The sequence below is a fragment of the Oncorhynchus mykiss genome, chromosome 19 (assembly GCF_057628025.1).
Source record: "Oncorhynchus mykiss isolate SJ-2025 chromosome 19, ASM5762802v1, whole genome shotgun sequence".
Lineage (NCBI taxonomy): Eukaryota > Metazoa > Chordata > Actinopteri > Salmoniformes > Salmonidae > Oncorhynchus > Oncorhynchus mykiss.
In genome coordinates this window covers 28,527,807-28,599,895 of record NC_143040.1, presented here as the reverse complement: position 1 = coordinate 28,599,895, position 72,089 = coordinate 28,527,807, and the positions used below count along the sequence as shown (strand labels likewise).

The window sequence follows — 72,089 nt, the reverse complement described above, 5'->3', positions numbered from 1 at the left end:
TCATTTAGTAAGTTCACCATTCTGCGATTCTCGCTGTGCCTTTGAACGGTGTATGGTTGGTTGTACAGTAGGTGCCAGGCACACCGGTTTGAGTGTGCCAAGAACTGCAACACTGCTGGGTTATTCACGCTCAACAGTTTACCCATGTGCATCAAGAATGGCCCCCTCACTCAAAGGACATCCAGCCAACTTGACACAACCGTGGAAAGGATTGGAGACGAATGGAGGCTGTTCTGAGGGCAAAGAGGGGTGTATATGTGATTGTGGACTGTGGTGTCTCACCCGCTGGGGCAGAGTCTCTTTACGGTCACTCTGAGGGAGGAGAAGTCTGGTCGGTCACTGGGCCTCTCACTCCAGCACGCCCCCAGCAGAGCATCCACACCCTCTGGACACTCTGTCCGTGTGGGGCCTGAGTGGGCTACTTCCGTCCCCCACACCCACCCCGGCCTTGACCCCTTCCACTATGTCTGGGGGGGAGAGAGAAAGAGAGAGTCTGTTGAATAAGACAGTGAGGAGAGAACACACCCCAGAGCAGCGAGGTATGGGGGTCTCTCTCTACATACCTTTTACCTTGAGGGTGTTGTTGGGATGTGGAAAGGGCCGCTGCGGTACACCACCTCCTGAACGACGATGCCAAAACTGTAGACATCCCCCTTCTGGGTGCCAGAGGAGGGCATGCTGTCCCTCAGCAGTTCCGGGGCCCTCCACAGCAAGGCTGGGAAGAGAGAGGGGCTTAATGTATGAAAAGCTCATATTGTTAGTTATACTGTTTACAAGTCTGTATCTGTAATCTCTTTCTCTCGGTCTCTCTTTCTCTCTCTTCTCCTTTCTTCTTTCTCGCCCCTCTCGCCGTACCCTCCCTTTTTATGGTAATGTTTACACAATTCCAAGGTTTTCCAGAAATCCTGATTGGAAGATTCTGGACTTGCTGCCTTTTCCCTCCTGATTCAGGGAAACTGGTCAAAATCTGGAAAATCTGAGGTAAGTGGGTAAGTTACTGGAATTTTGCAACCCTACACCCTACACATGTCCAGTGTTCATTGGACCAGCCCTCCTCGTCCTGGTCGGGGGGGTCTTCTGAGGAGACTAAGGCCATGGTCGGTCTCCTTTAGGACAGTTAAATGACGACAGGTGACCAGGGGGCTGCGGTGCAGGTAGTCCATCCCCTAGAGCAGATGCACACACACACACACATTTCAGTTTGACAGAACCAAATCCCCCACAGACGGGAATTGCACTGATATGAACTTCCACCCCAGTTTTGTCTGCCTTGTATCCAGCTCATAGAGACAGCCGTAGACATTATGTAACTCATACGGCATGAACAATCTAGAGTTGTGAGAAAATGTACCTTGACGATGTCCAGCATCAGGGAGAACCTGAAGCTCCAGTCAAGCTTTTTTTATTTTTTATTTTTATTTCACCTTTATTTAACCAGGTAGGCTAGTTGAGAACAAGTTCTCATTTGCAACTGCGACCTGGCCAAGATAAAGCATAGCAGTATGAGCAGACAACACAGAGTTACACATGGAGTAAACAATTAACAAGTCAATAACACAGTAGAAAACAAAGGGGGGAGTCTATATACAATGTGTGCAAAAGGCATGAGGAGGTAGGCGAATAATTACAATTTTGCAGATTAGCACTGGAGTGATAAATGATCAGATGGTCATGTACAGGTAGAGATATTGGTGTGCAAAAGAGCAGAAAAGTAAATAAATAAAAACAGTATGGGGATGAGGTAGGTGAAAATGGGTGGGCTATTTACCAATAGACTATGTACAGCTGCAGCGATCGGTTAGCTGCTCAGATAGCTGATGTTTGAAGTTGGTGAGGGAGATAAAAGTCTCCAACTTCAGCGATTTTTGCAATTCGTTCCAGTCACAGGCAGCAGAGTACTGGAACGAAAGGCGGCCAAATGAGGTGTTAGCTTTAGGGATGATCAGTGAGATACACCTGCTGGAGCGCGTGCTACGGATGGGTGTTGCCATCGTGACCAGTGAGCTGAGATAAGGCGGAGCTTTACCTAGCATGGACTTGTAGATGACCTGGAGCCAGTGGGTCTGGCGACGAATATGTAGCGAGGGCCAGCCGACTAGAGCATACAAGTCGCAGTGGTGGGTGGTATAAGGTGCTTTAGTGACAAAACGGATGGCACTGTGATAGACTGCATCCAGTTTGCTGAGTAGAGTGTTGGAAGCCATTTTGTAGATGACATCGCCGAAGTCGAGGATCGGTAGGATAGTCAGTTTTACTAGGGTAAGCTTGGCGGCGTGAGTGAAGGAGGCTTTGTTGCGGAATAGAAAGCCGACTCTTGATTTGATTTTCGATTGGAGATGTTTGATATGAGTCTGGAAGGAGAGTTTGCAGTCTAGCCAGACACCTAGGTACTTATAGATGTCCACATATTCTAGGTCTGAACCATCCACGGTGGTGATGCTAGGCGGGCATGCGGGTGCAGGCAGCGATCGGTTGAAAAGCATGCATTTGGTTTTACTACCGTTTAAGAGCAGTTGGAGGCCACGGAAGGAGTGTTGTATGGCATTGAAGCTTGTTTGGAGGTTAGATAGCACAGTGTCCAATGACGGGCCGAAAGTATATAGAATGGTGTCGTCTGCGTAGAGGTGGATCAGGGAATTGCCCGCAGCAAGAGCAACATCATTGATGTATACAGAGAAAAGAGTCGGCCCGAGAATTGAACCCTGTGGCACCCCCATAGAGACTGCCAGAGGACCGGACAGCATGCCCTCCGATTTGACACACTGAACTCTGTCTGCAAAGTAATTGGTGAACCAGGCAAGGCAGTCATCCGAAAAACCGAGGCTACTGAGTCTGCCGATAAGAATATGGTGATTGACAGAGTCGAAAGCCTTGGCAAGGTCGATGAAGACGGCTGCACAGTACTGTCTTTTATCGATGGCGGTTATGATATCGTTTAGTACCTTGAGTGTGGCTGAGGTGCACCCGTGACCGGCTCGGAAACCAGATTGCACAGCGGAGAAGGTACAGTGGGATTCGAGATGGTCAGTGACCTGTTTGTTGACTTGGCTTTCGAAGACCTTAGATAGGCAGGGCAGGATGGATATAGGTCTGTAACAGTTTGGGTCCAGGGTGTCTCCCCCTTTGAAGAGGGGGATGACTGCGGCAGCTTTCCAATCCTTGGGGATCTCAGACGATATGAAAGAGAGGTTGAACAGGCTGGTAATAGGGGTTGCGACAATGGTGGCGGATAGTTTCAGAAATAGAGGGTCCAGATTGTCAAGCCCAGCTGATTTGTACGGGTCCAGGTTTTGCAGCTCTTTCAGAACATCTGCTATCTGGATTTGGGTAAAGGAGAACCTGGAGAGGCTTGGGCGAGGAGCAGCGGGGGGGGCGGGGCTGTTGGCCGAGGTTGAAGTAGCCAGGCGGAAGGCATGGCCAGCCGTAGAGAAATGCTTGTTGAAGTTTTCGATAATCATGGATTGCTGGGAGGAGGTGCTCTTGTTCTCCATGGACTTCACAGTGTCCCAGAACTTTTTAGAGTTGGAGCTACAGGATGCAAACTTCTGCCTGAAGAAGCTGGCCTTTGCTTTCCTGACTGACTGCGTGTATTGGTTCCGGACTTCCCTGAACAGTTGCATATCACGGGGACTATTCGATGCTAGTGCAGTCCGCCACAGGATGTTTTTGTGCTGGTCGAGGGCAGTCAGGTCTGGGGTGAACCAAGGGCTGTATCTGTTCTTAGTTCTGCATTTTTTGAACGGAGCATGCTTATCTAAAATGGTGAGGAAGTTACTTTTAAAGAATGACCAGGCATCCTCAACTGACGGGATGAGGTCAATGTCCTTCCAGGATACCCGGGCCAGGTCGATTAGAAAGGCCTGCTCACAGAAGTGTTTTAGGGAGCGTTTGACAGTGATGAGGGGTGGTCGTTTGACTGCGGCTCCGTAGCGGATACAGGCAATGAGGCAGTGATCGCTGAGATCCTGGTTGAAGACAGCGGAGGTGTATTTGGAGGGCCAGTTGGTCAGGATGACGTCTATGAGGGTGCCCTTGTTTACAGAGTTAGGGTTGTACCTGGTGGGTTCCTTGATGATTAACGGAGCCATTCTTCAAAATGTCTTGGAGTTTGGGAGGTGCAATTGGACTTGTTTTATCTCGTGATGTTCCCGAAGAAGCAGTGAAGATAGGGTTATGTGCGTTTACAGCAGTGGTGTGTGTGCGTGTGTGTGTGTGTGTGCGTTACCTGCAGGCTCCCTTTGGGACAATGCTCAGTCAGCAGAAAGAGCTGTGGAGGTTCCAGACAGGCACCAATGAAGCTGCAGATGTTTTGGGTGGCTCAAATCTCCACACTGTACACGTGCGCGCGCATGTGTGTGTGCGAGAGAGTCCATACAAAACACATATGACAAAACTCTAAACGTACAGAGTTCATAACACGCACATTAAGCACTGCAATCTCTACCAACACTCGATAACAGACGCAGACACATCTCTACAACGAGGAGGGCCTCACCTGTTCCAGTTCAGTGAGCAGCATTCACATTCAGCAGTCGCACAGAACAGATGTTCTCCTGAAAGAAGCCGGAGGGAATGACAGAGGCAAAATTAAAATTAAATTAAATCTAAAATGCCCCATGATGATGATGAGGACGAAGCCTGGCTTCTAATCAGCAAGATCATTCAATTAGATGTCTTTTCACAGGACCAGGTGTCAGAGTTTGGACACCTGCGTCAAAAGTCTCAAAGTATACACTCCCAGTCAAGAGGTTTATACTATTTCCTACATTGAGGGAGGACAAAATCATAAAATACTCATATAAATACATAAAATACTTATATTTGAGATTATTCCAATAGCAACCATTTGCCTTGATGACAACTTTGCACACTCTTGACATAGTCCTAGAGTTTACAGCCAGGAAAAACTCTCGGCCCAAGTTATATTCTCCCTCTCACCTCTCTCTCCCCTTCCAGTCAAGAAAAACTCAAGGCCTTAAATGCAACATTGTATAAGTAAAGTGTGGCCAATAAGGACAAGCAATTGAATCACACTTACATGAAAAACTCAAGGCCTTAAATGCAACTTTGTAAAAGTGTTGACAATAAGGACAACCAATCATAAGTTCAAACTCAAAGGCACAAATACAACATCATAAAAGTTACCAATAAGGACAAGCAATTCTCACTTTAAAGACGGCCGTTCTGTGGGAGGATGGTTTGACCTGCATATTTCCCAGGATGGACTCCAGAGGCGTGGATGGACACACTACTTTATCATGAGTCTCTCTCTCTCTCTCTCTCTCTCTCTCTCTCTCTCTCTCTCTCTCTTCAATTCAAGGGGCTTTATTGGCATGGGAAACATGTGTTAACATTGCCAAAGCAAGTGTGGTAGATAATATACAAAAAGGAAATAAACAATGACAATTAACAGTAAACATTACACATACAGAAGTCTCTCTCTCTGTCTCTCTCTCTCTCTCCCCCTCTCTCTCTCTCTTTCTCTGTCACACATGCACATGTTTGTGCCTGGGTCACAACACTGGCACCTGTTCCATGTGGTTTTTATACACAATGTCAAATGTATTTCATCTACTTCCTTTACAGGTAGGGGAACACAATTGTCAATTCTTGTTTTCATGGTTCTAGATCATTTTAGTGTCTGCAACAATACTGCAGACCTGTTGTATGGGACTTAGACGCAATTTCAAATCGACACACTTGCTCTACATAATAAACCATGTCAGAACTTGTTGCATGTGTTGTGAAGACAATGCCTACAGCTGCAGATAGGGCCTTCACAGTAGTACAGTGTACCATTCTCTTTCTCTCTCTGTGTGTGTACCCGTAGAGAAGACCAACGATAAGTGTCCCGATGGCCAGGAAAACAGCAATGGTTCCCACAGGTTCCCCTATAGCGAACCTCCTCTCTGCCACACAAATAGGCAAATACACTGTAGCATTAGGTTCGATAACAGGTCAACAATGCCAAAAAGTACAGTTTTCAAACAAACCTTTTATAAAACATTGATTTTTATTGCTTTTCATGACTCATTTGGGAAAGTAGATTTGCTCATCTCAATATAAACTCCTGAGTAACTGAAGGAGAAGTGAATCAATAATGAACTGCATATCTAATGTAGCAGATTACAGGTTCTAATCTTTACAATCCTTTTAAGGGGATTCATTTATCAAATACACGCAGGAAAGTGTTATTTTCATAAACAGGTGGCCAAACAAAACTTTCTCATTTGCATTCTTGCATCTCTTCCACATGAATGCCGTCTTAACACGAATTAATATATATATATATATATATATATATATATATATATATATATATATATATATATATATATATATATATATATATATATATATATATATATATATATATATATATATAAAGCCCAAACATCATTAAGTTCCACACATTCTTCTAGGGACCATATGTACGAGTCCGTGTGCCAAAGCAAGCTAGAAGCAACAGCAAAGAAAACATATTTGGACAATATATCAAATCCATGCAGAGAGAATCCCAGATAGAGGACCGTTGATAACAAAGCATAAAAACCTTGGCTACTTCTCAAATGGCACCATATTCCCTTCACAGTGCACTACTTTTGACCAGGACTGTGTACGGAATAGGGTAGGGTGTACGGAATAGGGTGCCATTTGTAACGCAACCCGTTACATAACCCTGGCTAGACCGTTATGAGGTAGACTGAGGTCTACCTAGGTAGCTGAGGGGACTTTAATAAAACGGCATTAAAAGAAGTAATACTTCAGTGGAAAATAAAATAACGATTTCCTTTCGTCCTGCAGGCATACGTGAATAATTCAATGAGTAACTGTTTTTGGGAGTCAATTCTTGTTCTCTCTGGTTCTCTCTCTCTCTCTCTCTCTGCCACTGTCATTCTCCCTCTCTCTGACGCACTCCTTTCTCTTTCTCCCTCCCTCCTTGGGTTAATCTTGAGGGAGTCAGTGCCGGTACAAAGGTTGATGGAGTTGGGTGACCTATGGTGTAGCCGGAGCAATCAGGTCCAAACACAGCATATCAGAGAGCAGAGAAGTGGGACCGACAGCAACAGAACAGACACAGCTTTAGAGGATATATGGGGCTCTGGCCCCCCCTGTTGGCAACATACTGCAAGTGCTGTCAAGTGACAATACTTACATGACATATAAGGACATACATGCCTGGAGAGGACAGACCACAATGCCTGCTGCCTGCTGTTTTTCATCAAGTAAACAAATGATCTAAACAAATGAATGTATTTTGTTGAATGAATAAAGACCGGAAATAAATTATGACTAAATAAATTATCAATGTATATCATGAGACCAATGATTTTTATATACACTAGAGCCAGATCTACTGTAATACTGAATGTCTCACAGTGCATGCTAATGATCATTGTTATTTTCCCGGTATGCATGCCCTCACTACTGTAAAGCTCAAAACCTTATAGCTGATCTGTTGCATTTCCCTTAGATCTTCTTTAAAATGACTCCTTGTATTGTCAGTCACTCGTTTCCTGGGAAGACATGAGTCTTGACAGGTGATGCATGGTCGGATGAAAGCACGTTGACAGAAACCAAAATAACATGGAAAGAAAGTCCTTCATGTTGTTTTGGAACCAGCAGCAAGGGGCCAACAGAGAAGAATGTTGCAACAAAATAAGTGTATAATAAATAGCTATATCTTCAGAGCCATTTCTAGGCGATAACAAAAAGACTGAACTCTCCAGAGCTTTTAGTAGTGGCGCTGATTGCCAAGCTGGTCCTAGATGGGTACTTGAAATAAGAGTAAGGGGGAGTGTGTGTGTGTGTGTGTGTGTGTGTGTGTGTGTGTGTGTGTGTGTGTGTGTGTGTGTGTGTGTGTGTGTGTGTGTGTGTGTTGCCCTGCATGTCCACCTCTCTCTTTCTCTCTCTCTCCCAGGAGTCTGCCCGTCATGTCGCCCATTTGCGTACTGCAAGTGGGAGTCGGTCATCCCTAACCTGTACAATGGGGCCTCCGCCACTCTGCAATTCTGTTGTTCTTTTTTATTACCGCACCTGGGTTCAAGTAGTATTTGTTTGAGCATTTGATTAAGCCTGCCAGCAGTGCCAGTTGGGCATGGTTTAAGATTCGGGGACTATTTACGTGTGCGTGTGTGTGTGCATGCGTGTGTGGGTGGGTGGGTGAGTGTTCATGATCAGAAATACACTGAAATCAGACAACTGAAATGTGGGCCAAGGAGACAGATTTGGGTTGAAAGGCAAAACGACAATAAATACAGTGGCAGGGCATTAAATCAGCACTGTAATTGTTCAGAAGTGTTGACATGGGCGTTTTACTTTTGGACAGGCTGTGATAAAAGTGATAGCTTAAACCTGTCTAGGACTGGGGTTCCGCTAGCGGAACACTTCGCCAAAAGCCAATGAAATTGCAGGGCGCCAAATAACAGAAATCTCATAAATCAAATTTCTCAAACATACAAGTATTAGGCACCATTTTAAAGATAGAATTCTCGTTAATCCAGCCACAGTCTGATTTCAAAAATGCTTTACAGCGAAAGCTCCACAAACGATTATGTTAGGTCACCACCAAGCCAAAGAAAAACCCAGCCATTTTTCCAGCCAAAGAGAGGAGTCACAAAAAGCACAAATAGAGATAAAATGAATCACTAACCTTTGATGATCTTCATCAGATGACACTCATAGGACTTCATGTTACACAATACATGTATGTTTTGTTCGATAAAGTGCATATTTATATCAATAATTCTCATTTTACATTGGCGCATTACGTTCAGTAGTTCTAAAACATGTGGTGATTGTGCAGAGAGCCACATGAATTCACAGAAATACTCATTATAAATGTTGATGAAAATTCAAGTGTTAAGCATGGAACTTTAGATACACTTCTCCTTAATGCAACCGCTGTGTCAGATTTAAAAAAAACTTTACGGAAAAGGCATAATCTGAGTACGGCGCTCAGAGCCCAAACCAGCCAAAAGAAATATCAGCCATGTTGCGCAATCAACATTAGTCATAAATAGCATTATAAATATTCACTTACCTTTGATGATCTTCATCGGAATGCACTCCCAGGAATCGCAGTTCCACAATAAATGTTTGTTTTGTTCGATAATGTCCATTTATGTCCATTTATGTCCAAATAGCTTATTTTGTTAGGGTGTTTGGTAAACAAATCCAAAAGCGCGTTCAGATCCAGTCGGACGAAAAGTTCAAAAAGTTATATTACAAGTCGAAAAAACTTGTCAAACTAAGTATAGAATCAATCTTTAGGATGTTTTTATCATAAATGTTCAACAATGTTCCAACCGGAGAATTCCATTGTCTGTAGAAAAGCAATGGAACGGAGCTACCTCTCATGTGAAATGTGCGTGACCAGCGTGTGACTCTCTGCCAGACCACTGACTCAAAGAGCTCTCATCTGGTCCCACTTCACAGTAGAAGCCTGAAACAACAGTCTAAAGATGGTTGACATCTAGTGGAAGACATAGGAAGTACAACTTGACCCATATCCCATTGTGTATTCGATAGGGCTGAGTTCAAAAACTACAAACCTCAGATTTCCCACTTCCTGTTTGGATTTTTTCTCAGGTTTTTGCCTGCCATATGAGTTCTGTTATACTCACAGACATCATTCAAACAGTTTTAGAAACTTCACAGTGTTTTCCATCCAATACTAATAATACTATGCATATATTAGCATCTGGGACTGAGTAGGAGGCACTTTACTCTGGGTACGCCATTCATCCAAAAGTGAAAATGCTGCCCCCTATCCCAAAGAAGTTTTAAGACATTTTGCCACAACTTTGGAAGTATGTTGGACTTGTTTTACTGTGGATATAGATACTTTTGTACCTGTTTCCTCCAGCAACTTCACAAGGTTCGGGATTGATTTGTACTTTTCGCACCAAAGTACATTCATCTCTGGCAGACAGAACGCGTCTCCTTCCTGAGCAGTATGATGGGTGCGTGGTCCCATGGTGTTTATACTTGCGTCCTATTGTGTGGTACCTTCAAAAAAAGTGAGCAAGTGACAGAGAGAAAGAGTGTCAGTGTATTAGCGTCTGACTTTGAGCTCTCTGTCGTTGTCTCTGTCCTTGATGTGTTTCATCATATAGGCAGACTCCCTGTCTCCATTGGCGTCCATGGTAACGTCCAGAAAACAAACGTGTGGGCTATCCACACCTGAAGTGTCATTATGCTTTAAATACAGTCATATACAGGTAAATGCCAAAATAAAGGAAACACATTTTAAGGCATAGGGCCAAAATAATGGGCTACTGGTTATTTTTATACAAGACGCAAAGCATGATGGAATGTAAATTGATTAATTAACTCAGGAACCACACCTGTGTTGAAGCAATTGCTTTCAATATACTTTGTATTCCTCATCTACTCAAGTTATTTTTCTGTTTTTGCAGTTACCTTTGTGAGGCAAAGAAAGCTGCCTTCTTGGCCAGGTCTCCATAGAAAAATAGGTATTTTGACCTCAATGGGACTGCTGTGCAAAACATAAAGAATAAAATGAAATAATAAACATAAAGAATAAAATTAAATAATTGTAGTTTATAACTGTAAATAATATCTGTATATAATCTCAATTAATTTTTAACTGCAACCATTAACCATTAAAGTTATAACTACCTATCTGATAACATACAGGTTAAATGAATAGTACAAAATGGCTGACCTGTGAAGGTTCTAGATTGCACCTTTTTTTCCTAAGAGTGTACAGTATATATAGTTAAACATAGTAGCTAAGTACCAGACCCGGTTTCAAAATAGTATTTGGAAATCAGTCAAATCTTTTAGCTGCGCTTAATTGAGCTTGCCTGGTGCAATGGAATGAATGAAATAGTCCCAAAAGTACAAAGGCCACCCCATCTGGCACTCCAGACAGGTTCAAGCGACAGGTGTGTGTGTGTTTTATCGCACACCTTTTCGTTGGGTGAGTAGGCATAGCCAAAGTCCTCTCTGGATCTGCGGATGACGTCATTGGAGAAGTTCCAGTACCTCTGGTCGTTGGGTTTGTACAGAGAGAGTAGAAACAGAGCCTGGTAAGGCCTGCTTACCCACGGAGTCATCCACATCTCCTACAACACAGCAACACCATTCATTGATTCGTCCTAAGGTTATAAAATTCCAGTAGCATTCCCAAAATTCCCATGTAGTATTGTGTTGTATTGTAGGGTGCCAATTGGGACACACTACACGATTATTGCTTGGATTACTTTTGAATTAAAAAAGGTTTGAGAAAACAATACATTGACACTTTTCTGTGTTCTCAATGACATTCAATTCAGAATTGAAAAAAGGTGCAAGTTTAAGTTTGTTCCACCTGAGTAAGTCTCACTGTAAGTCAGAGACCACTATGATGACACACCAAATATGTTTAACGGACCCTTTTTGTCTTCTTCTAATGCTTCTTAAATTAAAGCAATACAAAAGTAACAGAAAGTGATACAATTTCGTTACAGAATTTCAGGTAATCCAAAAGTTTAGTGATTGATTACAATTTTGGACAGGTAACTAACTACTAACTGTAATGAATTACATTTAGAAAGCAACCTACCCAACCCTGAGATTGTTAATGGTTAATAAATTAAGTTGTTCAGGTTTACTTCCTCCTTGGGGCTACAGTCCCAACTGGGATGTTACATTGAATTTAATAGATTTCTCCAAGTGCAGTTTCAAACAATTCCCTTTTTAAGAATGGTTGTTTTCTCATTTGTCTTATTTCACAGGGGATTTGGGAAGTAAAATAGCCAAAAGGTTTATGAAAAACACATATATGAAAGAAAAATATATCTATTTTTTTTTATTGACAAAAGTCCCCTTATCTATGAACTGTGAGAAAACAGGATCATGGGAAATGGCTTGAAGCTCCAACCAGGCTGAAAGCCAAAGGAGGCCTATCGCTACTGCAAATAGATTCAACACCACTAGTCTGCATGAGAAATAAAGACAAACGGTGTCTGCTCAGCCTGAAGAAGGACGTTTCAGAAAAGAGTAGCTTCCTCTTAGAAAAACAGCTATGTTTATATTGAGGACTGGACCCAAGTCAGTGTCGTAGCAATTATTCAGAAGTCAATGTTAAAACAACATGATAGCACGTAATTTATGGTGGCGATGTTCCAGAAAGAAACTGGATTCATAAACATCAAAATATTGAATTGTCACATTGGGTAGATAAGATTAAATTATAAGGGCCAGAGTCCCTGACCCGGATTAAACCTACTCCTGGACCAAAAAGCACTGAGCACAAAATATGGGTCAGTTAAACCACTATGGGGTTATACTTTAATCTTATCTAAAAAAAATAATGATCACACAATAAGGCCCTCTGGGAAGTTTCCCCTTCTATCCCACATGCACAAACGCACACTTCAGTTTTTTCCTATCTAACAGTTTCATCAGCAGGTTTGGTTAGACTCGAACCTTCCATCCCCTTTCGGTCTCACCTTTGTCATTATTGAGTCAGAGGTCAATCTCACCCCCTTAACCCTAACCCCTGACACTAGTTGGTCATTAGTCCGATATCGGTCAGCCATTTACTCTCCGTCACTGATGATATTGCATGTGTGCCTACAACTGCGTGAGTGAGGGCGAAAGCGAGAGAGAAAGCTTGAGAGCGAGTAATGTGTCAGTAGGCCTACCATAGAGAGGAGTTGATGTGGTTCTAGGCGACCTTCCATTACTATCAGGTCATGGACTGTTGCTTTGCTGCAGTGATTTATTGTCAACAAGATCATGACAGGCATGAGTGCTGGTGGCTGCTGAGCTAAATGGTGGAGATGGATTTAGTTCTTTTTTTTGCCAATGTCATAACATACAGTTGAAGTCAGAAGTTTACATACACCTTAGTCAAATACATTTAAACTCGGTATTTCACAATTCCTGACATTTAATCCCCGTAAAAAATGCCCTGTTTTAGGTCAGTTAGGATCAACACTATATTTGAAAAATGTGAAACGTCAGAATAATAGTAGAGAGAATGATTTATTTCAGCTTTAATTTCTTTCATCACATTCCCAGTGGGTCAGAAGTTTATATACACTCAATTAGTATTTGGTAGCATTGCCTTTAAATTGTTTGACTTGGGTCAAACGTTTCGGGTAGCCTTCCACAAGCTTCCCACAATAAGTTGGGTGAATTTTGGCCCCTTCCTCCTGACAGAGCTGGTGTAACTGAGTCAAGTTTGTGGGCCTCCTTGCTCGCACACGCTTTTTCAGTTCTGCCCACAAATTGTCTATGGGATTGAGGTCAGGGTTTTGTGATGGCCACTCCAATACCTTGACTTTGTTGTCCTTAAGACATTTTGCCACAACTTTGGAAGTATGCTTAGGGTCATTATTCATTTGGAAGACCCATTTGCGACCAAGCTTTAACTTCCTGACTGATGTCTTGAGATGTTGCTTCAATATATCCACATAATTTTTCTTCCTCATGTTATCTATGTTGTGAAGTGCACCAGTCGCTCCTGCAGCAAAGCACCCCCACATCATGATGCTAAAAACCCTGTACTTCACGGTTGGGATGGTGTTCTTCGGCTTGCAAGCGTCCCCCTTTGTCCTCCAAACATAACGATGGTAATTATGGCCAAACAGTTCTATTTTTGTTTCATAAGACCAGAGGACATTTCTCCAAAAAGTGTGATCTTTGTCCCCAGCGTCCCCCTTTGTCCTCAAAACATAACGATGGTAATTATGCCAAACAGTTCTATTTTTGTTTCATAAGACCAGAGGACATTTCTCCAAAAAGTGTGATCTTTGTTCCCAGCGTCCTCCTTTGTCCTCCAAACATAACGATGGTAATTATGGCCAAACAGTTCTATTTTTGTTTCATAAGACCAGAGGACATTTCTCCAAAAAGTGTGATCTTTGTCCCCAACTGTAGTCTGGCTTTTTTATGGCGTTTTTTGAGCAGTGGCTTCTTCCTTGCTGAGCGGCCTTTCAGGTTAAGTCAAAATATGACTCGTTTTACTGTGGATATAGATACTTTTGTACCTGTTTCCTCCAGCATCTTCACAAGGTCCTTTGCTGTTGTTCTGGGATTGATTTGCACTTTTCGCACCAAAGTACGTTCATTTCTAGCAGACAGAATGCGTCTCCTTCCTGAGTGGTATGATGGCTCTGTGGTCCCATGGTGTTAATACTTGCGTACTATTGTTTGTACAGATGAACGTGGTACATTCAGACTTTTGGAAATTGCTCCCAAGGATGAACCAGACTTGTGGAGGTCTACAATTTGTTTTCTGAGGTCTTGGCTGATTTCTTTTGATTTTCCCACGATGTCAAGCAAAAATGCACTGAGTTTGAAGGTAGGCCTTGAAATACATCCACAGGTACACCTCCAATTGACTCAAATTATGTCAATTAGCCTATCAGAAGATTGTAAAGCCATGACATAATTTTCTGGGATTTTCTAAGCTCTTTAAAGGCACAGTCAACTTAGTGTATGTAAACTTCTGACCCACTGGAATTGTGATACAGTGAATTATAAGTTAAATAATCTGTCTGTAAACAATAGTTGGAAAAATGACTTGTGTCATGCACAAATTCGATGTCCTAACTGATTTGCAAAAACTATATTTTGCTAACAAGAAATTTGTGGAATGGCTGAAAAACGAGTTTTAGTGACTTCAACCTAAGTGTATGTAAACTTCCGACTTCAACTGTAGCATGACATAACATGTCCTAACTTCCCGAGCTCTCCGCTAACTTTTTCCCCTAGGAGTACATGTGCTTCTAAATGAAAAAAAATGTAGGAGCACACAAAGTAATTTAGGAGCACAGTGAAAAATGTAACACAGAGTTTATTAACAAACAATTTATTACATTCATATTCATACTGCATGTGTGAGTGTGTGTGTGCGTACCAAAGGACACACATCTGTGGAACAGCACCAAAATCACACATTGACCCATGCCTACTAGACGCAAAGGATATCAGTTGTCCAGCTGCTTTTGTATGTCGGCCGTCTGGCACGCTTAGAGGTCAGCCGTCTGGCACGCTTAGAGGTCAGCCAGCGGTCCACGGCAGGAGTGGGATCCACAACTCCTCGACAGAAGGCCCCTCCAGGCTGATCCTCATCAGGTCTTCGCTGGTGGAGACCCCAAGGCAGCTTCTTGTCGAATTCTTAATCCGGTTCTGCGCAGAGAAGCCTCGCTCACACCGGGCGGCTGAAATGGGCAGCACCAGCATAAACTGCACCAACTCCAGTATGTTCCAGGGAAAAGACGATATCTTTCAATTTCATTTAAACTCTTACCATTAACTTATCAAAACCAACCACAGGATACCATTCATAACCACTCAGGACTCGTAGTCTTCTTTTGTAATCGTGCCTGCAGGGGTTCTTTGTCAACATGGTCTCCCACAGGCCACTGTAGGACTTGTCCCTAAAATTGTGGCTGACCAGGATTTTCAGCCCCTGCCACTCATCCTGGATTGCAGCCATGTTGCACCCCGATCTGCAAAATTGAACAGAGCAAGTGAGTTTGAAAATATGCAAACATAACATTGTCTCATATGGCAACGCAGTGTCAAATAAATTCTTACCTCTCTAGAGGCTCCTTGAAAAATGCCTCATCAGGTGTGCCACACCATCATCGCCAAAGGTGAGGAGGCTGGCCTGGTCTTCTGGCCATGTGTCAGGGTGTAGCACTCTGAAAGACTCCACTGGGGTCTGGACATCTTCATCCTTCAGCAGACCACCAAATCTGGCTTTGAGATCATCCACGCCCATGTTGATGGCCGCCTCCACGTGTTGCTTCAGCTGGGGATTGGTGAGGTCCGTGAAGCCTTTCAGATTCCCCTTCAGTGTTATTCCCTTCACACACAGAGAGACACACCCAACACACAACAAAATGTCTGGCCATTTGTCTGTCTCCCATGTAAAGACTTCTCCACTGCATTTCCCTCCTTATCCTCAAATCGTTCTATTGGGCAACGAATACATTGATTCTCACACTGAGAATCTGTCTTAGTCATCCATTTTAAATCATTTCTCTTACATCCTAACAAGCTCTCATCCTAACACACCTGGAATCTCCTCTCATCACTCTGCTGCTTAGCAAGCATGGTCTGGATCTTTTCCAGCATGCCTCCTGCCTTTGCCCTAAGTTTTAGTGCTTCCAGTCTGGTCACTGTCTTCCTCAACTCTGATGTGGCTTGGGGGAAGGTCAGGTCATTCCTTTGCAGGGTGAGGCTAAGTGAGGATAGCTCCTCAAACATGTCTGAAAGAAAATGGCAGAATACACAAGAGTGCATTCTCCATTTCCCACTTTTTCTGTTAAGTAGTAAGTAAATAAACTGTCACCTGTCAATTACTTGATTCTGAAAGTTAATTTGAGTCTTGAACCTATTTTTTAAAACTAGGGTGGTATTACATTTCCCGTGTAAAACTGACCTTCTTCCCCCGCCCTTGAACTTCAGCTGTTGTTGATGCTATACCGATACTATTTTCCAGTGTTGTTCACCATTCTCTCTCTGACTGGACTGCGTCATCACAGAAAACTCTACTGTGGTTGGCGCATGCCGCTTGTGGAATGTGGGACTTGTAGTTTTTACACAATTAGCAGCGGGGGGGAATAGATTACGGTAGGTTGCAATCTTTAATCGCACACCGTGCTCGTAAATATTTTTTCCGGTTCACACATATCTATTTTTAGGGGCAAATACGAGTGAAATACTTGCACTGAACTTGTTAGGTTCATATTCGGCATCCCAGGTGGAACCATGGGTCCTGGATTGTAATAATTTTGACATGTAAAATGTGCATTTTTACATTAAATTCAAGGATTTTGCATTGGAGGGTTACCTTTCCCGTTTCTACCACTGGTCATAGTCTAGGCTGGGGATTGACTGTTCTGTACATGGAGCATATCAAGTACCTAGAGACAACAGATGGAAAAACTGCTGGGACTACCGTACACTTGAGTCCCATATCCAGTACATAATATTATGCAGTAGATGGCAGTCATATCCTTTCTAAACTCTAGGCAAATAGAATCAAACTCTGGGCCTGTATTCATAAAGTGTCTCACAGTAGGAGTGCTGATCTGGGAACAGGTCGCTCTGTCTGTGTAATATTGTTTGTGATCTTAAAGGCAAAACTGATCCTAAATCAGCAGCCCTATCCTCGTCACCAAGCTTAGTACTCTGGGTCTGAACATCTCCCTCTGCAACTGGAACCTGGACATCCTGACAAGCCGCCCCCAGGTGGTGAAGGTAGGCAACATCACCTTCACCACACTGATCTGTTTGGGAAAGGCGTGCCGCTAGCGGGACACCTCGACAACATCCGGTAAAATTGCAGAGCGCCAAATTCAAATGAAACGACTACAAATATTTAACATTCAAGAAAATACAAGTGTAATACATCAAAATAAAGCTTAACTTGTTGTTAATCCAGACGCCGTGTCAGATTTAAAAAATACTTTACGGCGAAAGCAAACCATGCGATTATCTGAGGACAGCGCCCTTTCAACCAGGCAGGTGCGACACGAAAGTCAAAAATAGCGATATAAACAATGCCTTACCTTTGATGATCTTCTTCTGTTGGCACTCCAAAAGTTGAAAATAAAAGAGAGCTGCACACTCTAGGAGCTCAGATGCAAAAATGTAATACCAACGTTTCGACAGCCAAGCTGTCTTCATCAGTGCACTCCAAAAGTTACCAGTTACATCACAAATGGTCCTTTTGTTCGATAATATCCTTCTTTGTATCCATAAAAAGTTTAGCTGGTGCGCTTCAGTCAATAATCCATCCAGTTTCCCTCCATCAAAATGCACACAAAATGAATCCCAAACGTTACTAATAAACTTTTCCAAACAAGTCAAACAACGTTTATAATCAAACCTTAGGTATCCTAATAAGCAAACAAACAATACAATTTAATGCTTGGAAACACTACAGCCAAAATGGGAGCCACCTAGAAAAACTACAATTTCTGGGTCATTTTTCACAAAAACCAGCCTGAAACTCTCTCTAAAGACTGACATCTAGTGGAAGCCCTAGGAACTGCAATTTGGGAGGACTTGGGCTTATAATTATAGTACTAGCCATTGAAAACAGTGGTAAGGTGAATTATTTGGTATTTGGGTGGGGGGGGGGGGTTGTCCTCGGGGTTTCGCCTGCCATATCAGTTCTGTTATACTCACAGACATCATTTTAACAGTTTTAGAAACTTTAGAGTGTTTTATATCTAAATCTAACGTGAAAATACTTCCCCCTATTCCAAAGAAGTTTTAACTTCACTAGGGTAGGGGGCACTATTTTCACTTCCGGATGAAAAGTGTGCCCAAAGTAAGCTGCCTGCTACTCAGGCCCAGAAGCTAGGATATGCATATAATAATTTAGATTTGGATAGAAAACACTCTAAGGTTTCCAAAACGGTTCAAATAATATCTATGAGTATAACAGAACTGATTTGGCAGGCAAAAACCTGAGAAAAATACATCCAGGAAGTGGGATTGTTTTATGTTTGTGGTTTTCTATTGAATGCCATTACAGTATCCATTGACTCAAAGGACTCAAATTGCACTTCCTATGGCTTCCACTAGATGTCAACAGTCTTTAGAAATTGTTTCAGGCTTGTATTCTGAAAAATGAGGGAGTAAGACCACTCTGAACGAGTGGACACTGCAGTGTCCCAGAGCTTTTTCATGCACCTGACCGAGATCGCGCCTTTCTTGTTTACCGTTTATATCGACGACGTTATTGTCCGGTTGAAATATTATCGATTATTGAGGCTAAAAACAACCTGAGGATTGATTATAAACATCGTTTGAAACGTTTCTACGAACTTTATGGACCCTATTTGGATTTTTAGTCTGCCTGTTGTGACTGCGTTTGAGCCTGTGGATTACTGAAAAGAACGCGCGAACAAGGTTTTTGGATATAAACAGGGACTTCATCGAACAAAACAAACATTTATTGAGTAAATGGGAGTCTTGTGAGTGCAACCATATGAAGATCATCAAAGGTATGTGATTCATTTTATCTCTATTTCCGACTTGTGTAACTCCTCTACTTGGCTGGTATGCTTTCGCCGTAAAGCCTTTTTGAAATCTGATACCATGGTTGGATTAACAAGAAGTTAATCTTTAAACCGATGTATTACACTTGTATGTTTTATGAATTTTTATAATGAGTATTTCTGTTTTTGAATTTGGCGCACTGCAATTTCACTGGATGTTGGCCAGGTGGGACACTAGCGTCCCACGTACGCTAGTGAGGTTAACACAGGGGCCCCACAGAAGTGTGTGCTTAGTCCTCTCATGTATTCTCTGTTCACCCACAACTGGGTAGCAACGCTCGACTCCAAGACCATTATCTATTTCTTTGACAACACGACGGTGATAAGCCTGATCTCCGGCGACGAAGAGTCAGCCTACAGGGAGGAGGTAAGTGACCTGGCAGTGTGATGCAGGAGCAACAACCTCTCCCTCGGGCCTCCCAAGTGGCGCAGTGGTCTAAGGTACTGCATCACAGTTGCTAACTGTGCTACTAGAGATCCTGGTTGGAGTCCAGGATCTGTTTCAGCCGGCCGGGGCCCGGGAGACCAATGGGAAGGTGCGCAATTGGTCCATCGTCGTCCGGGTTAGGGGAGGGTTTGGCCGGCAGGGATGTCCTTGTCCCATCGTGCTTTAGCGACTCCTGTGGCGGGCCGGTCGCATGCACGCTGACACGGTCGCCAGGTGTATGGTGCTTCCTCTGACATATTGGTGTGGCTGGCTTCCAGGTTAAGCGGGCATTGTGTCAAGAAGCAGTGCAGCTTGGTTGGGTCGTGTTTCGGGGGAAGCATGGCTCTCGACCTTCGCCTCTCCCGAATCCGTATGGGAGTTGCAGTGATGAGACAAGACTGTAACTACTAATTGGATACCACAAAATGGGGAGAAAAAAAGGGGTAAAAGAAAGAAAACTCTCCCTCAAAGTCAGCAAGGCCAAGGAGCTGGTCGTGGACTACAGGAAACGGGGCGACCACCCCCCCCATCCACATCGCCTGGGCGGGAGTGGAGCAGGTAGACAGCTTCAAGTTCATCAGTGTCTAAATCACTAAAGACTTCAAATTGTACAAACACACGCACAGTTGTGAAAAAGGCGAGACAGTGCTTCTTTCCGCTTAGGAGGTTGAAAAAGTTTGACATGGGCTCTCAAATCCTGAAAAGGTTATACAGCTGTACCACTCAGAGCATACTGACTGGCTGCATCACTGTTGGTATGGCAATAGCACCGCCCTTGATCGCATGGCGCTACACAGGGTGGTGCGGACAGCCCATTACATCACTGGGGCCGAGCTCCCTGCCATCCAGGACCTCTATATCAGGAGGTGTGAAAAGAAGGCCCAGAAAATCGTCAAAGTCCCCAACCACCCAAGCCATAGACTATTTTCTCTGTTGCCCCATGGCAAGATGTACCAGTGCATCAAGTCTGATACCAACAGCCTCTTGAACAGCTTCTATCCCCAAACAATACGACCCACAGGGCCATACACACACACTGTCACTCCAACACACACACACAAACACTCACTCATTTGCTCACTCACACATAATATGCACATACATTTATACTGACTCTATACACACCCACTCACATGTAAGCTGCTGCTACTCTGTTTATCTAATATTCTGTTGCCGAGTCACCTTACCCCTCATCAGGGATGCATCCTTCTGAGGGCCCAAAAAGGTGACACTTTTCTTCTTCTTTTTTTGCACTGAAATGTGCAAAAAAAATCCCTGCCAGGGGGAAATGCAGGTTTTAACTAATGAACCAACAAATAATATTATCTGCCTTGCAAAAGTATTCATCCCCCTTGGCGTTATCCTATTTTGTTGCATTACAACCTGTAATTTAAATGGATTTATATTTGGATTTCATGTAATGGACATAGAAAATAGTCCAAAATGGTGAAGTGAAATGAAAAAAATAAAGTTTTTTTTTAAATTTTTTTTATGTAAAACGGAAAAGTGTTGCGTGCATATGCATTCACCCCTTTGCTATGAAGCCCCTAAATAAGATCTGCTGCAACCAATTACCTTCAGAAGTCACAATTAGTCCACCTGTGTGCAATCCTAGTGTCACATGATCTGTCACATGAGCTCAGTATATATACACCTTTTCTGAAAGGCCCCAGAGTCTGTAACACCACTAAGCAAGGCGCACCACCAAGCAAGTGGCACCATGAAGACCAAGGAGCTCTCCAAACAGGTCAGGGACAAATATGTGTAGAAGAACAGATCAGGGTTGAGTTTTTTATTTTATTACTTTGAACATCCCACGGAGCACCATTAAATCCTTTATTAAAAAATGGAAAGATTATGGCACCACAACAAACCGGCCAAGAGAGGGCCGCCCACCAAAACCTACGGACCAGGCAAGGAGGGCATTAATCAGAGAGGCAACAAAGAGACCAAAGTTAACCCTGAAGGAGCTGCAAAGCTCCACAGCGGAGATTGGAGTATCTGTCCATAGGACCACTTTAAGCCGTACACTCCACAGAGCTGGACTTTATGGAAGAGTGGACAGAAAAAAAGCCATTGCTTAAAGAAAGAAATAAACAAAGACGTTTTGTGTTTGCCAAAAGGCATGTGGGAGACTCCCCAAACATATGGAAGAAGGTACTGTAGTCAGATGAGACTAAAATTGAGCTTTTGGCCATCAAGGAAAACGCTATGTCTGGCACAAACCCAACACCTCTCATCACCCCGAGATTACCATCCCCACAGTGAAGCATGGTGGTGGCAGCATCATGTTGTGGGGATTTTTTTCATCGGCAGGGACTGGGAAACTGGTCAGAATTGAAGGAATGATGAATGGCAGTAAATACTGGCATATTCTTGAGGGAAACCTGTTTCAGTCTTCCAGAGATTCGAGACTGGGATGAAGGTTCACCTTCCAGCAGGACAATGACCCTAAGCATACTGCTAAAGCAACACTCGAGTGGTTTAAGGGAAAACATTTCAATGTCTTGGAAAGGCCTAGTCAAAGCCCAGACCTCAAATCAATTGAGAATCTGTGGTACGACTTAGAGATTGCTGTACACCAGCAGAACCCATCCTACTTGGAGGAGCTGGAGCAGTTTTGCCTTGAAGAATGGGCGAAAATCCCAGTGGCTTGATGTGCCAAGTTTATAGAAACATACCCCAAGAGACTTGCAGCTGTAATTGCTGCAAAAGAGGGCTTTACAAAGTATTTAATTATGGGGGGTGAATAGTCTTTTTTTGTTTCACAATAAAAAATATTTTGCATCTTCAAAGTGGTTGGCATGTTGTTTAAATCAAATGATACAACCCCCCCCCAAAAAAACTAAATAGGAAAAATGCCAAGGGGGGTGAATACTTTCGCATGGAACTGTACATGATCAGTCTCTGTGTGTCAAATGAAAAGTGGTTCATGTGAACCTAACTCACAGCTAAAATAATGTAAAGAAAGCAATCCAATGTTATTTGTTGCCTAGACTTCACTACAAATGAGAAAGAACAATACACTAATATTGCAGTTAGCCATGATAGCCTTTATAATAGAAAGCTTGTGACCACACACATCTAAATAGTACACTTGGGGGGGAAAAACATCTTAAAGTAGAAATAGAATGAAACAAACAAGCATTCTATTTTTGATCTATTATAGTGGCCACTATAGACATTGATCAAGTGCACAAGGCTACATGTGTGCAAAAATAACGTTCACCGAGTACAAAATGTAACAATCCCCCCTCACTCACACACAAATGTTACTGTCAAGTTCACACAACAAAGCAATATCTTTGGGATACACTGCACATCATTACATTGTACACTTTCTGTCTGTGGAAATCTACTCTACAACGTGCCAGCAGAGCATGATACCCTTTCTTGGCATAATTGATCTCTTTCAGGCAGAGAGTACACCTGGCATACCCCTTTTTATGCAATGTATTGAAAAAGTGAGAAAGAGGGAAAGTGTGTGGCGTTCCTTTCACCTCTATAGTGGCATCCAGCTTAAGCCAGGCCCAGCTCAAATCAAATCAAATTGTATTGGTCACATACACATGGTTAGCAGATGTTAATGCGAGTGTAGCAAAATGCTTGTGCTTCTAGTTCCGACCCTGCAGTAATATCTAACAAGTAATCTAACAATTTCACAACAATTACCTTATACACACAAGTGGAAAGGAATGAATAAGAATATGTACATATGGACTAATGAATAAGCAATGGCCGAACGGCATAGGCAAGATGCAGTAGATGGTATAGAGTACAGTATATACAGTGCCTTGCGAAAGTATTCGGCCCCCTTGAACTTTGCGACCTTTTGCCACATTTCAGGCTTCAAACATAAAGATATAAAACTGTATTTTTTGTGAAGAATCAACAACAAGTGGGACACAATCATGAAGTGGAACGACATTTATTGGATATTTCAAACTTTATTAACAAATGAAAAACTGAAAAATTGGGCGTGCAAAATTATTCAGCCCCTTTACTTTCAGTGCAGCAAACTCTCTCCAGAAGTTCAGTGAGGATCTCTGAATGATCCAATGTTGACCTAAATGACTAATGATGATAATTACAATCCACCTGTGTGTAATCAAGTCTCCGTATAAATGCACCTGCACTGTGATAGTCTCAGAGGTCCGTTAAAAGCGCAGAGAGCATCATGAAGAACAAGGAACACACCAGGCAGGTCCGAGATGCTGTTGTGAAGAAGTTTAAAGCCGGATTTGGATACAAAAAGATTTCCCAAGCTTTAAACATCCCAAGGAGCACTGTGCAAGCGATAATATTGAAATGGAAGGAGTATCAGACCACTGCAAATCTACCAAGACCTGGCCGTCCCTCTAAACTTTCAGCTCATACAAGGAGAAGACTGATCAGAGATGCAGCCAAGAGGCCCATGATCATTCTGGATGAACTGCAGAGATCTACAGCTGAGGTGGGAGACTCTGTCCATAGGACAACAATCAGTCGTATATTGCACAAATCTGGCCTTTATGGACGAGCGGCAAGAAGAAAGCCATTTCTTAAAGATATCCATAAAAAGTGTTGTTTAAAATTTGCCACAAGACACCTGGGAGACACACCAAACATGTGGAAGAAGGTGCTCTGGTCAGATGAAACCAAAATTGAACTTTTTGGCAACAATGCAAAACGTTATGTTTGGCGTAAAAGCAACACAGCTGAACACACCATCCCCACTGTCAAACATGGTGTTGGCAGCATCATGGTTTGGGCCTGCTTTTCTTCAGCAGGGACAGGGAAGATGGTTAAAATTGATGGGAGGATGGATGGAGCCAAATACAGGACCATTCTGGAAGAAAACCTGATGGAGTCTGCAAAAGACCTGAGACTGGGACGGAGATTTGTCTTCCAACAAGACAATGATCCAAAACATAAAGCAAAATCTACAATGGAATGGTTCAAAAATAAACATATCCAGGTGTTAGAATGGCCAAGTCAAAGTCCAGACCTGAATCCAATCGAGAATCTGTGGAAAGAACTGAAAACTGCTGTTCACAAATGCTCTCCATCCAACCTCACTGAGCTCGAGCTGTTTTGCAAGGAGGAATGGGAAAAAATGTCAGTCTCTCGATGTGCAAAACTGATAGAGACATACCCCAAGCGACTTACAGCTGTAATCGCAGCAAAAGGTGGCGCTACAAAGTATTAACTTAAGGGGGCTGAATAATTTTGCACGCCCAATTTTTCAGTTTTTGATTTGTTAAAAAAGTTTGAGATATCCAATAAATGTCGTTCCACTTCATGATTGCGTCCCACTTGTTGTTGATTCTTCACAAAAAAATACAGTTTTATATCTTTATGTTTGAAGCCTGAAATGTGGCAAAAGGTCGCAAAGTTCAAGGGGGCCGAATACTTTCGCAAGGCACTGTACATATGAGATGAGTAATGTAGGGTATGTAAACATTATATAAAGTGGCATTGTTTAAAGTGACTAGTGAAACATTTATTACATCCAATTTTAAATTTTTAAAAAGCGGCTATGTTGGCAGCAGCCACTCAATGTTAGTGATGGCTGTTTAACAGTCTGATGGCCTTGAGATAGAAGTTGTTTTTCAGTCTCTCGGTCCCTGCTTTGATGCACCTGTACTGACCTCGCCTTCTGGATGATAGCGCGGTGAACAGGCAGTTGCTCGGGTGGTTGTTGTCCTTGATGATCTTTTTGGCCTTCCTGTGAAATCGGGTGCTGTAGGTGTCCTGGAGGGCAGGTAGTTTTCCCCTGGTGATGTGTTGTGCAGACCTCACTACCCTCTGGAGAGCATTACGGTTGTGGGCGGAGCAGTTGCCGTACCAGGCGATGATACAGCTCTCGATTGTGCATCTGTAAAAGTTTGTGAGTGTTCTTGGTGACAAGCCGAATTTCTTCAGCCTCCTGAGGTTGAAGAGGCGCTGCTGCGCCTTCTTCACCACGCTGTCTCTGTGGGTGGACTATTTCAGTTTGTCCGTGATGTGTACGCCGAGGAACTTAAAACTTTTCACCTTCTCCACTACTGTCCAGTTGATGTGGATAGGGGGGTGCTCCCTCTGCTGTTTCCTGAAGTCCACAATCATCTCCTTTGTATTTTTGACGTTGAGTGTGAGGTCATTTTCCTGACACCACACTCTGAGGGCCCTCACCTCCTCCCTGTAGGCCGTCTCGTCGTTGTTGGTAATCAAGCCTACCACTGTAGTGTTGTCTGCACCCTTAATGATTGAGTTTGAGGCGTGCATGGCCAAGCAGTCGTGGGTGAACAGGAAGTATAGGAGAGGGCTGAGAACGCACCCTTGTGGTGCCCCAGTGTTGAGGATCAGCGGGGTGAAGATGTTGTTTCCTACCCTCACCACCTGAGGGCGGCTCGTCAGAAAGTCCAGGACCCAATTGCACAGGGTGGGGTCGAGACCACTCAGTCTTACTGACGAATTTGGAGGGTACTATGGTGTTAAATGCTGAGCTGTAGTCGAACAGCATTTTTACATAGATATTCCTCTTGTCCAGGTGTGTTAGGGCAGTGTGCAATGTGATTGCGTCGTCTGTGGACCTATTGGGGCGGTAAGCAAATTGGAGTGGGTCTATGGTGTCAGGTAGGGTGGAGGTGATATGATCCTTGACTAGTCTCTCAAAGCACTTAATGATGACGGAAGTGAGTGCTATGGGGCAATAGTCGTTCAGCTCAGTTACCTTAGCTTTCTAGGGAACAGGAACAACGGTGGCCGTCTTAAAGCATGTGGGAACAAGCAGACTGGGATAGGGAGAGATTGAATATGTCCGTAAACACATGCTCTAAGGACACGGCTAGGGATGCCATCTGGGCCGGCAGCCTTGCAGGGTTAACACGTTTAAATGTTTTACTCACGTTGGCTGCGGTGAAGGAAAGCCAGCAGGTTTTGGTAGCGGGCTGTGTCAGTGATATTTTATTGCCTCAGCTACACCTGTTTAATAACAAGCAACGCCTCATTTTCACCCAATTCTCTCATTCTGAAAATTAACCACAAATTACTGTAGAGGAAAAACAGTTTGTTCGTTAGCTAACCATAACTCGTAAACATTCCACAGATTGCCAGGGTCCAGTAAGCAACTAACGCGTTTAATTTGAGGAACGGCAAGTAGTCGAGGCGAATTGGTTAGGTTACCAACGTTAGCACATCTGTTGTAACATTAGACTTTATTAGCCAGCCAGTTTTCACACCATAAACTCAATTATTTGATCAATTACGTTGGCCAACGCTCATCATTTCTCTGGCTAGCTAACAGATCATTAGAAAAAGCTAGCAAGATACTTAACGCGATGATGACCTGGCACACCACACTTTCTCCCTCACCTCAAACTTTCCTATAGCCAGTTGTTTTTTTTCCGGTTAAGGCTAATGAAGTACGCTTCATCACCTTCTCACCCCCGTCTCTGTGGTCAGACTTCTCACCTACCCCTTCGTTATCGTTCAGGGGATGCACTGCTGTAAATGAACTGACAAACTGCCTTTCCCCTCTCCCGCTGTATTTCCAGAGCTGATGCTGTAACTCCAGTAGCAAATCGGCTGACTTTTCTCTCGTCGGTAGCTGTTCCGTTCTGTTGTTATGGGGCGGCAGGGTAGCCTAGTGGTTAGCCCGTTAGACTAGTAACCGGAAGGTTGCAGGTTCAAATTCCCAAGCTGACAAGGTACACATCTGTCGAGGTACACTGTTCTTAGGCAGTCATTGAAAATAAGAATTTGTTCTTAACTGACTTGCCTAGTTAAATAAAGGTAAATAATAAAATGTATGTTAACTGACCTGCTGAGTAATGCTTACTTACTTGTGTCTTTCATTTTTTTCTTGTAAAACATAATTATTGATTATTGTATTGTTGGGTTTTGAGTTTGAAAGGCATTTCGCCGACCTTTTGGATGTGACATTGAAACTTTAAACTGTTCTGAGACGCTCGATACATATGGCCACAGATCAGTCCTGTTGGAAGGAACTGAACCAATTGTGTTGCATTGCATCCTTCAAATCTAGTTCTGCTAATTGAGCCAATATTTCTTTGCAACTGTAAGTACCTGATGTAGCACGCACCACAACACGTTGTTTCATTTCACCCACAAGGAAAGAACAAACACACATGATAACACATCTGAGAGGTGTGAAGACTTGCCTGAGGCTCCATTGCCACCTGCTACCTTGGCACAGTTACACAGTGTGCTTCAGTGTCCTCGTCTATGTTTGGTTGAGATTAAGGAACATAGTGTCAACGCCTGCCAATGTCTGTCCTCGACTGGCATCTTCTGGTGCACATTCAAATGGTATTACATTTACAATTAAACATGACCATTTCTCACATTAATAAACAAGTTTATTAATTCTTGCCATTATTTTTTGTTTGTTTTTCAATAACATGACATTAAATACAGAAGGCACTTACAAAAAACAGTTCAATTATAGACATGTCATTATATAAACGTTAACTTATCAATGACTTTTTTTTAAACGTACAGATTGATGAAGGACCAGAGATGACGGCACCCTTTGCCTTTTTACAGTACATCTCATATAAGTGGTAAAATCTACCTCGCAATACAGTAAAAACAGTATTAATCGTTATAATTGTTAATGCCCCTATTATGCTTTTACATGTATAACTTAATCTAAAAAACTTAAAATACAGAAAGCATAAAAACAAGTTGTTTATTTTTTATCACTAGTCAGTGGTTCATTTGTAATTTTTACATGTTAGGCTTTATGGTTTCTTTGTGCAAGCCCTGGTACATCTCTGTAAGACGAGTGGCCTCCCTCTGTCCTGACAGCAATGCACCATGGGTAGTGGAATAGTATTTCCGGTGGGTGGCTTCCCCAGCGAATAACACCTGTAGAGGCTGAGAGGGTAAAGAGGAAAGGAAGGGTGAGGATAGAGGTTGGAAAAAAGGAGAGGATAGAGAAGAGATATGATATGATATGATATACAGAAGAATATAATAGAGAAGGAGATAGGTGGATAGAGAAGAGGGCAGAGATAGAGATGAGGAGCAGCGAGAGAAAAAAAGACAAGATCTAAACAAACCAGTGAATGTCGGCATGACCCAACATATGGCATTACTGCCTCCGAGCCATGGGCTGTCATCCCAAATGGCCCCCTATACTCTACATAGCACACTGCCTTTGGCTAGAGCTCCATGGTCCCTGGGCAAAATTTGTGCACTATATAGGGAATAGTGAACGATTTAGACGCAGCCACGGGGAGCTATTTTAGGCTCTAGACAGAGTGTATCTGTCTATATGTAATAAGGCTGCTTGTGACGATCTGTCGCTCTTTTGACGGTAGGGTGGATTTCTCAAAGGTCACACTGCTCATTTAGCAGTCTTTAAGTGGCCACACACACAGTAGACACGCGCACACTCTAAGATAAGGACACATGCATCAAGTTTCAGGGGCTACGCTGCTGGCCAAGACCCATGATTCATAATCGATCCAACACGGACTGTCATGTCCCTTGCTGCCTTATTTGGTGACATAGTGATGACACAGGCACTTTGACAACATGCTACGAGTTCCTCTGGTGGCTGTAAACAAACGTCACGCCTCCAAAGACCAATGAAAGTTTTAAAACGTCTTGCTACGGTGTGCCCTAATTAACCCGACTCAGCTGATATACACTATATCCAGTCTGGGTTTAAATACATACATATTTAACTATGTGTTATTTAAAATACTTATTTTCTGTTAGAGTATTTTCAAATAAAGTGGCCAAATCAACTTCTATTTGAAGTATTTTTAAGTATTTTCAAACGACTTCCTATAAAATATACAAAACCATTTTCAAATAGCCCTAGGACCAAACAGACCTGGGTTAAAATGCATGGAGTATTTAAAATTTAAAAGAAACGTCCTCTCACTGTCAACTGCGTTTATTTTCAGCAAACTTAACATGTGTAAATATTTGTATGAACGTCACAAGATTCAACAACTGAGACGTCAACTGAACAAGTTCCACAGACATGTGACTAACAGAAAGGGAATAATGTGTCCCTGAACAAAGGGGGGGTGGAGGGGGGTCAAAATCAAAAGTAACAGTCAATGCAGCTGGTGGCCACACCAGATACTAAGTACTGCAGTGCGTCTCCTCCTCATGGACTGCACCAGATTTGCCAGTTCTTGCTGTGAGATGTTACCCCACTCTTCCCCCAAGGCACCTGCAAGTTCCCGGACATTTCTGGGAGGGGGGGGGGGGATGGCCCTAGCCCTCACCCTCCGATCCAACAGGTCCCAGGCGTGCTCAATGGGATTGAGATCCGGGCTCTTCGCTGGCCATGGCAGAACACTGACATTCCTGTCTTGCAGGAAGTCACGCACAGAATGAGCAGTATGGCTGGTGGCATTGCCTGCAATGACAACAAGCTCAGTCCGATGATGCTGTGACACACTACCCTAGACCATGACGCGCCCTCCAAATCAATGTACATGCCTCGGTGTAACGCTCATTCCTTCGACGATAAATGCAAATCCGGCCATCACCCCTGGTGAGACAAAACCGCGACTTGTCAGTGAAGACCACTTTTTGCCAGTCCTGTCTGTTCCAGTGACGGTGGGTTTGTGCCCATAGGCGACGTTGCTGCCAGTGATGTCTGGTGAGGACCTGCTTTACAACAGGCCTACAAGCACTCAGTCCAGCATCTCTCAGCCTATTGCGAATAGTCAGCACCGACGGAGGGATTGTGCGTTCCTGGTGTAACTCTGGCAGTTGTTGTTGCCATCCTGTACCTGTCCCGCAGGTGTGATGGTCGGATGTACTGATCCCATGCAGGTGTTGTCACACGTTGTCTGCCACTGCGAGGACGATCAGCTGTCCGTCCTGCCTCCCTGTAGCGCTGTCTTAGGCGTCTCACAGTACGGGCATTGCAATTTATTGCCCTGGCCAGATCGGCAGTCCTCATGCCTCCTTGCAGCATGCCTAAGGCACGTTTACGCAGATGAGCAGGGACCCTGGGCATCTTTATTCTGGTGTTTTTCAGAGTCAGTAGAAAGGCCTCTTTAGTGTCCTAAGTTTTCATAACAGTGACCTTAATTGCCTTTGGTGTCAGAACGACCGTTCCACAAGTGCATGTTCATTAATTGTTAATGGGTCATTGAACAAGCATAGGAAACCGTGTTTAAACCCTTTACAATTAGGTTATTTGGATTTTTACAAATCATCTTTGAAAGACAGGGTCCTGAAAAAGGGACATTTTTTTTTTTTGTTGCAGAGTTTAGTATTTTCAAATACAAGCCAATACTTTCCAAGTGTACTTCCAGATGCATTCCAAAATACTTACTTTGAAATGTCTTGAAAAATAATTGAAATACCCTAAATAGTATTTGAACCCAAGTCTGCATCCAGATCCAGATGTGGTTCTTACCGGAGCCTTGGTGCTCTTGGTGTAAGGCAGGGGCATGGCTAGCTTCTCCACGTCACCCCCACTGGAGCCCACCCGGGTGAAGGAGTAGGAGCCCCGGATGTAAGGGTTACTGCCCCACGACGAGCGCAGGATCCGCCTCGGCTTCGGAATGTTGGGGTTCCCTGAAGGAGGGAGAGAAAAGAACGGTGAGGTGGATGGTGAGGACGGTCAGTCCAATACAAACCCTTTGGATGGACACGGAAACATCAAGGTCCACACACACCAACGCTCTCTCACACACAGGCATGCACGCGAACACACACACACACACACACAAACACACCCTCTCTTACAACTCTTCCGCAGGTGGGAATAAGCCATTGAAAACTTCCTACGGTAATGGCGATGCATGGTGAGTGATCCTCTACCAATCTCCCATAGGTGATCCTCCAACACATCCAATCCAATCTCCTGTATCGGTACTAATAAGCTATGGTCCCTCTCAGAGGCCATACACACTCACACACATACTCTAGTCTGTCTGTGATGAATGTGCTTCGTAGGGGGATTAAACCGCACTGACCTACATCAGGGGAGTGTGTCAGTGTGTGGGTAAATGAGTTCACCGTGAGTGTGTCCTTCCTATGGAAGTAAACAAAGTGAGGGCAGGAAGCGAGTATTGCTCAGAGCGGAAGGCGGGGTTTAGGGTTCACTGTGTCCGTTGGCTTGGCTGCATAGGGAGGAGTAACTGCAGTGAGGTGTGTATGTGTTTGTGTGTGTCCAGGAAAGCCTCTGACGTCATCATTAAGTGATGGTAACAGGGTCGGCGACATATGCTAAGCTTAGACCTGACTCTACTATGACCTATTTGTCAGCTAACTGGCTTGACCAGAGGATAACTTAGTCCTTGAAGGAGGACAATTGTCACTTACTGTCTGCCGTAATACCAAGCTTTGTCCACCCATGAGATGGGATGCATCCCAAATGGCAACCTATTCCCTAGTGCATTACTTTTGAGCAAGGCCCATCAGACTCTGGTCAAAAGTAGTGGACTCTGTATTTTATGTTCATTCCACAGACATACACACACACACACACACACCTTTATCTAAACTATTTAAAACCAGTACAGCGTTCTTATATCTCTTAACCTATTTTCTCTGTCAATATGAAACAGACTGAAGCTGTACAGAGCCACATACAGGGGGCTCATCTCTATCAATGGTCATTATTTTCTTCCCGGTGTAGGGCATCCCAAGAACGACTGTGTGTGTGTGTGTGTCTCGTCTACACTATCATTTACAGTGTTTTCCAGGGAGCAGAAACTTAATATGGTCTTAACGTAAGAGAGCAATGATTCCCGTCTCATGTAGAGAGACCCGTCGAATCGGACAATTGATTTTCTGTCAGGTTTTCTTTAAAAAAGGCCGGTTAGTCTCGACGAAAGTTATAGCCAATTTCAATTTGCTGTGTTTCTTTTTGTCATCATTACTCTTAAAAAGGGGGCTGCTCATGGGTGAAAGACAGAAATGAACAACTTGATAAAGTCGAGCAGCTATGGCATTGACTCACTCATCTCTTCTGTGAGAATACTGGGTCATTCATAAAGTATGTCTGGGATGCAAACACACAGGCAACTCCTCTACCAACTTTTGTAGGATCAGCATTTCTTCATCCCGATCCTTATTCCACCTATAAAGAGCACAGTGACTAAAACTGACCCTGGACCAGTTGTTACGGGATGCACATGTATTCAACACCTCCACTCTGCCAGACATCTATGTGACTGATTCAGCATCATCCCCCCAAAAGCCCATTCTGGGAGAGGACATAACTCAAGGCTCAGGAATGATGTCACATGATGATGTCATTTCCTGTATCTAATGTATACCTAGAGGCCCACTAAGGCTGAATAAGTGGAATTGCTCTTCAGTGCGTCACCGTGACTCACTGGGAGTACAGTAGTGATGCACCCATTCAGCCCTCAAGGTCACAGTGTGCTCGTAACAGTGTGCGTGATGTGTGTGAGAGTATTCCTGCTCTATACTGATGAGTTGAAGCACAGAGCTTGATTCATACTCAGTGAGGGAATGCTGATGATGGCCTATCTCAGTGAGTAATTTAGGTCAGTGGTCCCTCACTCCATCAAGAACATATGATTTGATTCATCAACAAGGCCTTTAAGTACCTGAAATCTAGTGTTAGTGCAAGACGTGTACAAAAGCTGCGGGTTCGATTCAGAAAACTCTGATTGTTACTACATATCACACACACACACACAAATGTCAACTGACCTATGTCAACGTCACAATGACAAACACACAGACATGCACACTGACCTGTGAAGCGTCGCAGCAGCTTGGTGCAGGTCTCAGCCACCGTCTCGTCATCGCAGCGCTCCATGAGCAGTGCCTCCTGGCCACAGATCCAGCCACTCAGCATATGGCCGTAGCGCTCGGGCGGGTACAGCACATCAAATGAGCAGATCTTACGGTACCACAGCTCCTCGGGGTAGACCGGTTGCTCCAGCTGCGCCTCGTCCTCCCACACAAACTGGATGCTGTTGCACTCGGGGCTCCAGAAGGGATCGGCGAACTCCAGGAAAATCTTGTCAGTGGTGCTGATGCCGAGCTTCTCGATGGCGAGGACTTTGTCCTCGGGCAGCGAGGGTGAGAAGAGCGCCTCATGGCGGTTCTTGAGGACTCCGAGAGAGGCGGTTACGATCACGTGGTCGGCGGGGAGCGACTCGAGGTCCTCGCACTCTACGCTGATGGGGTACGTGTGACCCGGATTGGGGTTGGGCTCACCACCATGGCAACGTCGGTCGTCGTTATGGTCGCCGTCGTCGTGCCGATTGTTGTTGTCGCCATGGGCGATCTCCTCCTGTCGCTGGGCGGAGTAGTTCCAGTGGACACAGCGGACGGGTTTCCCCAGGCGCATCAAGCGGGACGGAATGTCCTGCGCCAAGAGGTCCACGATCTTCATGAAGCCTCCCGGGATGACGTGGTGGGCCCCGGGGATCTCCGTCCACTCGCCGAACTCACTCAGCGAGACCTCATCCATGCTGGGGGACGAGCTCTCACAACTCTCCACCTTGGGAATGACACACATACAAACAAACAGTCAGTTCGACTCAGATCAAATTGAGCTCCTTTATCAGCTGCTCTCACAACTCTCCACCTCTTTCCATTAATCAATCAACTCATCAATCAGTGAATCAGTCAAATGTATTTGAGCTCTTTTTAATATGCAATCCTAGAAGCCCAAAGAGCAAGCAGCAGAACAGTTGAAAAACTCATTGGATGGAAGAAACCTAAAAAGAGGAACCAGACACTGGCTTTTACCGTATAGAAACACAGACAAATAAGTCGGTTCAATTCTGGTCAAATGTATATGTTGGTGTATCTACTTAGTTTCAAATATATACACTGCTCAAAAAAATAAAGGGAACACTTAAACAACACAATGTAACTCCAAGTCAATCACACTTCTGTGAAATCAAACTGTCCACTTAGGAAGCAACACTGATTGACAATAAATGTCACATGCTGTTGTGCAAATGGAATAGACAACAGGTGGAAATTATAGGCAATTAGCAAGACATCCCCCAATAAAGGAGTGGTTCTGCAGGTGATAACCACAGACCACTTCTCCATTCCTATGCTTCCTGGCTGATGTTCTGGTCACTTTTGAATGCTGGCGGTGCTTTCACGCTAGTGGTAGCATGAGATGGAGTCTACCACCCACACAATTGGCCCAGGTAGTGCAGCTCATCCAGGATGTCACATCAATGCGAGCTGTGGCAAGAAGGTTTGCTGTGTCTGTCAGCGTAGTGTCCAGAGCATGGAGGCTCTACCAGGAGACAGGCCAGTACATCAGGAGACGTGGAGGAGGCCGTAGGAGGGCAACAACCCAGCAGCAGGACCGCTACCTCCGCTGTTCTGCAAGGAGGAGCAGAAGGAGCACTGCCAGAGCCCTGCAAAATGACCTCCAGCAGGCCACAAATGTGCATGTGTCTGCTCAAACGGTCAGAAACAGACTCCGTGAGGGTGGTATGAGGGACCGACGTCCACAGGTGGGGGTTGTGCTTACAGCCCAACACCGTGCAGGACGTTTGGCATTTGCCAGAGAACACCAAGATTGGCAAATTCGCCACTGGCGCCCTGTGCTCTTCACAGATGAAAGCAGGTTCACACTGAGCACGTGACAGACGTGACAGTCTGGAGATGCCGTGGAGAACGTTCTGCTGCCTGCAACATCCTCCAGCATGACCGGTTTGGCGGTGGGTCAGTCATGGTGTGGGGTGAAATGTATTTGGGGGGCCGTACAGCCCTCCATGTGCTCGCCAGAAGTAACCTGACTGCCATTAGGTACCGAGATGAGATCCTCAGACCCCTTGTGAGGTCTGGCGCGGTTGGCCCTGGGTTTCTCCTAATTCAAGACAATGCTAGACCTCATGTGGCTGGAGTGTGTCAGCAGTTCCTGCAAGAGGAAGGCATTGATGCTATGGACTGGCCCGCCCGTTCCCCAGACCTGAATCCAATTGAGCACATCTGGGACATCATGTCTCGCTCCATCCACCAACGCCACGTTGCACCACAGACTGTCCAGGAGTTGGCGGATGCTTTAGTCCAGGTCTGGGAGGAGATCCCTCAGGAGACCATCCGCCACCTCATCAAGAGCATGCCCAGGCGTTGTAGGGAGGTCATACAGGCACGTGGAGGCCACACACACTACTGAGCCTCATTTTGACTTGTTTTAAGGACATTACATCAAAGTTGGATCAGCCTGTAGTGTGGTTTTCCACTTTAATTTTGAGTGTGACTCCAAATCCAGACCTCCATGGGTTGATAAATGTGATTACCATTGATAATTCTTGTGTGATTTTGTTGTCAGCACATTCAACTATGTAAAGAAAAAAGTATTTAATAAGAATATTTCATTCATTCAGATCTAGGATGTGTTATTTTAGAGTTCCCTTTATTTTTTCAAGCAGTGTATTTTTTTGTATTACTCTTTGATTGGCTAAAACTCCTTATTGAATTGAGGCCAAATGAACCTCCTCTATCAAAGTGCTACTTAGTCCAAGTTGAATGACCTATTTATTGGCCATTATGTATTAAACTCTCGTTGGGATATCGTTTTATGGCTCAAGTCTATGAACCCAATAGCTTGTTTACCGAACTAGAGCGACAGTAAGGATGTTTTCTGCATCGGTGGCTCTGTAGCCTCAATAGAGCCTAACGTTTCCCTGAGGAAAAGTTTTAATCGTGGCCTTGGCTGCCACTAAAGGAAACTTTTGACATCAGAGGATGCATCTTAAGTGGCACATTATTCCCTAGATAGTACATAGGGTTTTGGTCAATGCTAGTGCACTACATTGGTAATATGGTGCCATTTGGGATATAGCCCTAATAATTGAGTATCGGCGGACCAGGAAATTAATTGAATAAATATACAAACATAATAAGGCTTGCAATAGCTACATTTCCTGAGGTAAATGTTGGATGCCCTGCTGTACCACAGTATGCTCTAGGTGTAATAAAAAGGGCGTCCATTTTGTTGTCCGCTGTGTTACTATTTCATTAGCAAACTGACCTTTAAGTGATCAACACTAATTTGAATCCAATGAGTCATTGGGTATAATTACAAGGAGCAAGGATCACCGACAGAACAATAACATTAACAAGCTAATTAAGCTATTGCTAACATAAACAAGATAATGTAGCTATAGCTAACAGCAATGCCAACATTAGCATTTGGGGATGGAAGTCAGAGTTTTACACTTGATTTCCTGACCTGCTTGTTCAGTTGAGTCATAAAACATGCCGTAAACTCTTATATTGTTTGAGACTAAACATAGCAGGAGCATCACATGTGCTACTTCAGCCATTGATCAGAGTATAAAGAACTGTTTTGAATCAGAACTGTGAGAGAGGCTAGAGGTGCACCAATTCTCGGCAGAGATGAGTGATTCAGAATACAGCACTGTAGATTTAATATGGGGAAAAAAAAGTAATGCCTTCATGCCTGATTTTTACAACTGTTTTTCTTGCAACACAGAGCAAACCTACATACCGAGAAGGAAACCATCATTTTCTCTAATTTATTGGATTTGCATGTTTGTCTAGGCTTACCACTGCATTCCAACCATAAACCAGAGCTCTAGCATCTTTTATTGTCTCTTACAAGGACCCCCCCCCCCTCACATACACACACCCCCAGCCCTACCCACCCTCCACAAACACACACCTTGAGGTACTGCTGGAGCATGGACAGCTTGAGTCTCTTGGTGCTCTCAGAGTCGTCGGGGTCCAGCATGATCTTCTTGCGCACCACGTCCCTCGTGAACACCCCAACGCTGTTCTGGCTTTCAGCACACACAGGCTTCCCACTCTGGAAAAACTCCTGAGTCAGCTCGTACACCTAGGGAGGAGAGGGGGGGAGAAGAGGAGAGGGGTAGAGGGGATGGCAAGAGGGGAGAGAAATGTGAGTTTGATGGTCATGGTATAAGCAGTAATGAATGTGCTGAGGGACTGCATCCCAAATGACACCCTTTTCCCTTTATAGGGCACTACTTTTGACCATGGCAAATAGGGCTCTGGTCAAAAGGGTTTGTTGCCAGGGTTTGTCTGGGAGCCAGTCTGTTTTCATTCTGGTTCTACACTGGACAACCCAGAGTTTCATAGACAGGCAGTATTTTGCTACTACCTTATCCAACAGCCAAGCAATCCAAAATAGCATAGAGTGTTCCTGCTACTGTGGCTATAACGGAGTCTGAACATTCAGAATCTACTGGGGTGCTTCTAAAAACGTTAAAAGGGGCAATCTGTAAGGTGATCTCTTTGTGATCACGTTGTTTGAATGCCAAATTTGCCATTTAAAGGGTGCCGCCAGGAGAGAATTTATAACATAATTTAACACCTTGGCATGGCTACATGAGAGGGTGGACCATAGTACATTATTCAACAACAGATCGTTTTTTAATTTATCAACACTTTCTTCCGAGGTCCGTGACTTCTACAGTACAGGATATAAAGCAACATGCATGACAGAACTTCTTTATCCAAAGCACACACCTCTTTTAGAAGGAACTGCCCACTCATTGCACAATAGGGGGAGCATCATTGTGTAGGAGGTCACACAGTGAAGGGGGTAGCACTATATCCGTTGGTATTTACATGGAATTGACTAGGAAATTGTTTTTTTAATGAATATCTTCTGGTACTTAATTCCAACAATTCAACACAATTGGCAATGACCTGGTACCAATTGGTGTCTGTTTTAAAAATAAACCGTGCACCATTTCACATGTAATTTCTCAGTAAATACCTGGGATGATGCCAAATGGCAGCCTATTTCATATTTAGTGCACTACTTTTGACCCATAGGGCTCTGGTCAAAAGTAGTGCAGTATAGGCAATATGGTGCCATTTGGGATGCAGCCCTAGCCATTTCTGTGCCGTAAAATAAAGTGCAACCGTGAAGGTGTCTTATTTAAATAAGTTAAACAGTGAGCTGAAAAAAAGAGGCAGGAGGGAACTGGAGATGAGCTGTCAGTCAGTCACGAGACTGGTGATCGCCCGGGGGCCATTCCTAGGGAGTGCCGGGTTACAACAGGTAGACACCACTGGCACTGGGAAATAAGATCTATGGTAGGCTACCGCAAAGTAGCCGAAAGCCTATTCAATAGCCTGTGGGTATTCTGCCCATGTATGAGGGTGATGGGGGTAGGCTACCACAGAATATCTTTGGTTGATACAGCACCAAAACCTATGTGGCATGAGTGATAGCATGTCTTGAAGCCAAAGGCATCCACCTATTCCGTAGCCTGTGCGGGTGATGTGATTCTGCCAAGTTATGTAACCACATATTATTATTGTGTGCAATAATAATAATAAAAAAAAAAAACGTTTTTCAAGGACGCTTTTCAAGGACCCAAAGTCACGGTTGATACAGTACTGTCACGGATACCCCCGGTATTGCTGCTCATTCCGTTCACCAGCTCAGGAGGTCTACGTCGCGGCCTTCTAGGCGTCACCGAACTGGATGAATACCACCAAACCCGGACTGTCTGTCTCATTACGCACACCTGGTTCCCATTCCCCCTGATTAGTATGTGTATATATGTGCCCTGTTCCCCATTGTCCTTTTCAATCATTGTCCTAGGACCGTTGGTCTTGTGAGCACCTATGCTCGGTTTTTTTATGATTATTTAGAGGTTTACACCTCACTCTTTTGTTTTAGGGTAGAGAATTTAAAAACCCTATTACTTATTCATGCACATGTCTCCCCTCCTTATGCAACGTGATAAGTATAAATACATGTGTCACGTTGGGGTGTGAACGTTTAAACGTTAAAAGTTTAAATAACATTGGGATACTTAACTTTAACTATGAAACAGAAAGCATGTGTTGGAACGTGGTAACAGCTTCTTTTTCTAACAACAAAACGTTTCTTTTGCAGACACTCTTGTCCAGAGCAATTAGGGTTAAGTGTCATGCTCGAGGGCACAGACAGATTTTTCACCTCAGGGATTCGAACCAGCAACCTCTCAGTTACTGGCCCAACCTATTAACCGCTAGGCTCCCTGCCGCCTTTTACACTTAGATAGTGGCTATCTAGAACCTAAAAGGGTTTTTCACATGTCCCCATATGATAACCCTTTGAAGAACCCTTTTGGGTTCCATGTAGAACCGTTTCCACAGAGGAAAAGGGTTGCCCGTAGAACCAAAAAGGGTGCTCTTATGGGGACAGCTGAAGAACTCTTTTGGAACCTTTTTTTCTAAGAGTGTAGCCTAAACATCCTTATAAGCGCCAAGTGTGCTTGATAAATAGTGAAAATCAGCACAAAAGCAATAAATGGCATTATAATGAGTAAGCGCCGATATGACAATAGTCAAAAATAGTCTATTATTGTCAGGTCTTGCTTACATGGTGTGTGTCTTAACGTAATTGCATCAGTTGGAGCATGTCCATGTCACATAAACAACAAAGTTGGTGAGCGCGTTACTGATGTTGTTTTTTTGCTTGAGGGCCTGCTCTCTCAGTGATTACATTTTGTGCTGATAATAGTCCCGTAGCATTATCACCGGCTTGTTCTATCCAAACGGTGCTGTCCCTTCCTCTCTCCGGTCTCACCGTTTCATTTGGTGGTGGCTCGGACACCTGCTCAGTGCGCACCGTTCAGGCTTTTGTGCTTAGGCAACTCAGATGGTGGAAAGAAATTAATCATGACATCTCTGATGATTATTCTTCTGATTCTGAGCCTCAGCCTGGAACATACTGTACACCGCCGAGGCCTAAGCACAAAAAAACTAGAACGGTGAGCACTGAGCAGGTGTCCGAGCAACCACCAAATGAAACAGTGTGGCTATATAGAAACAAAGTGGTGGCAACAGAGAGGGGCGCCTCGCTTCTAGTCCTTAGGAAACTTCGCAGTATATTGCTTTTTTATGTTTTATTTCTTACATTGTTTGCCCAGAAAATCTTAAGTGTTATTGAACAATTACATATCAGAGCAGCGTCAACTTACCAGCACTTCGACCAGGAATATGACTTTCCCGAAGTGGATTCTTTGTCCGAACTACCCAAGGCATTTGACCTAATTCCAGAGGCTGACCCAAAACAATGCCGCCAGAGAAGTGGTAGACGGAGCGGTCTTCTGGTCAAACTTCGAAGGCGCGCAGACCATCCACCGTTTCAGAGTATATTACTCACTAATGTCCAGTCTCTAGATAACAAGGTAGATGAAATTAGGGCAAGGGTTGCTATCCAGAGAGACATCAGGTATTGTACCATACTCTCTCGTGATATGCTGTCGGAGTCGATACAGCCACCTGGATTCTTTGTACATCGCGCCAACAGGAATAAACATATTTCAGGGAAGAAGGGCGGGGTTGTATGTTTCATGATTAACGACTCATGGTGAAATGTTTTATTTAACTAGGCAAGTCAGTTAAGAACAAATTCTTATTGACAAAGGCGGCCTACCCCGGCCAAACGCGGACGACGCTGGTCCAATTGTGCGCCGCCCTATGGGACTCCCAATCACAGCCGGATGTGACTCAGCCTGGAATCAAACCAGGGACTGTAGCGATGCCTCTTGCACTGAGATGCAGTGCCTTAGACCGCTGCACCACTCGGGAGCCCCCTAAACATACAGGAATTCAAGTCCTTTTGTTCACCTGACCTAGAATTCATCAATCAACTGCCGACCATATTATCTCCCAAGAGAATACTCCTCGGTTATTGTCACAGCCGTTTATATCCCCCTTCTAGCCGATACTACGACGGCCCTCAAGGAACTTCTCTGGACTTTTTGCAAACTGGGAACCATATATCCCGAAGCTGCATTTATTGTAGCTGGGGATTGTAACAAAGCAAATTTGAGAACAAGGCTACTAAATTATATCAGCATATTGACTGTAGTACGCATGCTGGCAAAACTATGTATCACTGCTACTCTAACTTCAGCAATGCATACAAGGCCCTCCCCATGCCCTCCTTTTGGCAAATCTGACCACGACTCCATTTTGCTCCTCCCTTCCTATAGACAGAAACTCAAACAGGATGTACCCGTGTTAAGAACTATTCAACACTGGTCTGACCAATCGGAATCCATGCTTCAAGATTGTTTTGATCACGTGGACTTGGACATGTTCCGGGTAGCCTTAAATAATAATATTGACGTATACGCTGATTCAGTGAGTGAGTTTATAAGGAAGTGCATAGTAGATGTTGTACCGACTGTGACTATTAAAACCTACCTTAACCAGAAACCGTGGATAGTTTGCGCAAAACTGAAAGCACGAACCACCGCATTTAACCATGGAAAGGTGACTGGGATTATGGCCAAATACAAACAGTGTAGTTATTCCCTCCGCAAGGCAATCAAACAAGTGAAATATCAGTATAGAGACAAAGTGGAGTCGCAATTCAACGGCTCAGACGCGAGACGTATGTGGCAGGATCTACAGACAATCACGGACTACAAAAAGAAAACCAGCCACGTCACGGACACCGACGTCTTGCTTCCAGACAAACTAAACACCTTCTTTGCCCGCTTTGAGGATAATACAGTGCCACCAACGCAGCCCGTGGGCTCTCCTTCTCCTTGGCCAATGTGAGTAAGACATTTAAACGTGTTAACCCTCGCAAGGCTGCCGGCCCAGACGGCATCCCTAGCCGCGTCCTCAGAGCATGCACAGACCAGCTGGCTGCTGTGTTTACAGACATATTCAATCTCTCCCTATCCCAGTCTGCTGTCCCCACATGCTTTCAGATGGCCACCATTGTTCCTGTACCCAAGAAAGCAAAGGTAACTGAACTAAATGACTACCACTAGCACTCACTTCCATCATTATGAAGTGCTTTGACAGGCTAGTCAAGGATCATATCACCTCCACCCTACCTGTCACCCTAGACCCACTTCAATTTGTTTACCGCCCCAAAAGGTCCACAGACAATGCAATTGCCATAACACTGCCCTATCCCATCTGGACAAGAGGAATACCTATGTAAGAATGCTATTCATTGACTATAGCTCATCATTCAACACCATAGTACCTTTCAAGTTCATCATTAAGCTTGAGGCCCTGGATCTCAAACCCACCCTGTGCATTTGGGTCCTGGACTTTCTGATGGGCCGTCAACCTCAGGAGGCTAAAGAAATGTTGTCACCTAAAACGCTCACAAACCTTTATAGATGCACAATTGAAAGCATCCTGCCGCCTGGTACGGCAACTGCACCGCCCACAACCGCAAGGCTCTCCAGAGGGTGGTGCGGTCTACACAATGCATCGCCGGGGGCAAACTAACAGGACACCTACAGCACCCAATGTCACAGGAAGGACCAAATGATAATCAAGGACAACAACCACCCGAGCCACTGCCTGTTCACCCCGCCACCATCCAGAAGACGAGATCAGTACAGGTGCATCAAAACTGGAACCGAAAGAATGAAAAACAGCTTCTATCTCAAGGCCATCAGACTGTTAAACATCCATCACTAACACAGAGAGGCTGCTGCCTACAGACAGACTTGAAATCATTGGCTACTTTAATAAATAGATCACTAGTCACTTTAATAATGCCACTTTAATTTAATAATGTTTACATATCTTGCATTACTCATTATGTATTTTATACCATATATTGCATCTTGCCTATGCCGCTCTGTCATTGCTCATCCATATATGTATTCCTTTACTTACAGTAAAGATTTGTAGTTTTTTTGTGTGATTAGGTAGTATTAGGTAGTTTGTGTGTATTTGTGTGTATTAGGTAGTTGTGGAATTGTTAGATTACATGTTAGATATTGCTGCACTGTCGGAACTAGAAGCACAAGCATTTCGATATACTCGCAATAACATCTGCTAACCATGTGTATGTGACCAATGCAATTTGATTTGATTTAGACTTATATAGGAAAAGGCAAGGACAGAGGGGGGCATGACTTGAAAAATGTTCAAGAGCAGTTCAAATGACTGTTTTAGCTGTCCCAGAGTAAAGTTCACATTCTTTTCCCATGGAATCAGAACGTTTACGTTTATCATATCTGCACTGAGTTGCATTGTAGCCACAAAGGTCATGTGATAATATGACATGATATTCGATTCCATAACCTTATCATCTTGTCTTACCTCCCTGGTGGAATGTTTCACACACAAAGACCAGGCTCCTGTTCATTAGGCACCAAAACGGAAGAAAACAGACTGAAACGGGGAGGGACTACCCGACAAGGGCATTTTAAAATTCCTTAGCAAAACTTGAAAACCTTTTCTGTTGCATGACCTAATGACCCCGACCCAGGATGCAGCACACCTTTGTTGACAATATAAAACAGCCTCCGGTTGAAATGGGATCCTCAAGAAACACATTTTTCGAAGACTAAATAAAACGTACAGCTATTTCTTGTCCGTTGCCTCACAGTCACGAAACACTAGACCTAAACCAACAGGATGTCTACGTACCGCACATCGTCATGCGAAACAAAACAACAAGTCAGCCTTGTTATGCTAATCCTACAGCTTAGTTAATTATGCTGATTTCCAGGTGGATTAGCGCAGTTGTAATGATACATGGTGGGGATAACCGTTTTCTGCTACTGTAAGGATGCACGTCGGGGGGGTTAGCCTAATGCATAGCGATGCTCTGCTGTGTCGATGCTGCTGCAGCACAGAGGTATGCAGACTGACACGCAAGCAATCAGGAGAAAAGCATTGATCACACTGTATGTTGCAGCTCCCTAATTATTACCAACGATGGTTTTAGTATGAAGATATGTAGAAGCGGCTTCCAGTAGGACTCCTCAATCGCGCTTGTCGGCGATGCCATGGAGACGTTGGCTAGCTAAGCTCATGCGCAGAAACACGTTATCGGGTATAGCGGTCGTCTCACGCCGAACTGTGCATGCGCAGGCCGTCTAAATCGAAAGGCACTCCTTAGACACTAAGTCATTTTGAACACTTTCACCATGTTGTAGTCATAACAAGTTCAGTTACTTATCGGCTCGAATCGAAGACGTGCTTTTAGATTTCAAGAAAATCAACAGCTGAAAAGGAAGAATTTTCCCACTTCTCTCATGAACTTCTCAGAAGTCTCGCAATGTTGCGCCTCTGGGTTTAGAAACTCTGCGTTATAACCGTGTATTATTCCTGTTCGTACAGTGTGTCCATAAAGGAACGGGTGCTGCTGTGGAGAATGCTGTGTGAAGGTGAATAGAGAAAGTGCTTCTGTGTTCAAGTGCCTTGAAATGGTTCCAGTTCCGTAAGCGTTCCCGAACATCCGACGTCACCACAAGCTTGATTACACCTCTTTCTGGCCCACCCAATGTGAATCCTTTAAGAACTGACTGGCATGTGTTCTTTATTGGCAACTTTGCTGCTTGCAACACTTATGGAACGGAACTATTGCGAGATTTACTCAGGAACACAGACAAAGGGAAGTGTGTCGAAAGCGTCCCCCTTTGCTCTGCACCGTGTCTAATTGCACAGATCTGAATGGTAGTGGGGGGGAAGCCAATGTTGTGTGACTAACACAACTCTCTGAGGTAGCTGAACACGCTTCACTGGACCACGGTGAGTTTCCCTGCAAGCCTGTATTGAACACACACGCACCTGTATTGAACACACACACACACACCTGTATTATACACACACGCACCTGTATTATACACACATACACCTGTATTATACACACATACACCTGTATTACACACACACACACGCATCTGTATTATACACACTCGCACCTGTATTATACACACACGCACCTGTATTATACACACTCACCTGAGCATATGTGCCACTTTGTACGTACAGTATCTACATTCAGTCATGGGTGGCTCCCTTCATGTGCACACATCAGTGGTAATCTGGACACACACACACACACACACACACCTCTCTACCCTCACCTCATTGTAGAGGTCACTGAACTCCTCGACCAGGTCCTTGGGGATCCTGGTACCGCTGTTGGTCTGGTAGTGGGCCACGCCGTTCTTGGTGTACAGGCTGATACGGCCCACGCTGTGCTCGCCGTCCGTGGTGTGCTCCAGCAGCCCGTTGTCCTCCGCCAGGTGGTACACCGGGTTCCCGTTAGCGCCATGGATCCAGGTGGCGCCGAGCTCCAAAGTCGTTTGTCCTGGAATAGAGAGAGGAGAATAAGATGAAGAATGTGGTCCTCTCTTTAGCTCAGTTGGTACAGCATGGCGTTTGCAATGCTAGGATAGTGGGTTGGATTCCTGGGACCATACATACAAAATGTAAGCTTTGGATAAACGCATCTGCTAAATGGCCTAAAAATATATAATAGACTTAGTCACTGTCCCAATATGAAACAATGTTTTGGCATAGCAAGTAGTGGGGATTTTGGGACAGGCCTAGGTTCTGGTCAAAAGTAGTGCAATATATTGGGAATAATGTGCCATATCAGATGCACCTTTGGGGTTACACTTACAAACTTTGTTTACCTACCCCCAAGAACTTGATTGTTTGTGTCAATTCATTTGGGAATAAGTTGAATGGAATGGAACTTGAATTCAATTAAATAAACAGAGAAATGAGAACAGGAAGTTGTTTTAATGGAATGGAAGTGCAAAGGGAGTGCAATTAGAGGGAGTCAAGTCAAAGAATGTGACTGCAGCCTACAGGACATTTTGAGGGTGCCACAACCACCTATTCGAGAGATACTTGTGATTGAAACGACTTCGTAGAGAATGAGGAACAGGGATAAATATAGATATTTTTAAATATTGAATTAAAGCCATGTATGGCAATGGGAGTAATCTTCTAACTTGTTCAGCTCAAAGGGGATTTCGCAGGACTAACCACACATCCATCCGAGAGATAGAGACAAATTCCCCAATCACATTTCACATTTTTGAATTGGGAAAGCTTAATTGGACTTTGCAAAGCACACATTCTGATCCAGTGTTATTTTGGGAAGGCTTTTAGCATTAGCACTGATAGCGTAGCCCCATAGAGAATAGACGGGGGGGGGGGGGACTGTTTGACAGCTAGATGCGAGTGCGGGGGAAACAACCTGATGATTACACACAGACATGTCGAATGTCTCAGTGAGTGAGGTTTCAGCTTACAGAAAATGTAAATTATTCAAGAAACAAAAAAACACCCATTCAGTCATAACCCATGAAATTCAAAGGTTGGGTTTAGCATAATTTCCACCGCGTGTTGTTTCCTCACTCACTCTTTGTACTGTAAGGTTCACAGCGTCATGTCTTACCGTGTCACGTTCTGACCATCGTTCGTGTGTGTTTTCCTTGTTTTAGTGTTGGTCAGGACGTGAACTGGGTGGGCATTCTATGTTGGATGTCTTGTTTGTCTATTTCTATGTCTGGCCTGATATGGTTCTCAATCAGAGGCAGGTGTTAGTCATTGTCTCTGATTGGGAACCATATTTAGGTAGCCTGGGTTTCACTGTGTGTTTGTGGGTGATTGTTCCTGTCTATGTGTTTTTTCACCAGATAGGCTGTTTTAGGTTTTCGTTACGTTCATCACGTTCTTTATTTTGTAGTGTTTGCATTGATTCTTGTTTTACGTTTGTTCATTAAAACATGGATCGCAAACCACACGCTGCATTTTGGTCCGACTCTCCTTCACATACAGAAAACCGTTACAGAATCACCCACCACAAAAGGACCAAGCAGCGTGTCAACAGGCAGGAGCAGCGCGAGGAGACGTGCAATAAGGATTTCTGGACATGGGAGGAAATCCTCGACGGGAGAGGACCCTGGGCTAAACCAGGGGAGTGTAGCCGCCCAAAGGTGCAGCAGGAGAAGAGGCAACAGGAGCAGCCCAAAGAGGAGGTATGGACATGGGAGGACGAATTAGAAGGAAGAGGACCCTGGGCTCAGCCAGGAGAATATCGCCGCCCCAAAGAAGAACTGGAGGCGGCGAAAGCGGAGAGGCGCAGATATGAGGAGGCAGCACGACGTAGCGGATGGAAGCCTGAGAGGCAGCCCCAAAAATTTCTTGGGGGGGGGCTAACAGGGAGTATGGCTACGCCAGGTAGGAGACCTGGGCAGACTCCCTGTGCTTACCGGGGGGCTAGAGAGACCGGACAGGCACCGTGTTATGCAGTGGTGCGCACGGTGTCTCCAGTGCGGGTGCATAGCCCGGTGCGGTATATTCCAGCTCCGCGTGTCGGCCGGGCTAGATTGAGCGTTGAGCCTAATGCCATGAAGCCGGCTCTACGCAGCTGGTCCCCAGTGCGTCTCCTTGGGCCGGCTTACATGGCACCAGCCTTGCGCTCGGTGTCTCCGGTTCGCCTGCATAGCCCAGTGCGGGCTATTCCACCTCGCCGCACTGGCAGGGCGACCGTGAGCATTCAACCAGGTAAGGTTGGGCAGGCTCGGTGCTCAAGAGCTCCAGTGCACCTGCACGGTCCGGTTTTTCCAGTACCACCTCCACACCCCAGCCCTCCGGTAGCAGCTCCCCGCACCAGGCTTCCTGTGCGTGTCCTCGGCCCAGTACCACCAGTGCCAGCACCACGCATCAGGCCTACAGTGCGCCTCGCCTGTCCAGCGCTGCCAGAGCCTTCCTCCTCTCCAGCCTGTTCAGAGCTGCCAGTCTGCATAGAGCTGCCAGTCTGCAAGGAGCTGCCAGTCTGCATAGAGCTGCCAGTCTGCAAGGAGCTGCCAGTCTGCAAGGAGCTGCCAGTCTGCAAGGAGCTGCCAGTCTGCATAGAGCTGCCAGTCTGCAAGGAGCTGCCAGTCTGCAAGGAGCCGCCAGAGCTGCCTTTCTGCAGGATGCCGCCAAAGCTGCCAGTCTGCAAGGAGCCGCCAGAGCTGCCAGTCTGCAAGGAGCCGCCAGAGCTGCCAGTCTGCAAGGAGCAGCCAGGGCCGCCAGTCAGCATGGAGCAGCCAGGGCCGCCAGTCAGCATGGAGCAGCCAGGGCCGCCAGTCAGCATGGAGCAGCCAGGGCCGCCAGTCAGCATGGAGCAGCCAGGGCCGCCAGTCAGCATGGAGCAGCCAGGGCCGCCAGTCAGCATGGAGCAGCCAGTCAGCATGGAGCAGCCAGAGCAGCCAGTCAGCATGGAGCAGCCAGAGCTGCCAGTCAGCATGGAGCAGCCAGTCAGCATGAAGCAGCCAGAGCTGCCAGTCATCATGGAGCAGCCAGTCAGCATGGAGCAGCCAGAGCAGCCAGTCGACCAGACTCTTCCAGATCTGCCAGTCGACCAGACTCTTCCAGATCTGCCAGTCGACCAGACTCTTCCAGATCTGCCAGTCGACCAGACTCTTCCAGATCTGCCAGTCGACCAGACTCTTCCAGATCTGCCAGTCGACCAGACCCTTCCAGATCTGCCAGTCGACCAGACTCTTCCAGATCCGCCAGTCGACCAGACTCTTCCAGATCCGCCAGTCGACCAGACTCTTCCAGATCCGCCAGTCGACCAGACTCTTCCAGATCCGCCAGTCGACCAGACTCTTCCAGATCCGCCAGTCGACCAGACTCTTCCAGATCCGCCAGTCGACCAGACTCTTCCAGATCCGCCAGTCGACCAGAATCTTCCAGATCCGCCAGTCGACCAGAATCTTCCAGATCCGCCAGTCGACCAGAATCTTCCAGATCCGCCAGTCGACCAGAATCTTCCAGATCCGCCAGTCGACCAGACTCTGCCAGATCCGCCAGTCGACCAGACTCTTCCGGATCCGCCAGTCAGCCAGGATCTTCCAGAACCGCCAGCCAGCCAGGATCTGCCGGATCCAACCACCTGCCTGAGCTTCCTCTCAGTGCTGAGCTTCCTCTCAGTGCTGAGCTTCCTCTCAGTGCTGAGCTACCCATCAGTCCCGAGCTACCTCTGTCCCGAGCTGCCCCTCTGTCCCGAGCGGTCTTTAAGGAGGGTAACCTATCTAGGGACGCTAAGGAGGTGGACTAAAACTGTTATGGAGTGGGGTCCACGTCCAGCGCCAGAGCCGCCACCGCGGACAGATGCCCACCCACACCCTCCCCCAGAGGTTTAAGTTGTGCGTCCGGAGTCCGCACCTTGGAGGGGGGGGTACTGTCACGTTCTGACCATCGTTCGTGTGTGTTTTCCTTGTTTTAGTGTTGGTCAGGACGTGAACTGGGTGGGCATTCTATGTTGGATGTCTTGTTTGTCTATTTCTATGTCTGGCCTGATATGGTTCTCAATCAGAGGCAGGTGTTAGTCATTGTCTCTGATTGGGAACCATATTTAGGTAGCCTGGGTTTCACTGTGTGTTTGTGGGTGATTGTTCCTGTCTATGTGTTTTTTCACCAGATAGGCTGTTTTAGGTTTTCGTTACGTTCATCACGTTCTTTATTTTGTAGTGTTTGCATTGATTCTTGTTTTACGTTTGTTCATTAAAACATGGATCGCAAACCACACGCTGCATTTTGGTCCGACTCTCCTTCACATACAGAAAACCGTTACATACCGTGCTGAATGCTTTGAACTCTCCCTCCGACGCGGTCTGACGCCTCTAGGACTGTGACATCCGTGAAGCCGCTCTCCAGGAGGCTCTTGGTAGCTGCGAGGCCGGCCAAGCCCGCGCCGATCACTACTATTCGAGGCTGTCGACGAGTGCGGAGGTCTCTACTAAGGGGGTCATCAGTGCTGTCTGAAGATATTTCGCAACTTTGCATGCCGTCCAAGCTCCTCTTCTAGGGGGTCTGAGGGGGAAGCAGAAACAGAGAAACCGTTAGTTAAAAACAAGGAGAGCCTTGGGGGGGGTCTAGCGGAGTAAAGCACTAACTGTGGAACCCATACCGCTGCCAGCACGGGTTCGAATGGGACTCCTTGCCCTCTCATTCTTCCTCACTGTCCTGTCCAATAAACATGAATGGAATGGGACCGCACACAACAACAACAACAAAAACAAACAAAGCAAGTCAGTTTCACGCGGGCAAGATGAGGACAGAAAGTATCTTTTCACACAGAGTAAGATAGCATCCTTGGGTATCGGTGGGTACTCGATGGAGTGTTTTCAGTTCAAAGTAAAGGCCTCCGTACACAGTACTTGACCACAAACCCTCTTTCAGATCAAATACCCGTTATGACATCAATCCGTTCCGGAAACAGAATTCCATCACGCCTTCCCAAGTACGCATACTTTGAGTGTGAAAGGGTAACAGGTTCATCACGTTATTACAACAGGTTTTGATATTTCGTGGCCTAGTGTGGTCTAGCTGTCTAAGCCACTGTGTCTGGAAAACATACCTACCCTTGACCTGGTTAAAAACACCTCACTGTTACATGGCTAACAAGTAGCTGCGCTGTGTAGTTGGGGCTTATTATATTTAAGCAATAAGGCCTGAGGAGGTGTAGTACATGGCCAATATACCATGGCTAAGGGCTGTTCTTATGCACGACGCAATATGCCTGTATATTACCCATATACCACAAACCCCTGAGGTGCCTTATTGCTATTGTAAACGGGTTACCAACGCAATTAGAGCAGTAAAAATACATGTTTTGCCATGCCCGTGGTATACGGTCTTGAACCACTCAGTGTATAATAACGTACAGACAACTGTGTCTGAGGCAACCAACGCAAAAAGGGAGCATACTGTATTTAAAGCGCATCTCGCTGATTCCATTATACTAATCTAATATTGTCTCGAAACAAAAACGCTAAGCAACACCAAATGAACGAGGCCCATTCGGGTCCTTAATGGACTGTTTTGGGGCGACAGGGCATTGCAGGGTCGAAACGTTGAGGTGAAATGAAACACGTTTTTCCCCTCACAGACTTCCTTCCACCTCTCTCATTGAAGTGGTAGTGTGTGTGTGTGTGTGTATACGCAAGTGAGCTGAACTGTACCCCAGCACCTTTGCCAAATGGAAAATCGGCACATTTGACACAAAGCAGGCAGAGGAAGAAAGGACACAGGAGAAGAAGAGAGAGAAAGAAAGAGGGGGAATTTTTTTTAGGAAAAGCAAGGAGAGTCAAAGAGAAAAAAGTATGTCTGTGTGAGAAAGATGAAGAGGAGATGGAGGGACCAGGGAGGAAAATGCAATTATGAAACAGACTAAACAGAGTAGTAACGTGTTCCATTCCCCCCTCCATCTTTCAATTGTTGCATCCCTGAGAGCACCCCCCCCCCCCCCCCCCCCCAGATGTGAGACCATATGCTACCTTCAGTTCCTACATGTGACACACTGCACTCCACTCCCCTCTCCCCCAAAAAACCTCCCCGCTCTGTCACCGTGGCAACGCTGCTGCACATGGAAATGCTGCGGCACCATACTGAGAAATGTCTCCCAATACTCACAAGAAAAAGGCAGTTTCTCCGGGAATCGGGGTCAAAGGGTCAAACCGGTTCAGTGAATCCGTTACCCCTTCTATTTAGAACTGTAGCTCAGTCTGAAGCATGCTGCTCATCTGAGCTTCCCGAAGGTTTGCTGTTTCCTGTTTTAAATCACACCATATTGGTACACAAAGTGCAAGAGGATGCAGCCAAAACGACAAACCAATTTGAGTACACTTACTATCACCCAGACCAAAATGTGGATTATAAACTGGGCGGTTTCAGCCTTGAATGCTGATTGGCTGAAAGCTGTGGTATATCAGACCGTATTCAATGGGTATGACAACTTTTTTTTTTTATTGCTTTAATTAGGTTGGTAACCAGTTTATCATAGCAATAAGGCCCCTCGGGTGTTGCCAATATACCACGGCTAAGGGCTGTAACTAGGCACTCCGCGTTGCCATAATATAATGGCCATATACCACACCCATTCGGGTCTTATTGCTTAATCATATCACATGCAGTGTAGAAACTCTGGGAACTAACTGTCTCTTTACACAATGTGTCATGGGCAAGGCGTCTCTTCGAAACCGGTTTCAAACTAGCTGTGTGTAATAAGGCTCGAATAGAGTACACAGTGGGTGTGTTTACACAGGCATTTTTTCACTAATTTGTATTTTGACTAATCAGATCAGCTCTGAAAAAGATCTGATGTAAAAAGATCTGATGTGATTGGTCAAAATACCAATTAGTGGAAAAATATCAGAATTGGGCTGCCTATGTAAACGCAGCCTAAATATCTCACGAAAGTCAGACACCAACATTACAGGCAGTGTGCAGTGTGGATCATATTCAAAATGCTGTACAGACTATGGGAACTAATATCGTTCACAGTGTGTCGCAGAAAGGTTAGATACATTTCAAGCACAAGCAGCAGTGATTGCAACACTAGAAGTTCAAAACCTTCTTCCCAGCTGTGTTCACCTTTAACCTCACAGCTGTCTGCATCCCAAGACTGAGAGTGTTAACTTAGTAGTGGGAAATGATCATCGTAGCGGGCTGAGAAGGAAGAAAAACATGTCTGGACAAGTGCTAGCTGGCTGGGATGCATCCCAAATGGCACCATATTACCTATATAGTGCACTACGTAGGGAATAGGGTTCCATTTGGGATGTGTCCTCTTTCTGCATCTGTTTTGTAGCACTTTACAAAGGTCAAAAGTAGTTGTAATATATAGGGAATAGGGTGTCATTTGGGATGTTTTCTCTGTCTGCATCGATTTCTTCACATTTTATATGTTTACATACCCTACATTGCTCATCTCATATGTATTTACTGTACTCAATACCATCTACCGCATCTTGCCTATGCCGTTCTGTACCATCACTCATTCATATATTTTTATGTACATATTCTTCACCCCTTTACACTTGTGTGTATAAGGTAGCTGTTGTGAAATTGGTAGGTTAGATTACTCGTTGGTTATTACTGCATTGTCGGAACTAGAAGCACAAGCATTTCGCTACACTCACATTAACATCTGCTAACCATGTGTATGTGACAAATAAAATGAGATTTGATTCATTTGACTGTGATGCCTTACCTGGAATATTCACACGATCCTGAAAAGTTCTGATCATATCTCAATTAACTCGATCAACAAAGTTGTGGTATTTGTCACAGATGACAAACATTTAATTCTAAAAAAAAAGCATAATGCAGTGATATTACTTATTATTTCAGAATGGATTCTCATTTGGCATAGCAATGGCGGTTTCTACGTATATAGGCCATGTTTAGGAACAGAGGATTAGTCTTGTGGCCTTGAGGCATGGAACGAATAGCCTCAACCGAGCAGCAGGGGGGGGACCTTATCAGCAAGAATTGAGTGCCTACACACACATACTGTAACATCCCTCTGTTTGAGCAGGCTAAACTAGCTAGCTGCATTAGCTAGCTAAGTAAATTAATCCCTCCCTCCCTCATTTTGGAATAAATGCATTTGTTCAAAACTGTGCTACTATTGTCTTTCTCTCTCTTTGAGTCAACAACTCACCAAATTGTATGCACTGTAGTACTAGCTGGCTGTAGCTTATGCTTTCAGTGCTAGATTTGTTCTCTGATCCTTTGATTGGGTGGATAACATGTCAGTTCATGCTGCAAGAGCTCTGATAGGTTGGAGGATGTCTTCCGGAAGTTGTCATAATTACCGTGTAAGTCTATTGGAGGGTGTGAGAACCATGAGCCTCCTAGGTATTTGTGTTGAAGTCAATGTACCCAGAGGAGGCCCGAAGCTAGCTGTCCTCCGGCTACAACATGGTGCTATCCTACAGAGTGCTGTTGAGGCTACTGTAGACCTTCATTGCAAAACACTGTTTCAATAAATTATTTGGTGACGTGTATATATTTAGTTCAGTTTTATAACAAAAAGTATACCTTTTTAAATGTTTCACTGTTTTTATGAAATTCACTGAGGACGGTCCTCCCCTTCCTCCTCTGAGGAGCCTCCACTGGTAAACACACGAACACACACACTAATAATGCTCCCGATAATGACGATCCTAATTATGACAACATTCATCCATTTCTTTGGGCTAATAGGCATCCCCGGGTCACCTCACAACTGAAACGATGGTGGAGTTAAGAGTCAGCTGACTAAGTGCCTGCGGGCTGAGGAAACAATGAAAAGGTATTTTTACTGCTCATGATTGTCTTTGATTGTCATGATTGAAATGTTGACACACACCAACACACACGTGCTCTTCTCATTTGTGGTGCAGCTTGTTTCACGGACCCCAAAAAAATACAAAAGTAAGTTGTTGTAATGTAATTGAAATGAGAGGTAACGGGGGATGAAATGGACCTCTTGCTAAGTTCAGGCAGACACATGTAAGATAAGCCACGAGCACACCGCGGGCCTCCGTGAGGATACAGCGGGGTGTGATGTCTCAGTGACCTTATTGTAGGTCACTGAGACATTTCCTGTTGACCCGGGAGGAGGACCCACAGTGGAGCTCACCCAAGGCCGATAAGGTAAAGGTGTCCGCACGCTTCCCAGCCAAAACAGCCCAGAAGAGTTTGTGCATATACTATGATGACATTTTGACGGTTTTTTTTTCCATTCGTTTTTGACGTCGGTGAAGGTTTTTTTCACTTCCAGCCGAAGTTTGGAGCTGAAGTCTACGCCCCGTTCGTCGGTGATTGGTCAACAGTAGGGATTCTTCAATAAAGTCTTTGTTGTCATTCAACGAGAGACGACTCATTTTCATGCACATCTTTTCATTGATAACTACGGCATCAAACGTCTTAGCTAGATTAAAAATTAGGCCACTAAGATCTCCTCTTGGTACCAGGGGGCAGTATTTTCATTTTTTGGAGAAAAAAAAAAACGTTCCCGTTTTAAAACAGGATATTTTGTCAGGAAAAGATGCTAGAATATGCATATAATGCATATAACAGCTTTGGATAGAAAACACTCCAACGTTTCCAAAACTGTAAAGATATTGTCTGTGAGTATAACAGAACTGATGTTGCTGGCGAAAGCCTGAGAAAAATCCAATCCGGAGGTGCCCCAGGTTTTGAAAGCGCTGTGTTCCAATGACTCCCTATTCAGCTGTGAATGTACCAACAGTAGTGATGATCACGCTCCCGCATGCGGGTTTGGGAGTCACAAAAGGTTAATTCGGACTATTCTGAGGAAGTCTACACTGGCTAAGACGTCTCAAAATTAACAAACACCACTATTTCCGCTTTTTTTCCTAATTTTATTTTTAGGGCCAAAACCAAAATGTGGAGATCTTTTTTTGTTATTAGTGCTAAGGCTGAGTCCTCAATCTGTGTTAGGGCTGCCTCTCATCAAGTGAGAGGGAATACGAGATGAAAAAGATTAAGCAAACACGTTTCCCCATGTGTTCCTTCCCCCGTCCCCACAACACAAGGTGACACGCCTAAACAGGCAAAGTACCCCTACTCATCCTTAAGACTACAGTCACTCTACAGAGGCATGTAAGCCTAGCGGTTAGAGGTCTCTGGTTCAAAACCCCTGAGGCGAAAAGGTGGAAAAATCTGCAGTTCTGCCCCAGTTAACCACCAACAACTGCTCCCCCGAGTGCCATGGACATTGATTAAGGCAGATTCAGAGAGGTGGGATTAAATACGCAAGACACATTTCGGTTGAATGCATTCAGCGTGCAACCGGCTAGGTATCTCCCTTTCCCAGAGGCTAGAAGGGCCTGTGACTATGTAATAAATGAGACACAGAGGGTCCCAAATAGCGCACAACTTGGGGCCCCGGTCAGAAGTAGTGCACTGTATTGGGAATAGGGTGCCATTTGGGACAAACTGTTAGCGGGCCCTGGATTCCTTCAGTGATTCTGAAGAAAGATTACAAAAATCGGAAAGGAAAGGAAGTAACAGAAAAGCCTGCTCGTGACATATGCCTCTCCAAAGCTTTATTCCTGCATCCACATTTACTTGGGAAGCAATTGGTGATGCGTATGCAAGCACTACCATAAATCACTGTGTAAAAATGGCATAACACGCAAACTCAGCCTTAAATTTCGGAATCACAGGAGAGCAAAAAGATATTGAATGTCCCAGAACAGTGTATTTACAGTGTTGCATATACAGTGAAGCTGCCTACTGTAGTCCTATTACAGTAGTACTATGATACTACTATACTTTACTACAAAACAGCTGTAAGATTGTTTAAGATCACAGAATGGGGTTGCTGTTTCACAGGTCACATACACGCTCTGTCACACTCACGCGTGCATGTGCACACCCACACAGACACACACTTCTTTCTCTCTCTCTCTCTCTCTCCTTGGACCTAGACATAGAGCCGCTGTGATTCTATTATCCCTGGCCGGTGAATGCACTCGCCACATGTCACCACTCCTCTCTCACCCGTCATGCCGCAGCATGCAGATTAATGGGGGGCTGGACCCGGGGTGGGGAACTCTACAGGGTGTGACCTAGAAACGAGCAACCTAGCCTACATTTGACTGACGTGGCTCGAGTTTGCTCTTTCCAGGGGCGGGCCAGGGCATAAAAGGGACTGTAAGGTTAAAAACAATCAGTCTGCCTGTCATTTGTTGAGTTGTAAGGTCACCACAACACCCTTTTCCTTCCCAAATACCAGCCTTCCTAAAAAATACATGTAAAAAAAAACACACACACCATTCCTCCATCCATCTCCTCCTCATCTGCACTTCAGTCCACTCCACAGCTGCTTTCATGCCATACCCGACAACCCTGGAACATCTCTGGTCTGGATCAAACCCCCTAGTGTGCCCTACGGTGCTTGCTAGTGTGGCAACATGACATCTCACTTCCTCAAAACCTCAGACATCAAAAAGGACAAGAGCCCTCTAGCCTTAGGGGCCCAGGCCCCGTGCCAGACAGGCCCCAGACATTCCACACCTCTCTCCCAGCTCCGGTGTTCCAGAGCTGGGATGTTAGGGCTAGGGGACGGCCTCTGGCTGGCAGTGCTAGAACGGATGCTTGGGTGTCATCCATTCTGGAGCCATATAAACAGGAGTGTGGTGCTCCTAGGACTAGAGTGGCAATGCCAAAGGTAAGCAGCAGTTAAACGGGTACCGCCCCGTTAGGGGAACCGGTTGGAATGCGCTCCTTCACGTCAGTATTCATTTGTGTACACCGTACCAAAACACTTTGCAACCGAAAATGCAAATGAGTGTTTCGTATTGGACAAATTCAGAGTATTCCCTCCCTATTTCAGTCTGTTTTCTTACATTTGGTGCCGAGTGAAGACCCAGGTTGCAATAAACTCATTCACAAGCAAAAAGGGCAGGGACAGGAAGGGAGATTATCAAGTCAGGTGGTGCACAATGGACAGTAGTGCCTTTTGAAAATGTTGAAAACAAAGAGCGGTAATTCTGAACGGTGAAGATATGTGGATACCACCCGACAGCATGGAGTTCAGACAGATCATATTATTTACCTCACGTAATGATAATACTTCACTTGATTTCTAGAACAAGGCTATCACACCTTCAGGCAATGTGCATATGCTGGTAATTATTAATGCATAAACTAGTGGAATTTCGCAAGAACCGATGTGGTTATTTTTTTTCCATCTATTTTCTTATTCATTGGGTTACAGATAAGTGGCTGGGATTTAATCAAGTTACAATAGCATTGTAAAACAAGTCAATTGAATGAAATGATATTGCATCCCATTAATATTCTATTCAATTCATTAAAAAATGAAGAGGGATAAATACAGGCAAGATAGAGACGGAAAGAGAGAGAAAATGTCACTGAAATGATCTCAAGTTTATTTTGCTGACCACAGAGAAAGTAGCCTTGAGTTCCAGACAGGCTATGCACGGCTATGTGTATCTCATCCTCTGCCACGTAATAGTCAATGTGGCAACACAGACCACAGTTGGAAACAAAGAAGAACGACTAGTTCTTTTCCTGTGAGATATCCTGATTCCTTGTAACCATTCAACCGGGAGACATATCGAGTCAAAACGGAATAGAAAATACAATATAATACACATTTTTACACAGAATGAAACTTAGGCTATAGCCATAATGCTTTGAAGATCTAACCGCATAATTTCACAAAGCGATGTGAATAATGAAATTGCGATCATTTGCGTTAGATTTTATTGGCCTAATACAGCAGCACATAATTCAACATTTGGCATAAATAGACTTTTCCTACAACAAGTACACACCATAGCCTACTGACAGCTGCAGCTCAGCTGTTTACTTCTTTGCTGTCCACAATGTTGATGAATATTATAACCTGAGACAAATGGCGTTTCACATGTTTTACCTTCTACGAAACAAGCTTGATTTCAGGAGGCGCTCATTACCTGACTCCGTTAGTCTTCAGTTTTAAACGTGAGAATTCTCCTCTTTTCCTTTGTGTTTTCCTCGTACCCGGCTCCGCTTTGTATTTATATGTGCCTAGAAACCAGAAGCAGCCAGTTCCCTGTTGCCGCTGCCTCCCTGCTTAAAGGAGCAGTGCAAAAACGTGATTTCATTTATTATTATTATTTATGTATTTACATTTTATGGTATTTCCGCGCAATGAGATCGCAATAACATTCTGAAATTTGGGAAATTATGATAATGCACTGTTAGTTTAAGAGCTTTTGGAAAGGAAAAAAAACGCATAAAATTTCAACCTGTTCAGGTGGGATGGAGTTTTGGTCCTTGTTAAATGGGATCCTTAGGACTTCCCTTCCCTGACTGAAGCTGATATTTACAATGGTTACAGTAAGGGTTATGGTTAGGGTTGGGTAAGGCTTATGGTTAAGGTTATGGTTATGGTTAAGGTATTGGTTAAGGTATGGGTTAAGGTTAAGGTTAGGGTACGGATGTCCCAAGAATCTCGGATAGCACTGATCATGGAGTTTTTGGCCTAGACGATGACATCACAACCTGAATATTCTGACCAATCACATATTTTATTTGTATAATATGTATCCTCTTACTTTGAAGTGGTATGTGGCTATGCTCTAGACTAGTCCAGACAATCCTATCCGCCAATCAGGGCTGTGTATGTAAATATATTTGCAACTGCATCAACACACCCACACGATCAGACTAAGAATTTCAATGGCAATTGAAATATATTTGGAGTTATTTTCATTAAAATAAACACACACAGTGATTTATTAGACATACAGTGATGATTAATTTTTTTTTTTTTAAAGACTGCATTGGGTCTTAATTAATATGAGCAACCCTGACCTGCCCAGCCAACAGTGCCTGAGGTGAGTGCCCACAATGGCTAACTGAGAAAGGATAATTTGAGACACCACAAATTGTAATTGTATATTGGCCAACAGCTGAGCTATTCACGTGCCAGACTCTAAGGCCTACAGTAAATTAACTCTGCAGGTGCTGGGATGTGAAAATGCTCAACTAAACTACAACCAGGGCTAGAGTTCTAAAATTCTAAACTTCCCTAAAATTCCCAGTTTAAAAAAAAAAACCTGGTTGGAAGAACCCTGGAATAAGGTATACTGAGTATACCAAACATTAGGAACACCTTCCTAATATTGAGTTGCACCCCCCAAGGCTTAAAAATCTTTCTTTAACCTGTCTCCTCCCTTTCGTCTACACTATATATATATATATATATATATACCGGCCAGTTTATTAGGCAGTTTATTAGGCACACCCACCAGGTCGGACCCCCCTTTGTCTCCAGAAAAGCCTGAATTATTTGGTGCATGGATTCTACAAGTCGGAAACGTTCCACAGGGATGATAGTCCATGCTGACGCGATGGTATCATGCAGTTGCTGCAGATTGGATGGCGTTACACCACCACCAGCAGCCTGTACTGTTGACACCAGGCAGGATGGGTCCATGTCGCTTCAGTCACTTCTTTTGCCAATTCTAACGTTCAATCAAACAGTAACTGAATGCCTCATAAACTACATGGCCCAAAGTATGTGGACATCTGCTCGTCGAACATCTCATTCCAAACTCATGGGCATTAATATGGGGTTATTCCCCCTTTTGCTGCGATAACAGCATCCACTCTTCTGGGAAGGCTTTCCACTAGATGTTGGAACATTGCTGCAGGGACTTTCTTTCATTTAGGCACATGAGCAATAGTGAGGTCGGGCACTGATGTTGGGCGATTAGGCCTGGCTCGCAGTCGGCATTCCAATTCATCTCAAAGGTGTTTGATGGGGTTAAGGTCAGGGCTCTGTGCAGGCCAGTCAAGTTCTTCCACACCGATCTCAACAAATCATTTCTGTATGGACCTCACTTTGTGCACGGGGGAATTGTCATGCTGAAACAGGAAACTATTGCCACAAAGTTGGAAGCACAGAATCGTCTAGAATGTAAATGTATACTGTAAAGTTAAGATTCCCCTTCACTGGAACTAAGGGGCTTAGCCCAAACCATGAAAAACAGCCCTAGACAATTATTCCTCCACCACCACACTTTACAGTTGGCACTATACATTTGGGAAGGTGGTGTTGTCCTGGCAACTGCCAAACCCAAGATCATCACTGCAAAGAACGCATTTCTACTGCTCCAGAGTCCAATGGCGGCTAGCTTTACACCACTCCAGACAACGCTTGGCATTGTGCATTGTGATCTTAGGCTTGTGAAGCTCCCGACAAACAGTTATTGTGCTGATGTTGTTTCTAGAGGCAGTTTGGAACTCAGTAGTAAGTGTTGCAACTGAGGACAGATGATTTTTACATGGCGGTCCCGTTTTGTGAGCTTGTGTAGCCTACCACTTTGCAGCTGAGCTGTTGTTGCTCCTAGATGTTTCCACTTCACAATAACAGCACTTACAGTTGACCGGGGCAGCTCTAACATGGCATAAATTTGACAAACTGACTTGTTGGAAAGGTGATATCTTTTGACGGAGCCTGGTTGAAAGTCACTGAGCTCTTTAGTACGGGCCATTCTAGTGCCAATGTTTGTCTCTGGAGATTGCATGGCTGTCTGCTCGATTGTATACACCTGTCAGCAACGGGTGTGGCTGAAATAGTCGAATACACTAATTTCAAGGTGTCGCCACATACTTTTGGCCATGTAGTGTGTAAATATACACATATATATTGCACCTGGTGATTGAAAACGTGCATCTGGTAACCCAAAATATATATATATTTTTAACTTTATTTAACTAGGCAAGCCAGTTAAGAACAAATTCTTATATACAGTATAATGACGGCCTAGCAACAGTGGGATAACTGCCTTGTTCAGGGGAAGAATGACAGATTTTTACCTTGTCAGCTCGGGGATTCGATCTAGCAATCTTTTGGTTACTGGCTCAAAACTCCAACCACTAGGCTACCTGCCCGAATATATACATACACTACTGTTCAAAAGTTTGGGGTCACTTAGAAATGTCCATGTTTTTGAAAGAAAAGCACATTTTTTGTCCATTAAATAACGTCAAATTTATCAGAAATACAGTGTAGACATTGTTAATGATGCAAATGACTATTGTATCTGTAAAAAGCATTTTTTTAATGGAATATCTACATAGGCGTACAGAGGCCCATTATCAGCAACCATCACTCCTGTGTTCCAGGCAGGCCCAGGGTCAGGCCAGGCCAGGCAGAGGTCGGTAATCCAGAGTAAGGGCAAAGGCACAGGATGGTTGGCAGCCTCAGAGTCAAGACAGGTAATGGTCAAAACCAGGAGGACGAGAAAAAGACAGACTGAGGAAAAGCAGGAGCTGAGACAAAACGCTGGTTGACTTGAACGAACAAGCCGAACTGACACAGACAGACAGAAAACACAGGTATAAATACCCAGGGGATACGTGGAGAAGATGGGCGACGCCTGGAGGGAGGGGTGGGGAGACAAGCACAAGGACAGATGAAACAGATCAGGGCGTGACACCAGGGACTGAATGTTAGAGAGTAATTTACTCAGAAGAGGTGGATGGTACGCACGCCTCCTGAGTCTGACCAGGAGCCCACTCCTTCTTTCTCTTCTCTGGCATCAGGCTTTTTGGTTCAGCCCCCGGGATGAATGGAACTGACTCTGGGTGTTCAAACAAAGGATCCAATTCAGGGTTATCGCATTTCTGGTTGAAATGCCAATCTAATATGCAAAGGTTATTTTTGGCTGTGGGTAATGATGCAAGCAACGTTCTGAGCAAATAATGTAAGAAATAACACAAAAACAACAAAAAACATTTTTAATAAATAATGCAAAGTTGGCTAGTGTAACAGTATAATTTTAGACCGTCCCCTCGCCCATACCCGGGCGCGAACTAGGGACCTTCTGCACACATCAACAGTCACCCTCGAAGCATCGTTACCCATCGCTCCACAAAAGCCGCGGCCCTTGCAGAGCAAGGGGAACTACTACTTCAAGGTCTCAGAGCAAGTGACGTCACTGATTGAAACGCTATTTAGCGCCCACGCTAACTAAGCTAGCCGTTTCACATCCGTTACACTCACCCCCCTTTTTGACCTTCCTCCTTTTTCCGCAGCAACCAGTAATCCGGGTCAACAGCATCAATGTAACAGTATAATTTTAGACCGTCCCCTCGCCCATACCCAGGCGCGAACTAGGGACCTTCTGCACACATCAACAGTCACCCTCGAAGCATCGTTACCCATCGCTCCACAAAAGCCGCGGCCCTTGCAGAGCAAGGGGAACTACTACTTCAAGGTCTCAGAGCAAGTGACGTCACTGATTGAAACGCTATTTAGCGCCCACGCTAACTAAGCTAGCCGTTTCACATCCGTTACACTAGAAGCTAGAAACAGGGTCGCCATGTCTGCTGACGCCATCCTGTGTGTGTAAGCAGGAAATCCAGCATCCAACAAGGATTTCAGGAAACCTGGGAATTTTTGGGAAAGTTACTGGAATTTTTCAACCTGAGTTGGAGTGAATTCCATTTTCAATTCAGTCAATTCAGGAGGAAACTGAAATTCCTATTCCATGTTTTACTTATAGAGAAGCATTGTGGGAAATAATAATTGGATTCTCTGTTGAACTGCATTGAAAAGGAATTGTCCCCAACCTTGATAACAACCAAATGCTTTTGTAGACATCTTAAAACGACAACCATTGTAGTACGGTGTACTGTTGAAATATGTGTTCTCAGTGTGTTCAGCAACCATCATGGCCAAACTATAAACTGTGTGGTCCTACAAATAGGTCTTTGTCAGAGTTTGTCTGAGAGTAAGAGTGGGCAGTTGGCAAAAGCAAAGCGCTTTCATTGCATATACCCACAAATATCCATCTGTGGGTGCTCCAGGGGCCCGGGAACTAATCTGCCTTTTGTTTCCAGAAGGTCATTAATAGCCCATGCACAGTCCTGCAATCAGTTAAACTTTTTAGTATTAGTTGATTAAAGAGTATCTTCAACCCTCCCATCAGAGAGCACTAGACTAGAAGATAGAAGGGATGTGAGGACAGCTACACTCCCCTATGTATGTCACGTTCTGACCATAGTTCTTTTGTGTTTTCCTTGTTTTAGTGTTGGTCAGGACGTGAGCTGGGTGGGCATTCTATGTTGTATGTCTAGTTTGTCTATTTCTATGTTTGGCCTGATATGGTTCTCAATCAGAGGCAGGTGTTGGTCATTGTCTCTGATTGGGAACCATATTTAGGTAGCCTGTTTTGTGTTGGGTTTTGTGGGTGGTTGTTTCCTGTGTCAGTGTTTGTGCCACACGGGACTGGTTTCGGTTTGTCACTTTGTCTATGTTCAGTTTTTTTGTATTAAAAACCCATGGACACTTACCACGCCGCATATTGGTCCTCCGATCCTTCTCGCCTCTCCTCTTCAGACGAGAGGAGGAAATCCCTTACAACGTATCTATTTGGTGAAGCATATATTTTTTTCGATTTGGCTCTATACTCCAGCATTTTGGATTGTTTCATATGAGACGACAGTACAGAATGTCACCTTTCATTTGAGGGTATTTTCAGACATATCTGTTTTACCGTTTGAAGAAATGAAAGCACCTCATGTATCTAGTCCCCCCCCATTTGAATAAATTATTTTTTCCAGAAGTATTTGGACAAATTCACTTATTAAAGTAGTAAAAAAAAATGTTTTGGGGTCCCATACTCCTGGTACACAATGATTCAATCAAGTTTTTTACTCTATGATGCATTTGCAGTTTGTTTTGGTTGTGATTATGGTTCAGACTATGTTTTGCCCAGTAGTAACTGAACAGTGAATGATGTATTGTGTCATTTTGGAGTCACATTTATTGTAAATAAGAACTGATTATGTTTCTGAACACTTCTACATTAATGTGGATGCTACCATGATTATGGATAATCATGAATTAATCCTGAATAAGAATGAGTGAGAAAGCTACAGAGGAACAAAGGTCATACCCCCCCCAAAAAAAATCCTAAACTCCACTGTTATTGGTAATGTTGAGAGGTTAGCATGTCTTGTGGGTATGATCTTTGTTCCTCTTTAACTTTCTCACTCATCTCACTCTCCTTCATGATTATACTGTATGGAATCATGGTAGCATCCACGTTAAGGTAAACGTGTTCAGAAACATATTCTATTGTTATTTACAATAAAAGTGACTCCAGAAATACTTATGACACCTTCAATTGGGAGGACTAGATACAGTACATACAGTGCCTTCATTTCGAAAAGGTAAAGCAGATAGGTATGAAAATACTCTCAAACAAAGGGTACCCTCAAAAACTCTCAAATAGAGGTGACATTCTGTACTGTCGCCTCATATAAAACAGTTTCTCTCAAATCCAAAATGCTTGAGTGTAGGCTGGGGACAAATGACATTTTAGCTTCACGCTCCAAATAAATACAGTACAGTACAATACAGTACACAGGGTGAGTGTACATCTCTGTCTTTTAGCTCTCCAACATCTGTTTACAATGAGGGGCCTTTGTGTTACAGGGTCTTCTACATGAGCATCACTGGAAACCAGTCCTTTTGTGTTCACAACTTTCCACGGGCACCCCTCAGGCAGTAGGGGTGTTGTTTGTTTTGGTGTGCCCTGTGCATACTGAGCCTTTAACAACTGGTTTCCTCTGCAGGTTCCTGGAAACAGCCCTTAGCTGTGGTATATTGGCCATATACCACAAACCCTCGAGGTGCCTTATTGCTACAGTGCCTTGCGAAAGTATTCGGCCCCCTTGAACTTTGCGACCTTTTGCCACATTTCAGGCTTCAAACATAAAGATATAAAACTGTATTTTTTTGTGAAGAATCAACAACAAGTGGGACACAATCATGAAGTGGAACGACATTTATTGGATATTTCAAACTTTTTTAACAAAACAAAAACTGAAAAATTGGGTGTGCAAAATTATTCAGCCCCCTTAAGTTAATACTTTGTAGCGCCACCTTTTGCTGCGATTACAGCTGTAAGTCGCTTGGGGTATGTCTCTATCAGTTTTGCACATCGAGAGACTGACATTTTTTCCCATTCCTCCTTGCAAAACAGCTCGAGCTCAGTGAGGTTGGATGGAGAGCATTTGTGAACAGCAGTTTTCAGTTCTTTCCACAGATTCTCGATTGGATTCAGGTCTGGACTTTGACTTGGCCATTCTAACACCTGGATATGTTTATTTTTGAACCATTCCATTGTAGATTTTGCTTTATGTTTTGGATCATTGTCTTGTTGGAAGACAAATCTCCGTCCCAGTCTCAGGTCTTTTGCAGACTCCATCAGGTTTTCTTCCAGAATGGTCCTGTATTTGGCTCCATCCAGCTTCCCATCCATTTTAACCATCTTCCCTGTCCCTGCTGAAGAAAAGCAGGCCCAAACCATGATGCTGCCACCACCATGTTTGACAGTGGGGATGGTGTGTTCAGGGTGATGAGCTGTGTTGCTTTTACGCCAAACATAACGTTTTGCATTGTTGCCAAAAAGTTCAATTTTGGTTTCATCTGACCAGAGCACCTTCTTCCACTTGTTTGGTGTGTCTCCCAGGTGGCTTGTGGCAAACTTTAAACAACACTTTTTATGGATATCTTTAAGAAATGGCTTTCTTCTTGCCACTCTTCCATAAAGGCCAGATTTGTGCAATATACGACTGATTGTTGTCCTATGGACAGAGTCTCCCACCTCAGCTGTAGATCTCTGCAGTTCATCCAGAGTGATCATGGGCCTCTTGGCTGCATCTCTGATCAGTCTTCTCCTTGTATGAGCTGAAAGTTTAGAGGGACGGCCAGGTCTTGGTAGATTTGCAGTGGTCTGATACTCCTTCCATTTCAATATTGCTTGCACAGTGCTCCTTGGGATGTTTAAAGCTTGGGAAATCTTTTTGTATCCAAATCCGGCTTTAAACTTCTTCACAACAGTATCTCGGACCTGCCTGGTGTGTTCCTTGTTCTTCATGATGCTCTCTGCGCTTTTAACGGACCTCTGAGACTATCACAGTGCAGGTGCATTTATACGGAGACTTGATTACACACAGGTGGATTGTATTTATCATCATTAGTCATTTAGGTCAACATTGGATCATTCAGAGATCCTCACTGAACTTCTGGAGAGAGTTTGCTGCACTGAAAGTAAAGGGGCTGAATAATTTTGCACGCCCAATTTTTCCGTTTTTGATTTGTTAAAAAAGTTTGAAATATCCAATAAATGTCGTTCCACTTCATGATTGTGTCCCACTTGTTGTTGATTCTTCACAAAAAAATACAGTTTTATATCTTTATGTTTGAAGCCTGAAATTTGGCAAAAGGTCGCAAAGTTCAAGGGGGCCGAATACTTTCGCAAGGCACTGTATATAAAATGGATTACCATCACATTAAACCAATTAATTACATATTTTGATTTCAATATAGTCAATTCAGGCGGAAACTTGACATTCCTATTCCACTCTTTTCCTATAGAGAAGCATTGCAGAAAATGAGGGATTCGTTTTTCTGATTACTTCTTGAATTTACTTAATTAAAAAGGAATTGTCCTCAACCCTGATAATAGTAACCCAATGCTTTTGAAGATTTCCTAAAATAACAACATTGTAGCATGGTGTACTGTTGAAATACTGTATGTGTTCTCATTTTGTTCAGCATTCATCATGGCCAAAAAAAGTTGATTTGTGGTTAACAGGTGTGTGTGTGTGTGTGTGTGGGTGTGTGTGTGGACATGTTTAGCTATACTTTTACCAACTGTTAGTCCCAACAAGGTCAAATGCTATTTCTAGGTTGTTTAGGGTTAATGTCGAATTAGGGTTAGGTTTGGGGTTAAGGTTAGGGTTATGTTTAGAGCTAGTGTGTGTGTGTGTGTGTGTGTGTGTGTGTGTGTGTGTGTGTGTGTGTGTGTGTGTGTGTGTGTGTGTGTGTGTGTGTGTGTGTGTGTGTGTGTGTGTGTGTGTGTGTGTGTGTACGTGTGTACGTGTGTCTGAGAATGAGAAGAAAACTCCCCTTTGGGGCCTTCAGGCAATAGGGGACGTGCCCTGTGCTAATAGATCCTTTAACATGTCTAAAGGCCCCTTCCAATTGTTTTGTCTGCAGGTCTTAGCGCATAAATCAACAGGGAGACTTGGGGGGAAACTCAAATCAGAGGGTGAACTTCCATGGAGACGTCATCAGCATTTGTCTGAGAATTAGCCAATAATCAGTGGGCTTCATCCAACAGGACCCTCAGGTCGACTCCCATCCTGCCCTGGTTTTGTCCCTTTGTTCAGAGTTTATCATAGAATGGAGACATTTTTATTTAAAGGGGTAGTATTCATCACAGGTATGACAGTTGAGTTCCTTTGTGTTCGTATCGAAAAGGAGCACGTGCAGAAAGGCTGACTGTGAGCAGAGAATGTTTTTTTCATTTTTTATTTTGATAAGCAAATTTTGAACATTGAAAACTATAACGGGACTTGGGGAGCGTCAGTCATTCACGTGCTATATCACTCTCTTTTCCTCTTTCTTCCTTTCCTTTTCCTCTTTTGTCCTCTTCTTCAATCTTTTTTCCTCTCTGTTGATTTCTCTCTCATCATGGCCTCTGATTATGGAGATGTTTCAGCCTCCGAGCAGAAGCTAACGACACTTCTCCTACAGCTTTTTGTCTTGTTACTTGTGATCTATTGTCATTCTGTGTACCTCTGTTCGCGTGTTTGCGCAAACTGCAGAGATCAGAACGCAGGCGTTGAAACAGTCCACCATCACCCACAGAAATAGCTCATAGGAGCCAAAAAAGCAGATCTAGGAGCTACATATGCAATTGGGTTCGATAAAGTGAATTTGTGCAGCTTGTAACAAACAACGATCACTATTAAGACAAGAAAATTGAAATGTCTGGGATGAAAATGAATGATATGAACCTGTTTTGTTCTTCTCGGATGACATTCGTCAGAACACTGGATGCGTTCAGAGGGACAATTTAATTTCAAAAAGGTACAATCTGTGAGAATTGAATACAGCCAAGTGTGCTATTATCAAACGAGACGATTCGTTTCTGAAGAAAATCATTTGCGCCATTTTTTAACAAAGGCTTCAATTAAAATTCATATTATTGAAAATTGTCTCGGTACAATTTGGCAGATGGGTTTTTTCACAAGGGGCTGAAGGTGGACTGTACTATCCCCTTGTCTGTGTACCAATAGACCAAAAGAAATGAACCAGAAATAACAATCACACAATGTGGTCAGAAATTACAGATGCCGTTTCTTGAACAAAATCTGCACAAAAGCACTGTGTCGGAACACTTATCCCCTTGTATGGCTCCATTTGAGTGGTTGGCCACTGAGTTTTCTTAAAAGAGTGTGTACATGCACTGGGTTTTGTAAAGGTCAAGTGTGTTTCATGGGGTAGTTTGGGAGGAAAGGGAACAACATGACGACCACATGACAAGTCCCCTGTAGCTCTGGAAGAAGAAAGGGGTAGTGGGCAGTGGTGACAGGGGGCACAGATTGTCAAACAAGGCTGACAGAGGAGAGTCCAACTGTGTGGTTTTTAACACACACACACATGCACACGCGCGCACGCACGCACGCACGCACGCACACACACACACACACGCGCCAGCTAAATCTGAACTCTAAATGAATCCTTTGGTTTATTCAGGGTCATGTGATGAAAGTAGACCCTCTGGTCAGGCTTTAGAGGGAAACAAAAAGATTTACTTGTACATTCCAGACATTCAGACTTTCACACAGCTTTCATTTTCATGCCTGTACTTAATCATAGCTCATTGTGTCCTATTTATAGCCATAAACCATGCCAGTTTTAAAATACCCTTGTTTCACATCAGCAAAACTTGAATGATTTCTATATCATTACCCACCCTTGTGCTATGACGCTGCTAAAATGTGTAGTTAGGAACTTAACCACACTTACGTTGTCATTCCTTTAACCAGTATAATTGACTTAAATGCCATTTTTAGAGCCAAAGATAACCTGAAATAAGTGTTTACCCCATTGTACTGAAATTATCCAAATTCTCACAGCATCTACATAAAAATATTATACATGCCATTTATCAGACGCTTTTTTCCAAAGCAAATTACAGTCGTGTGCATACATTTTACGTACGGGTAGGGTAAAAACACTACCCTGGTGTTACAAGCGCCATGCTCTACCAACTGAGCTACAAAGGACTGTTGAAACTCTTCCATTTTCTGTGGTAAAACGTTCTGTTAAAGAGTCAATGTGTGATTGCAAGAACATTTTTGACTTTTTATATTCATGTTATAGTATATAACCAGTGACACCAAGTCCAGGGGAAAAAAACATAAACTGTTGCTTATCTCTTGAAAATACAGTACTTGTAGATACTGGCAGAATAGGAAGATAGGAGGATAACGACATGCGAGTAACTAGGACATCATGTTCCTGCATTCAAATAGTGAAGCTACAGTGAAGGGAAATGTAGCGGTTCCATCGCGCCACATCAGCAGGAAAGCACATTGTCATATCTACATTTTTTCCATGGTCTGTTTAAAGGGACACTTCATCACTTTTTAACCTCATTACCTCCAGCACCAAACCAGTGCCTACCTATTTATATACAGTCTATCGTTCAACTTGTGTGTGTCACGGGCGCAAAGACAGTGAAAAGCTTCACTTGCAAGTCCTACCCAACAGTGCGGTATTTAACATCAAAAAAGTATAATTAATCATCTTAAATAAATACAAAAACATGAGAAAAAATAAATAAGAAAGGAAGCTACAGTATATACAGGGTCAGTGCCAGTACCAAATGTACAATGTGCAGGGATACTGGAGAATGTATATATGTTTCATGTAGGCATAGATTAGGAGAAAGTGACTGGTAGCAGGATAAATAATAATAATAGTAAATAGTATGGCAGCAGCATAGGTGGTGGGTGCGTGGTGGTGGTGAGTGGGTGTATGTAAGTGTATGTGTGTGTGTGTATGTGTGTGTTAAATCAAATCAAAAGTTTTTTGTCACATACACAGGTTTAGCAGATGTCATTGCGGGTGTAGCGAAATGCTTTATTCTTCTAGCTCCAACAGTGCAGTAATATCTATCAATTTCACAAAAATACACACAAATCTAAAGTAAAGGAATGGCATTAAGAAAATAGAAATATTTGGACGAGCAATGTCAGAGCGGCCTGGACTAAGATACAGTAGAATAGGATATACAGTATATGCATATGAGGTGAGTAATGCAAAATATGTAAACATTAATGAAGCGACTTGCGTTCCATTATTAAAGTGGACAGTGATTTCGAGTCTATGTATATAGGGGCAGAAGCCTCTAATGTGCTAGTGATGGCTATTTTAACAGTCTGATGGGCCTTGAGATAGAAGCCAGTGTGAGTGTGTGTGCAAGAATGTCAGTGTAGGTGTGATAGGCAGATATGCATGTAAACAGGCCTGAAATGCGACTGGTAGCAGGAATATATATATATATATATACTTATGGTAATATACTAATGGTATTAACAGGAGTAACAGTGACCAGTAGTAGGATAAATAGATACAGTGCCTTGCGAAAGTATTCGGCCCCCTTGAACTTTGCGACCTTTTGCCACATTTCAGGCTTCAAACATAAAGATATAAAACTGTATTTTTTGTGAAGAATCAACAACAAGTGGGACACAATCATGAAGTGGAACGACATTTATTGGATATTTCAAACTTTAACAAATCAAAAACTGAAAAATTGGGTGTGCAAAATTATTCAGCCCCTTTACTTTCAGTGCAGCAAACTCTCTCCAGAAGTTCAGTGAGGATCTCTGAATGATCCAATGTTGACCTAAATGACTAATGATGATAAATACAATATATTGTTTTGTGTGTTCAGTCTAATAAATAATTACCATAGACACTTACCACGCTGCATATTGGTCCGATCCTTCCTACTCCTCCTCAGACGACGAATAAATTAGTCACAGAACTACCCACCACAACCGGACCAAGCAGTGTGGTAACCAGGAGCAGAGGGTTCTGGAGTCCTGGACATTGGAGGATATTTTGGACGGTAAAGGACGCTGGGCACAGGCTGGGGTATATCGCCACCCCAGGGAAGAGCTGGAGGCTGCCAAAGCCGAGCGGCGGCGATATGAGGAGTTAACAGGCAGCGCAACAGGGACGAGAGGCAGCCCCAAAAATGTATTAGAGGGGGCATGTGGGGAGTGTGGCTAAGTCAAGCAGGAGACCTGAGCCAACTCCCTGTGCTTACCGTGGAGAGAGGTTGACCGGGCAGGCACTGTGTTATGCTGTGAGGCGCACCATAGCCCGGTGCGCTACATCGCAGCTCCTCGTATTGGCCGGGCTAGAGTGTGCATCGAACCAGGAGGAATGAAGCCGGCTCAGCGCATCTGGTCACCAATGCTTCTCCTCGGCCCGGGTTATATGGCACCAGCCCTACGCACGGTGTAACCGGTTTGCCAGCACAGCCCAGTGCGGTCTGTTCCACCCCGCCGCACTTGCCGGGCTACAGGGGGTATCCAGCCAGGACAGGTTGTGCAGGCTCGGTGCTCGAGACATCCAGTGCGCCTCCACGGTCCGGTCAATCCGGTGCCTCCTCCACGCACCAGGCCTCCCGTGGCAGCCCCACGCACCATGCTGTCTCTCAGTCTCCTCCCTCCAGGTGCTCCCGCCTGTCCAGCGCTTCCAGAGTCTCCCTCCT

The 72,089-nt window shown here is 44.3% G+C and overlaps 1 protein-coding gene across 2 annotated transcripts; it reads right to left on the bottom strand.

Annotated features, from left to right (window-relative positions):
• Positions 1 to 27,790: 27,790 nt before the first annotated feature.
• Positions 27,791 to 58,743, bottom strand: LOC110498677 (spermine oxidase). Of its 2 annotated transcripts, XM_090210733.1 has the most exons (7): positions 58,416 to 58,743; positions 49,752 to 49,986; positions 45,249 to 45,475; positions 37,082 to 37,255; positions 33,169 to 33,922; positions 30,851 to 31,011; positions 27,791 to 28,332 (listed from the first exon to the last, which is right to left on the bottom strand). In XM_090210733.1, the coding sequence occupies exons 2-7, from the start codon at positions 49,957 to 49,959 to the stop codon at positions 28,183 to 28,185; spliced, it is 1,674 nt and encodes a 557-aa protein (XP_090066859.1). In that variant the 5' UTR covers positions 49,960 to 49,986; positions 58,416 to 58,743; the 3' UTR covers positions 27,791 to 28,182. The 2 variants fall into 2 exon arrangements, with proteins under 2 accessions (XP_090066859.1, XP_090066860.1); XM_090210734.1 differs by lacking the exons at positions 45,249 to 45,475; positions 49,752 to 49,986; positions 58,416 to 58,743 and adding an exon at positions 40,365 to 43,136.
• Positions 58,744 to 72,089: the final 13,346 nt, after the last annotated feature.

What these genes read in the sequence shown, in the direction of transcription:
- LOC110498677 (XM_090210733.1), bottom strand. Translation starts at nt 49,959, where the DNA reads ATGCAAAGTTGCGAAATATCTTCAGACAGCACTGATGACCCCCTTAGT. An exon ending in TGCTCCAGCAGTACCTCAAG is followed by an intron (nt 33,923 to 37,081) that starts GTGTGTGTTTGT and finishes GTCATTCCCAAG; the next exon opens with GTGGAGAGTTGTGAGAGCTC. An exon ending in GCTGCTGCGACGCTTCACAG is followed by an intron (nt 31,012 to 33,168) that starts GTCAGTGTGCAT and finishes TCCCTCCTTCAG; the next exon opens with GGAACCCCAACATTCCGAAG.